Source organism: Bos taurus, chromosome 23 (assembly GCF_002263795.3).
Source record: "Bos taurus isolate L1 Dominette 01449 registration number 42190680 breed Hereford chromosome 23, ARS-UCD2.0, whole genome shotgun sequence".
Taxonomy (NCBI): Eukaryota; Metazoa; Chordata; class Mammalia; order Artiodactyla; family Bovidae; genus Bos; species Bos taurus.
In genome coordinates this window covers 10,540,758-10,604,405 of record NC_037350.1, presented here as the reverse complement: position 1 = coordinate 10,604,405, position 63,648 = coordinate 10,540,758, and the positions used below count along the sequence as shown (strand labels likewise).

The window sequence follows — 63,648 nt, the reverse complement described above, 5'->3', positions numbered from 1 at the left end:
ATACAAGTTAATAAGCAGGGTGACAATATACAGCCTTGACATACTCCTTTTCCTATTTGGAACCAGTCTGTTGTTCCATGTCCAGTTCTAACTGTTGCTTCCTGACCTACATACAGGTTTCTCAGGAGGCAGGTCAGGTGGTCTGGTATTCCCATCTCTTTCAGAGTTTTCCACAGTTTATTGTGATCCACACAGTCAAAGGCTTTGGCATAGTCAATAAAGCAGAAATAGATGTTTTCCTGAAACTCTCTTGCTTTTTCAATGATCCAGCAGATGTTGCCAATTTTTGATCTCTGGTTCTTCTGCCTTTTCTAAAACCAGCCTGAACATCTGGAGCTTCACAGTTCACATACTGCTGAAGCCTGGCTTGGAGAATTTTGAGCATTACTTTACTAGCGTGTGAGATGAGTGCAATTGTGCAGTACTGAAGCATGAATATAAATGGATGAACTTATGGGGACAAAATAAAGAATAGAAAGGAATAGACTCACTTTATACAGGAATTTATTGCACAAAAAAGATGGCATTTCAAATTAGTAGAGAAAAGATGGTTTAGTCAATAAACTGTGGGAAGAATGGCCTAAATATCTGCCAAAAACAAAGTGGGAACTCTAACTCTAAAAGAATTCCAGATCAAAAGTTCAGGCATGGACTTCCCTGGTGGCCAAGTGCATACAAATCTGCCTGTTAATGCAGAGGACACAGGTTTGATCACTGGTCTGGAAGACTCCACATGCTGCAGAACAGCTAAGCCCGTGTGCTACAACTGCTGAAGCCTGTGCCCTGCAACAAGAGAAGCCGCTGCAACGAGAAACCCTCGAACCACAGCGAAGAGTAGCCCCAGCTCACCACAACTAGAGAAAGCTCGAACAAAGCAACGAAGACCCAGCGCAGCCAAAGTAAATAAATAAAGCATTCTGGCTAAAAAAAAAAAAAAATTAAGCATTTAAGTGCTCACTTCAGCAATACATACTAAAGTTGGAATGATACAGAGAAGATTAGCATGGCCCTTGCACAAGGATGACACGCAAATTCATGGAGTGTTCCATGTTTTTTAATACAGAAAGGCAAATATCATATGATATTTCTTATATATGGAAATCTTTTTTTTTTAAGGGTACAAATGAACATTTTTTACAAAACAGAAGTAGAGTCACAGGGATGTAGAAACAAACATGGTTATCAATGGATAAGGTGGGAAGGGATAAATCAGGAGATTGGGATTGACATATACATACTGCTATACACTAGGGCCTTTCCTAGTGGCTCAATGGTAAAGAATTTGCCTGTCAATGCAGGAGAAACAGGTTCAATCCCTGGTCTGGGAAGATCCCACATTCCTCAGAGCAACCAAGTCTGTGAGCCACAACTACTGGTCCTGTGCTCGAGTCCAGGAACCTAAACTGCTGAGCCCACGGACCGCAACTACTGAAGCCCAAATGCGCTAGAGTCTGTGCTCCAAAAAAGAAGCCACTGCAATGAGAAGCCCACGCATCGCAACTAGAGAGTAGCCCCCACTCGCCACAACTAGAGAAAGCCGTCGAAGCAATGAAGACCCAGCACAGCCAAGTAAATACACAAAATTATTTTTTTAAAGGTAAAATAGATAACTAATAAGAAATGGCTGTAGAGCACAGGAAACTCTACTCAGTACTCTGTAATGGCTTATATGGGAAAAGAATCTAAACAAAGAGTGGATATATGCATATGTATAAATCATTTTGCTGTACACCTGAAACTTACACAGCATTGTAAATCAACCATACTCCAATAAAAAAATTAAATAGAAAAAAAGAACTCTCTGCTGATGCAGATAACTGTTTAATATCCTCAAAGTGACTGGGAAATCAAAACTATCTGGAATTTCACCATTGTTATTTTTTGCACCTCTTTACAAATATACCATTTATATTTCTTAAATTATAAACATAAATTCATACAACTATATGTTGTTTGCAATTTGCTTCAAAATAGTCAAGGGATGGAGGAATGGGTGGGGCATAGCTGAAATGAGACTGAAGGTGAGAGTGTTTGTCACTCAGTCATATCCCACTCTTAGAGACCCCATAAACTGTAGCCCACCAGGCTCCTCTGTCCATGGGATTTTCCAGGCAAGAATACTGGAGTGGTTGCCATGCCCTCCTTAAGGGGATCTTCCTAAACCAGGGATCGAACCCAGTTCTCCTGCATTGCATGCGGATTCTTTACCTTCTGAGCCACGAGAGAACCTACTCTGCCCTGTTCTGATTGCCGTTGAAGTGTTGAGGGTACTGCTGGTTCCTTTCTTCTCTCTACTTTTGTGTATGTTTGAACAAATGCCAAAAGAAATTACTGGGTAATTTAAAAATTAATCTTGGCGCATTCAAGGCCTTTCCAGTCATATTACAAAGTGTTAGAAGCCATAAAAGAAAAGATTGAGCTAGTCCACTAGATATAAATTTTTTTAAGAAAAAAATAAAACAACTGAATGGCAAAAAAACCTCACCGTTGATGAATCAAAAGGTAAACATACTATGAAAAAGTATTCACGTAGCATAGAAAATAAACTAATTTCCTTTTTATTAATATATCATGAGTTCCTATAGATCAATGAAAAACCAGTAATACATGTGAGAAATTGGTATCATTTATGAATATACAATTTGTGAGAAATAAAATGGCTTTCAGATACATGAAGAATGTTTATCTTCACTTATGATAAAAGAAATAAAAAATAAAGCTATAATGAGATATCATTTTAAGTTAACCAGTTGGTAAAACAAAACAAAAAGGGGATAATATGCTGTTATAAAGGATGTAGGAAAACATTTTCACAAGTTGTAAGAATATATATTGGTACATCTTTCATGAAAAGTAATGTGATAATATCTATCAATATTTAAAATGCAAAAAGCCTTTTACTCAACAATTTCACTTCTACTCATTTGTCCTACAGGTGATGTACAAAATAACAATATAAAAGGATATTCATTACAGCACTGTCTGTCGTAGCAGAAGATTGGGAACAACCTAAATTTCCACCAACAGGAAACTATTAATACTTAATAAGTTCTGATGTAAGCATATGATGGACAACGAGAAAGATCCAGGCAGACTTTGAGAAGATATGGAATGACCTTCAGAAGATACTGTTGAATGAAAAAAGTGAAGTGCAGAACACTGAGTATAGTGTGTTTTGCATGAAGAAGTGCATGTGTGTGGATGAATTTATGCTATATAAATGCACACGCAGTTGTACATGTTTGTAAATGTATAGGATATTTCTAACAGAAAAGACAAGAAGCTGGTAACAGGTAGGCTGGAAAGAAGTATTGTGATGGACAAACAGGGAGATTTATGTTTCATTTATTTTGTTAGACAATATCCATTCAAAAATAAATTTAAGAATCATTCGTACATATTCAAAGAGAAAGTGATGAAGGAAATGTGGTAAAATGTTAACATTTAGGGACTGTTGGTGAAGGCTCTATGGGAATGATTCTACTATTTTTGCAGCTTTTCTGTACGTCTGAAATGATTTCAAAACAAAAAGTTTCCAAGATGAATAAACTTAAGTTCTAAAAAAATACAAACTCTCACAACCAACCATCATTTTCACTCCCTTCTTACTGCTGAAAAATTGGTACTCAGAGTTTCCATGGCATTACTGAGCTAAATAAAAATTCATTTTTAATACAACAAAAATCTGTTCACAGTTTTATTCTTGTAATTGTTATTGGCACATAGTTGATTTACAATGCTGTGTTAGTTTCAGGTGTATAGCGAAGCGATTCCGTTATACAGATATGCATATCCTCTCTTTTTTTTTTAGACTTTTTTCCCATATAGGCTATTGCAGAGGATGAGTAGAGTTCCCTACACTATACAACAGGTTCTTACTACTGGTAATTTCATATATGGTAGTATGTATATGTCAATCCTAATCTCCCAATTTATCCCACCCCTGGTAACCATGTTTTCTTTCTATATCTATGACCCTACTTCTATTTTGTAAATAAGGCTTTTTGTACTCATTTTTTTTAGAGTCCACATATTATGCAATATATTTGTTTTTCCGTGTCTGACTTACTTCACTCAGTATGACAATCTCTAGGTTCACCCACGTTGCCGCAGATGGCATGATTTTGTCTTTTTGTGGCTGAGTAGTAGTCCATTGTATATATGTACTGTATCTTTATCTGCTGCCAGACGTTTAGGTTGCTCCCGTGCTCTGGCTGTTTTAAATAGTGCTGCAGTGAACACTGGGGTGCGTGTATCTTTTTGATTTATGGTTTTCTCTGGGCAGTGCTGAGGAGTGGGATTGGTGAGTCACATGGGGGTTCTATTTTTAGTTTTTTAAGGGCCCTTCATACTGTTCTCTGTAGCAACTGGACCAATTAACATTCCTACCAATAGTGAGGAGGGTTCCCTTTCCTCCACACTCTCTCCAGCATTTACTGTTTGTAGACTTTTTTTGATGATGGCTATTATGGCCTGTGTCAACAAATATTTATTGAATGTCTAATATGAGCCAGCACTGAGAATACAAAAGTGAAAAAAATAGGGAAAATCCATATACAATATAATATCTGATAGCCATAAGTGGTATGAAGAGAAGTAAAGCAGAGCAAAGGGATTGAATGGTGGGAGGTATATTTTAGATGGCGTGGAGGGGTGGCGGTCAGGAGAAGTCTGTCCGAGGAGCTGATACTGGGATAGAGTACGTGAAGAAGAAGTTTTGGAAGAAGCATGTTCAGGGAGAGGAAACAGGGAGTGCAAAGGCCCTGAGGCAAGAACTTGCTTTGTGTACATGAGAAGCAGTGAGGAAACCGCTGTGGTTGAAGAGGTAGTGGAGGGCAGAGTGAGATGAGGCCAGAGATGCGACCTGTACACCCTGTAAGGACACGGCTTTTTATTTTAAGTGAGACAGAAGCCACTTGGAGGATGACAAGATCCTGTGTGGGTTTTATTTATTTATTTATTTATTTATTCAATTTTGGCAAATGCAGTGATTTTAGGGACTCATGAAACTGAAGAATTAAGATTTTTCTGTGTTAGGTACAGCTAGATCCAAGGTCCCAGGCTGGATGTTCTTAGGTTCCACGTTCCATCTGCTGAGCTTACCAACTTGAGAAAGAAGATGGTACTTTTTGTACTTTTCCAGAAAAATCTTCAGGGAAGACCTCTCGTTGGATCACGTACCCATCTCAAACCAAGCACTGTGACCTGGGAGATGGGGTGCTCTGATTAGTCAGGCCAGGGTCCCACATCTACCCCTGGGGTCAGGGTGTCTTCTCTATATGGCCTGAGTGGGGTGGGCATTTCTGCTTGAGGTAGAACACAGTCCAGGCAGGAAATTACACAAATGTCTGCCTCAGCCTGTAGAGAAGGCTCCAGTCCACGCTTTCTTGTCTAGATGGAGAAAGGTAGGACCAGAGAGGGTGAGAGCCAGGCCCCACGTCACACAGCAAGTCAGAGGCAGGGCTGGGGCCACATTAGACCAGGGTCTGCTCTCCCCTAGCTGTGTGATGCTGCACAAATGACGCCACCTCTCAGAGCCTCTCTTCTCCCATCTGTATTTGGGGTGACATCTCCCTTACAGGGCTGTCTGAGGATGAAAGATGACCACTGTGAAGTACCCGGCACAGAGCTGGACACACAGCAGGTGCGTGGTCGTGGCAGCAGTTATTGGTCCGAGGGGCCATGGCCATGTCCAGGGCCAGTGAGGGGCGGGTAAGAACCCAAAGGCAGCAAAGTCTCGTCTCAGCACGTTCATGGCTGGCCCAGAGGCAGGAGGCATGCGCTGGCCACACTTGCTTGGTCTTCGGTCCCTGCCAAGTCCCATAAGGTTGTGTCAAAGAGTCCAGCTTTGGTCAGGCTGGTCAGAGGGGCCAAAGCACCTCCAAGTCTCTTCCGGGATCAGGCTGAGGAGGGTGGGAGTGGTTCCTCGGGGCTGTGGCCCTGGGCCGTGGTGTTCATGTGGTCCCGGATGCTGATGGCCTGTTTGAGGAGACCCTCCACGCTGTGGAAGTAGACACTGCTGTCGACAAGGTTCTTCACGGCACTGCAGGCGTACTCCACGGTGTAAATGGCTCCCTGGCTCTGCTGCTCCCACCGCTGCATGTCAGCCTTATGCTGGGCCAACTCAGGCAGAGAGCGGCGCACATGCTCCTGCAGCCGGTACAGGGCCTGTGTGGGTTTTAAAAGGATCCTTGTGGCTGCTTTCATTGTGGAGAATAAACTGTGTTACGCAGAGGCAGAACGAAGCAGGAGACCAACGAGGAGGCTGCTACAATAATCCAGACAAGTGATGGCTGGAACCAGGGGGGCAGCCACAAGTAATGAGGAGAGGTGACTGGACTCTGGATATATTCTGGAAGGAGGGCCACCGTGCTTGCTTTTGCATTTGGGCAATTGCAGGAGATCTGGGACCTTTTTCTCGCCAGCAAGGGACTCTCCCCACTTCTCTGAGAGTAGAGTGAGTTTGGATTTTTAAGATCAAGTCCCCAGGATCTCAAGGCATCCCGAGTCCATTTCCCCCCACCCCCACCACCCCACCGCCCAACAGTGGAAACAAAAGGGTACAGACACAGCAGGGGGAGGTCCAGCCATCTCTGACGGAGCCTGTGTCACGGAGTCAATCTGTAGGTGGTGAGAGCTCAGCCTGGCCTCCCCCTCACACTGGCCCCAGGGGAGGAACCTGCCCGTGAGACAGCTGGCAGGAAGACATAGCTTGATGCTAGGGGAAAAATTAGATGCAGGCCTCTTGGGACACAGTAGAGCTAACTTGAAAATGCAACGTCACTAGACTAAGATCGGAAATTTTACAAAATTTTACAAAAACGGAATGAAGGAACAAGCATCAAAGACAGTGAGATGGTTTTGTGAATGCAAAATTCCACGCTTACTAATTTTCTTTTAAAAATATTTGTATATGGTGAAAGTGAAAGTGAAGTCGCTCAGTCGTGTCCAGCTCTTTGCGGCCCCATGGACTGTAGCCTACCAGGCTTCTCCGTCCATGGGATTTTCCAGGCAAGAATACTGGAGTGGGTTACCATTTCCTTCTCCAGGAGATCTTCCCGACCCAGGGATTGAATCTGGGTCTACCGCATTGTAGGCAGACGCTCTACCATCTGAACCAGGAGGGAACTGTTTATTGATTGATTGATTGATTGATTTTCATGTATATTTTTTTAGCTGTGCAGCATGCAGGATCTTAGTCCTCCAGCCAGAGTCTTAACCACAGGACCTCCAGGGAATCCCTAATTTTCTTTTTTTTTTTTCAACTTTTTATTTTGTTTTGGGGTATAGCTGATTAACAATGTTGTGATAGTTTCAAGTGAACAGGGAAGGGAGGGAGTCCCTAATTTTCAATTCCCTAAAGGGCTTACTTGGTGGCTCAGACGGTAATCTGCTTTCAATGTGGGAGAGCTGGGTCTGATCCCTGGGTCAGGAAGATCCCCTGGAGAAGGGATTGGCAACCCATTTCAGTATTCTTACCTGGAGAAATCCATGGACAGAGGAGCCTGGCGGACTACAGTCCATGGGGTTGCAGTCAGACACGACTGTGTGACAAACACTTTCAAAGATGCTTGAATTCACGTCACAGTTTAGTAAACTGTGAAGCAAGATACTCTCTGTTCTGGGGTTCAGTGGTGAGAACTGGGGCTCAAACCGGGAGACCTGGGTTCCCTGTGTCCAGCTCCCAGGTCCAAATTATTTCTAGAATGAGCTTAGATGAGCTGGTGATCTCAGGGGAAGGGAAAGCCAAGGAACTGATTAAAGTTACATTTATATAGCACGTTTTACCTAAGACTGGGAAAATCTAAGCAACAGCAAAAACCCAGGAGGGACACAGAAGACAGGTGCCCTAGGCTCCTCTGAAGAGCTGTCACGTGGCTGTAGCCCTGGGTGAGGCACTTCCCCTTTCTGGGTTATCGAGCAAGCAATATGACCTGGGTCATCAGCGTGAATATCCTGGAGCCCCACCACTTCCTAGGGGTGTGACCTCAAGCATGTGACGTAAAGGTTGGTCGCCTCAGTTTCTTATCTGTGAAATAGAGGCAATAATGGTGCCCACCTAGGAGGTGTATCATAAGGATTTGATGCTATAAACCTTATAAGGCATTTGGAACCGTGTTTGGCAGATGATAATCAATGTCAGCTGTTGCTACTTTTGTGGTTGTCAGAGGGAGACTGAGTTACAGAACTGCCAACTTCTCCATCCTAGCACTTGGCTGGTGGCCTGGTTCACACGCCAGACTGATTGTCAAGGGATGAGGGGCAGTGATGTGGGAGCTGGGATGGGGTGGGGGTGAAGCTGAAGGAAATTCAAGCCCCAGTGAATTTCAACAAATACTTGTCCAGCACCCATGATGTGCTGGGAACTTTCAAAGTGCTGGAAGACAGCAGTGAATGCAAGAGGCAAAGACCCACCTTCATGGTGTTCGTGTTTCTGTGGGCTGAGTGGGACGGGCAAAGCTGCAGTGATCTTTGCTAACTTGTTCACCTGGACACTAGGCTGGCTGAAGGGTTGTAGCAGCCACTGCTGACACCCCCACCCGCATCCCTAGCCTCAAGTCTGTGTTTACCAGAAGTTTTGGTAAATAATTCCTGGCAGGGATACAGCATCTCATCTCAAATGCTTGCATCTTTCTGGTTTACTCTGGCATCGCGAAAACTACACCCACCCAAGGAGCAACCTGAACTTGCTCCTGGAGGCTGCCCTCAATCGACAATGGCTGGCGTCTGTAGTTAAGTACCCCAGAGGTACCTAGGCAAGTACCCTGAGAGATAAACCTAGGACATGTTCCACACAGTCTCTGCAGACCTCACGGTTGCACACAGCAGACCTTGCTCACCAATACCTCCATTGGCCTTTTTTTTTGAAAGTGAAAGTCGCTCAGTCGTGTCCGACTCTTTGCAACCCCATGGACTGTATAGTCTATGGAATTCTCCAGGCCAGAATACTGGAGTGGGTAGCCGTTCCCTTCTCCAGGGGATCTTCCCAACCCAAGGATTGAACCCAGGTCTCCCACATTACAGGTGGATTCTTTACCGCCTGAGTCACCAGGGAAGCCCCCCTTTATTATTATTATTATTTATGTATGTATTTGGCTGTCCAGGTCTTAGTTGTGGCATGCAAGATCTAGTTCCCTGACCAGGGATCAAACCCAAGCTCTCAGCACTGGAAGCACCAAGTCTTGGCCGCTGGACCACCAGGAAAGCTCCCCCTCCACCGGCTTTGGCCTTTCTTTTCCTTTCCCACATTCCCCACTCTCTATGCTTCCAGAGCCACTTCCCAAGTAAACCACCTACATACACACCCATGTCTCAGGTTGCTTTTGGAGGGGGCGGAAATCTACGAAAGTTGGGTTCAGAAATGGCAGAAGGGCTTCTGAAAATGGCTCCCTCACCAGTGAGATGACTATGGGGCCTGACGCTGGCCGTGAGTAGGGAGATGATAAGTTCCCTGTAGGCTGCAGCCTCCTGCTGACCAAGACCCAGCTGTGGGAGGTAGACCTGGGAGAGATACAGAAAATACAGGGCTATCCCTGGTGGCTCAGTCAGTAAAGAATCCGCCTGCAATGCGGGAGAACTGGGTTCGATCCCTGGGTTGGGAAGATCCCCTGGAGGAAGGCATGGCAACCTCTCCAGTATTCTTGCCTGGAGAATTCCATGGACAGAGGAGCCTGGCAGGCTGCAGTCCATGGGATTGCAAAGAGTTGGACACGACTGAGCAACTAAGCACACACACATGATAATTATGAGGATTTGGCACTGGCTGACCTCTGTTAACTTCCCTAGAAGTCTTGAAGAAAGAGAATCACAGGCTCAACTCAGGGCAGACCATGGGAGACAAGAGACCTCCCCATCAAAGCATTTGAAATGGTCCTCATCTCTTGTGGCCCAAGAGCAGACTGTGATGATAATCAGCCTCAGTTCAGTTCAGTTCAGTTCAGTCTCTCATTTGTGTCCAACTCTTTGTGGCCCCATGGACTGCAGCCTGCCAGGCCTCCCTGTCCATCACCGACTCCCGGAGCCTACTCAAACTCATGTCCGTTGAGTTGGTGATGCCATCCAACCACCTCATCCTCTGTCATCCCCTTCTCCTCCTGCCTTCAATCTTTCCCAACATCAGTGTCTTTTCCAATGAGTCAGTTCTTCCCATCAGGTGGCCAAAGGATTGGAGTTTCAGCATCAGCATCAGTCCTTCCAATGAATACTCAGGATTGATCCCCTTTAGGATGGATTGGTTGGATCTCCTTGCCGTCCAAGGGACTCTCAAGAGTCTCCTCCAACACCACAGTTCAAAAGCATCAAATCTTCGGTGCTCAGCTTTCTTTATAGTCCAACTCTCACATCCATACATGACTACTGGAAAAACCATAGCTTTGACTAATAATCATAGCTAATAACCACAGCTTTGATAATCAGCCCCAGGGTTTGGTATAAAGGTGGGAGAGCTACAGGAGAGACCATGCATGCTTCAGCCAGCAAGGAGAGAGTGGGGCTCTGAGTCCTGGAGTGGAGGTGTTTAGATGGATGAATCTTATACTCCCTTCTTCCCTGAGCCCTCCAGGCCTGCAGAATGCCCCTCCCCTGCTAGAGGAGAATACTCACCCATCACTTTAAGATTCACCCCACCTCCCCTCTCTACCTGTAGACAAGAGTCAGCAAATGCTTTAAGAGCAAGAGAGTAAATATTTTAGGTCTGTGGGCCACATGGTGTCTGTCCCAACTACTCATGTCTGCTTTTGTGCTACTTAAAGTACAACAACAGCCATAGACAACAAGCAAACGGGTGTGTCTATATTGAAGTAAAACTATACAAAAATGGGCAGCTGGTCCCTGGAGCTAGAGTTTGCCAGCCTCGTCTCCTAGACCAATAATTGGGTCAGGTCTCAGCATTGCCTGAGTAGAAAAAGTAGAGTTACTGCTACTGGAGGAGATAACTTGCCATAATGCTACAGGTCTGACTGACGTGTTTTGGTAGGAACAGGGCGAACGCATGGGAGGAGATCTCAGGGCTGTGGGACTGGGACTCGGGGAAAGGAGGAATACAAGGCAGCAAAAGACAGTGTTTATTAAGCCCTCTCTCTTGACTCAAGATTAAACAGCCCGGGGGATTCCCTGGTGGTCCGGTGGTTAAGGGCTCTGTACTCTCACAGCCCAGGGCCCAGGTTCGATTTCTGGTTGGGGAACTGAGCTCCCGTAAGTCATGCGGCCCTGTTCCTTCCTGGAGTCCAGTGGGTCCAAATGAGTCTGTGGCTACTTTCCAGCCCCTGAATGCAAATCGGGATGGATGTACTCAGCAAGTAGCAGAACGCTCAGGTTGGTTCCCTAACCAGTGAAATAAAAGCCCTTAGGGAAAGGACTGAGAAGAAGTGTCTTCAGTTATCCCACTGGTCAAGATGGTAAATGAGAAGCAGTAGCACATTCCTGGTGGAATTGCAAAGGTTAATCCTACCCTCAGAAACTTAAAGGACACAGTGTTTCCCAATCCGCCCCCACCTGCTCCTACAAAAAACCAAAGGAAGCATGGTGACTGATAATGGTCACTGTCATCAGCCCTGTCTCTGATGACAGCCCTAGTTGCCGCCATTACATCATTAAAGTATGGCATGTCCACTAGAATGGTCTCCGTAGCTCTGATTGTAAGAAGCTAATAACATGGCCAATGCATTCTTTCCAATCCATATCAGGAAAGCGGATCAAAAATCATGACCACATTCCCTGCAAAAATTCAGGAACCTATCATATTAGTTAAGATTTAAATGGCCAACTGGGTTGAGGCATGCCGGGACATTTCCTCTATGGTTGTTGTTCAGTCACTCAGTCATCTCCGAGTCTTTGCGACCCCATAAACTGCAGCACACCAGCTTCCCTGTCCTTCACTATCTCCTAGAGCTTGCTCAAACTCATGTCCACTGAGTCGGTGACGCCATCCAACCATCTCATCCTCTGTCGTCCCCTTCTCCTCCTGCCTTCAATCTTTCCCAGCATCAGGGTCTTTTCCAGTGAGTCAGTTCTTCACATCAGGTGGCCAAAGGATTGGAGCTTCAGCTTCAGCATCAGTCCTTAAAATGAATATATAGGGTTGATTTCCTTTAGGATTGACTGGTTTGATCTCCTTGCTGTCCAAGGAGCTCTCAAGAGTCTTCTCCAACACAATTCAAAAGCATCAATTCTTTGGAACTCAGCCTTCTTTATGGTTCAACTCTCACATCTGTGCATGACTACTGGAAAAACCATAGCTTTGACTAGACGGACCTTTGTCAGCCAAGTGATGTCTCTGTTTTTTAATACACTGTCTAGGCGCCCCACATGGTTAAAAGACAAATTATTATACTGTGGACATCCTACCACTAAAGAGGCATGGTGCTGGTGGCCAATAGGGACTTTGGAGGCAGTGTACTGAATACTGCTCCAGCTCATGTATTGGACGACTTATGTATTGTTTAAGTGGAGTCCAGAGCTAAAGAGGCTCTGCAATAGGTCCTCACTATGGGGAAAACGCTCGGGACGTGTGACCCAGCATATCCCATAATACTAGAAATATCCACGGGAGATAAGCAAACAGTGTAAAGCCCCCAAAAGCCCCAAGGGCAGAGCCTCATCTCAGACCCTTGGGGTTCTGGAGCAAAGCCATGGTCCATAGAACAGAGGATTATTCAGTATTTGAAAAGTAGTTCTTGGCCAAACTGCAGGATCCAGAGCAAAGAACTGATTACTGTTTTAAGCTACTAAGGCTTCAGTCGGTCAGTCTTAGGGTTGATAAATATAAACAGATAATCAGAAGATTCATGTAAGAGTACCTTGTTCTTTTTAATGTCATATAGGATTCCACTATATACAGATACCACAGTCTATGTATCTGTTCTTATGTTCTGGACATTTAGGTTGTTTCATAGGCTCTGTTATGAATAATGCTGCTATGAAAATATCTTTTGGCACAAATGTGTGTTTATTTCTCTTGAGAACAAGCCCAAGAATGGAATACCTAGTCATTGTTCCTCCTCTAGGCTCGAGGGGAGGCGTCTTTAGAAGATATTGCCAAAGAGTTATTCCAAAGGAGATGAAATAGTTCACACTTCCACCAGGAGGTGTGAGTTCCAGTTGCTCTGTATCCTCACCAACACTTTGCATTATCAGTCTTTTTCATGTTAGTCATTCTGGTAATGTGTGCGGCTGCTGCTGCTGCTAAGTCGCTTCAGTAGTGTCTGACTCTGTGTGACCCCATAGACGGCAGCCCACCAGGCTCCACCACCCCTGGGATTCTCCAGGCAAGAACACTGGAGCGGGTTGCCATTTCCTTCTCCAATGCACGAAAGTGGAAAGTGAAAGTGAAGTCTCTTAGTCGTGTCCGACTCTTAGCGATCCCATGGATTGCAGCCCACCAGGCTCCTCCGTCCATGGGCTTTTCCAGGCAAGAGTACTGGGGTGGGGTGCCATTGCCTTCTCCACTGGTAGATGTGTACTGGTATCTTATTGTGATTTTGCATTTTTTTTTGTAATTTGCATTTTTATATCTTTTATATCTTATAATTTGCATTTTATATCTTTTTGTAATTTGCACTTTTTCTGATGAGTCACAATATATTCTTTACTTTTAAAAAACCACAGACAAGAACCCAAAATGCTGACAGTGGTGATCTGTAGATGTGTGATGACTTATTGTTTTGTTATTGTCTGCTTTTTGTTCTATGGTCTTGGTCTTTCTTTTGCTAAACTGTTTTTTTGTCTTTGTTTTTTTTGAAGTGCTTATGTAATTAAAAAAACCTCCACCTACTTGCTCTTATAAATAGTAAAGTATATCAACCACAACACTAATATTACAAGTAAAGTCATCAGGAATATTTATTGAGCACCTGCTGTATACTCAGCACTGTGGGTGGGGCTTTGAAGCGTACAGAGCAGTACAGGACTTATTCCCTGCCCTTGAGAGGCTTCCAGTCTAGGTGGAGACAGAAAAAACAGGACATATGGGAGCCAGGAGAAAATAGTCCAGGCCAGGATGCTACAGGAGCTGGAAGGTGTCTGGGGTCAGACCCACCAAGTGGTTCAGCGCCAGGAAAGACAACGACTCACATCTCCCAGACCCATATTTGCCCACTTAGCACATCCTACCCACAGCCTCTGCTCCCGCCATCTGACTCCTTCAGCTGTTATTCAAAGTGCAATGAAATGGGGGAAGGGGTGGGGCAAATGGAAAAAGTCCTTGGACGAGTTCCAGGGGCTGGTGTCACACTGTCCCTCCTGGAAAAATCTGCTCCTCACCCACCTACCCCTAACACAGAGATCCTATTCAAGGAGGCCTGCCCGACCACCCAGGACCCCCACCCCAAGAGCTAAGAGGAGGGGGCAGTCGCTGCTTGAGGTAGAACTGGGGAACCCTACGCCTAGCATGTCCCTCCCCCTTCCAGTCCACTGAGTTGGGGGTTAGGGCACCCCCCAGAGCTGCCACCCAGGGCTGAGAAGATACTAAGGGGAAAGGGCATGGAGGAAGGGGGAGGAGCAGAGAGGGACTGAGAGCCTGGCTGGGAAACAGGGGCCTCTGGGGCTCCTGGAAAAATGCAGGGCACAGGGAAGCCAAACACTGAGACTGGCTCCCCTGAGGATGGGGGTCAGGGGGGAGTGGGGAGGCAGGGGTGGTTTGCTACGGGCCCCTACCTTCCCCATGCCTTCACAGGACAGAGGTGGGAATCAAGGGCCAGGAGGGTGTCCAATCCCCCAGCCCCATTTCCAGGCTGTGCCCACTTCAGGGTCACCCTGCCCAACCTTAGAGGGGGCAAGGGGAACCCAAAGTTTTGATGACGCCTCCAACTCTGTTGGGCCCCCTTCAAAGTGCTATCTATTTACTTCTCAGATTGTAAGGAATTCAGGTCTGAGAATGCAGGAAAGAGGGGGCAGGACTTCGTAACACCCAGCAGATGGCAGCGGGGGAGGGAGCCAGGCCCCTCCAGAGAGTGCCACCCAGAGAATGGGGGTCACGCCAGCCTCAGAGAAGCGAGGATGAGGAAAGCAAAGGATGCTGCTGCTGCTGCTGCTAAGTCGCTTCAGTCGTGTCCGACTCCATGCGACCCCATGCAGCCCACCAGGCTCCCTCATCCCTGGGATTCTCCAGGCAAGAACACTGGAGTGGGTTGCCATTTCCTTCTCCAATGCAGGAAAGTGAAAAGTGAAAGTGAAGTTGCTCAGTCGTGTCCGGCTCTTAGCGATCCCATGGACTGCAGCCCACCAGGCTCCTCTGCCCATGGGATTTTCCAGGCAAGAGTACTGGAGTACAGGTTGCCATTGCCTTCTCTGAGCAAAGGATGAAGAGGGTTTAAATAACGGTTCATATAATAAAAATACCTAGCAATCTAATAAGCCTATTTTTTCTGCTAATTTTTGTCTTTTTTAAATAATTCTAATGCCAGAGGCTGGGGGTGTGGGAAGGGTGGCAGCAAGCAGGGTATGTACAAGAGGAGGCGTTTAAATTAAAACACAAATAATAATTAAGACGCACAAACTGAAGGCCCAAGGCAAAAGGTACAGAAGAGGCCCGCAGTGGCCCCCTTGTTCCCACGAGGACGTGCTTCCAGCAGTGGGGTTAGGGCTTCCTCTTGGAGCAGATCAGTCTGCGTTTGGAGTGGTAGAAATCTGGGGAGAGAGAACAGACGTCAGCCAGGCCAGGAGGAAGAGGGCCCAGCAGAGCCACCCGCCCAGTGCAAACTGCAGAGGGACCAGGGACCCCTCCCCAGGGCCAGAGAGACATACTGCCCAGAACTCTGGAAACTTCTAGCCCATCTCCCTGAGGGCTACATACAGACAGAACATCTCCCCACGCTTCACAGAGGTGATCAATAACAAACTTTACATCCATGGGCCTGCTTTAAGCCAAGCTGCCCAAATGCAGTGGCTGCTAACCCTAGGTGGCTGTTTAAATTAACTAACATTAAACTAAAAGAAAAATTTAACTAAAAGTTCCTCATGGCAAGCACTCAGCAGTGCTATGTGACCAGCGGTACTAGGCATCTGCTGCTTTGCAGAGCCTGATCTATCAGAGAGCACTGCTTTGGAGATCCCATTATTTGATCCAGGAAAAGTGTTCCGCATGATGTCTGAGCCATACAAAGGTTAGTTATTATTATTATTATTATTGTTAGTTTTGACCCAGCTGCAAATGTGCTGCAGGATTCTTGGCTGCACTGCTCCAAGCTTCCATTTCCTCACCTATAAAATGAGGATAACACTGGTACGGTGCTCGGAGGATTAAATGAGATGTTTCTGGAAAGACCTTGGTTGGGTCTTCCCTGGTGGTCCAGTGGCTAAGACTCCTTGCTCTCAACGGAGGTGGCCTGGGTTCTATCCCTGCTCAGGGAATTAAGATCCCACAAGCCGTACAGCCAAAATAATAACGGTAATACATTTGTAAAGTTAAAAATAAAAAGACGTTGGCCGAAGGCCTGGCATCGTTAGTGTTCAACTGCCAGCCTCACTTATTCCATTTTCCTCAAGCACCTTCTGTGTGTCACACACCATCCAAGGTGCTGAGGATTCAGTTATGAACAAGAGAGATACAGATTTCTTTCTTGTAAAGATAGGATCCTATTTGGGGAGATGGACTATATCCAAATACGTAAGTAGCTGTTGATAGTTTAAAAAGTGCCAAAAAGAGAAAAATAGGCTGAGAAGTGCAGGTGAAGGTGTGTACGTATGAAGGGGAAGGCGAGTTAAGTTTGCATAAGGCAGCCAGGAAATTATCATTCTTTTACTCTCCACGGCAAATTCAGCGTGGGACCTTAGGCAAATCATTCTACCTCTCAGAGTCCTGTTCCTTTGCCTGTAAAAGGATGCCAAGAATGTCCTATGATATTAGATCACTATAAGGACTAAAATAAATCTAGACACTTATCAAAGAGCCTGGCACATAGTCAATGTTCCAAATAAATGTCACCTAATTGGTCTTGGTAGTAGACTTGCTGTGTGACCTCAGGCAAGCCACTTCCCCTCTCTGGGCCTGTTTCTCCCCTCTCAGATCGATGAGTAAGCTGGGCCAGATAGGTCAGCCCTTGCAGTGAGTTCTGGGAGTCCTAATCCCTTGCCGCCTCCTCCTCTGCTCCCGTCCTCACCTGTCATGCTGGTCTGCCGCCGTTTCCGGCCCTGGGAGGGGCCAGGCCCACCGGGGGTCCCCTCGGGCCGCTCGGGGGAGCGAGTCACGAGGGTGCAGGACAGCGACAGGTCCAAGTGGTCCTCCTGAGACGTGCCCTGCAGCAGGGCGGATGAGGGGCTCGGCCGCTTGCCCCCTCCCAGGTCGTCTCGGGGCCCCACGGGCAGGTAGAGCTTGGGCAGGCCGAGGCCCCTCACGCGCTCCCAGGCGAAGTCCCCCTCCAGCGGCGTCTCGGTGACAAAGTCGAAGTTCCACCGCTCTCGGGCCTCCTGCACGCAGCTGGCCATGAGGGCGTCGCAGTCCTGGCGCAGCTGCTCGCTGTCCACTGGACCAAAGAGGCAGCGGCAGGCCTTGCTGCTGCGGGGGATTTGATGCGCGTCCCTGGACAGCTCAGACATGGCACCTGTGGCTGGAACACAAGAAAGACCCGGGGCACATAAGTGAGACGCTCGGGAAGTCGGATGCTCCTCTCCCGGCCACGCCACTGCATAACCTCAGGCGCAGTCTCCTTACTAGAAAGGGAGGTGAGAGGGGCTCTCCGGTTCCTCCCACAGGCTCTCCCAACCTCCACCCACAGAGAGGGTGTGAGGGGCAGAGTCAGTCAGGCTGACACCCACAGGTCACTGCGGGAGTGGGCAGCTGAAGGGCAAGTTTATGTCAACAAAGGCAAGTTTATTGCAATAGCAGGGATCAGGGTCCTGTTTACCACTGGGTGTTATCAGCTAAAATCAATTTGTTTTTCCCCCTGAGGTGTCCCTCATGGGTGTGAATGCCCCCAGGGATGTGTGAATTGTCAGTCCAGCAGTTTCCTAACTCCAGGCCCGGCTGGCCAGGGAGGTCAATTCCCAAGTAAATGGATGCCTCCTCTCAAATCCCTCCGTCTAGATGCTCATGTGGACTAATCCTGCTCAGTTACTTAAAACTACTCTGGATTTTAGGGTTAAAAAGCACCTGGGTTCTAGTCCTCGCTCTGCCACTTCCTACCTCAACTTTCAAAGAGTCACTTCAAGTCCCCTGGCCTCAGTTTCCTCATCTGTAAAATGGGACTGCATACATGTCTAAAGAGCAGGGCTATAGATGCAGGCTCAAGGAAACGATTGGCAGGCCCCACCAGGCGAGGCAGTTGAACGGCTGTATCTTGGTGGTTAAAGGTGAGGGCTCTGGAACCAGGCCACTTGGGTTGGAATCCAGGTTCTGCTGGGCGACCTTCGACAAGTGGCTTAACTTCTCTGGGTTCTGTTTTCCTCCTCTACAAGATGGAGATGTCCATGTGTAGAGTTGTCTCTTATGTATGCTGGACAACGGTGTTTGCTATGACTAGTGCGTTCCCTTGACAAAACTCCATTAGCCTTTACCCTGCTTCACTTTGTACTCCAAGGCCAAACTTGCCTGTAACTCCAGGTACCTCCTGACTTCCTACTTTTACATTCCAATCGCCTATGATGAAAGGGACATCTATTTTTGGTGTCAGTTCTAGAAGGAGATAACAATAGCGAATGTCTCAGAGGCCAGATGTGAGGATTCGCTAAGCGGTTGTAGATAACGCCCTCTGAGCAGTACCAAGTACAGAGAAAGTGTTTGGAGAATGTTATTTCTCTCTGCCTTTAGTTCTGGCTGACTCCTCCCCATCACTCCACCTGGGCCACCACCTTTTTCAGACAGCAGCTGACAGGTGTTGTGGGCTGAGGGCCTTTCCCAAGGATGTCATCAGGCAGGCAGCCTGCGGGTAAGGAGGAGCTAGGCAGGGCAGGGCAGAGCAATGATTTCTCCCAGGCTGAGCCACATCCTGCCAGGCACATCAGGTGACCCGAAGTCTAGACAACCTGGAAGCCCCTGCCCCATTCTGCCTGCATCCAAGGAACCCGTTTTGCAGGCAAAGAAAATTAAAGGCACCGGTCTACCTGGTTCCTCTCCTCCCACTTTAGGAGAGGGAAAACTGAAGGTGAGCTTGCCCAGGAAGGGGTGCTGGCACCTCCCTGCCCGGCTCTGGCTTGACTCCAGGGCTGAGCGCCTGCATGACTTTAACAGGGACTGGGTTTTCCTGGGGACAAGTCCTGATTTGCAGGCTCTGAGGGTGAAAGCCCTGCTGAGTGTCCTCCTGGGGCAGGAAGCCCCGGACCCACACCACATCTACCTGTCCCCACTTTATCTCTCACAGTGAGTGAAGCCCACAACTCCAAGTCTCAACACACAGGGGAGGGGAAGGCACTAGACAACCTCTGACCAAGTTTAAAGGGCAAGAGTTTTAAGACTTGCTCTGAACCCACACAGTGAAAAAGATCAATAGTGTCTACTCAAGCTGCCACATAGAGAGGGGTTAAATAGCACAGTGGACAAAGCCCACAAATAACCTTTGCTCACTCTCTTCAGGGGTAAGGATTGAGATTTATTTAGGTATTTTATGTGCCAAGGGCTGTTGTAAAAAAGTTTATGGATATTAATTTTTGGAAGAAATGGGTATATCAGCTCTTTTTACAGAAGAGGTAACCAAGGCTCAGAGAAATTAAGTAAGTTTCCCAAGGTCTCACAGCTCACCAGTGGCACAGCCAGGATTTGAACCCAGCCCTGAACACCCTGTGTTCTGCGTTCTGGTGTTGAACCCTACTCCCTCTCTAATTTTGAGGTTTCCTCACCAGAGAGACCCATCAAAACCACTTGAGGAGCTTTTTCAAAATGTAGATTTGACAGGCCCCTTTTTCCCCAGACAATTAAATTCAAGGGCTTGACAGTTCTCCAGATGGGCATGCTTGGGATGCCAGCCAAGACGGAACACACAGAATGGCTCGAACAGACACTACGGATCTCAGGTCTCCATTGGCAAGAGGAGGAACCCTGCTAGGGTTTTATCATGCCTTGGACTTCAACCATATTTTCATTCCCAAATAATCAGTAAGCACTCAGTAAACACTGCAGATCCAATGGGGGCACTACTTTTAAGAGAGGAGTGGGCAAAGACTCAGCATCAGTACTAGAGTAGATTACATTGGGAAGCAAAGGCCAGTGAAGCCTCATTCCGCGGGAAGGCGGATTAGCTATTAGCGATGTGGCCAGAAGAGGGCGCCGGTCTCCAGGAAATCACGCGCGGAGGGGGAGCTGCGTGGGCAGAGCCTGGGAGGCCGGCAGCAAGCTGTGATGAGTCAGTTTCCTGCAAAGCGCTCCCCGCCCGCCAAAACTTCGCTTCCACTCCCGCTGCACGTCACCCTGGGGTGGGGAGGGGGAGTGGGAGGGGACTTGGGGGCCGCGAACACGTCACGCTGAGCTAGTCAGGCTTCCGAAACGCCCGCCACTATTGGGAAACAGCGCGCTCTCGCGCCGCCTCTTGTGAAACACACGCGCGCACGCCCGTACACACACACACACACACACAGCACGCACGCACAGGCGCGCCGAGATCTGGTCCCTCCACCTTATCTCCACGCCCAAAGCAAGGGATGAGTCAGATCCCTGAAAAATAAAAATAGACGGGAGCAACGAAAACAAAACCGCTCTTAAGTCCTCCCCGAAACGCAACGTGGAGGAAGGGGAAGGAGGGAGGGAGCTGCCCGGGCGCCCTAAAGCACCAAACCCATTTCTAGGATTCTTGTCCCTACGGGGAGAGCGCAAGTGTCCCCCGAGGGCCCCAGACAAGGCGGACGCACTACAGTCCGCGCTGGGCGGTGGCGTCCGAAGAGCGAATCGCCCTGCTCTGCTCAGCCCTGTCGTCCTTGGAGAGGGAATTCCGGACTGGGTTGGGGCCGCCTGGAGCGCCCGAAAGCAGGTGACGGAGGCCCAGAGCACAGACGCACCCCGAAGCCCCATCCCTCACAACACAGGACCTCTCCTTCCCTCCCCCGACCGCCCCCGTTGGGGGCTGGGTGCCCCCACCGCGCCGCAGAGCAGAGCTCGGCTCCGGACCCCGACTCCGTCCGGCCGACCCAAGGGCAGGCTGGGCCGGGGTTCTCCCGGCAGCAGTGAGAGAGAGGTAGGTCCGGCTTCGGGGCTTCCCTAACTGACAGGCTGGCGCAAGCCCACCCTGCGCCCGGCCGCGGCTTCGGGTCCCAGAGGGCGCGCCTCGGGGCAGGGACCGGACACCCGGTCTTGGACCTCCCGGTGTCCGGTTTCCCTGGGAACACTCTGTGCCAGCCAAATAGGTCACTGTGCTGATGGTGGCGGCGCGGGGGGACAGAGACCGTGGAGAAGTAGGGAAGGGACTTCTGGCGGAGCCACAGTCTCCCAGCCCTGGCGGAGTTCTGATGTCACCCGACTCGTTCCCCGGGGTCTTCTTGTCACCGTGAGTCACCTCCCAGCTTACTCTTAAGGAACGTATCCCGACACGTTCCCAGGGGCCCAGGACACAGCCGGAGCTGACCTCAGCAGCACCGGGGACTCCGACCTCGGTTCTGGGCCGGGACGACACCGATCGGATCTGAGAACCGCCCAGGAATGGATCCCAGATGAACCTGTTCGGCTTGGCTTTCCCCGCCCCTCCCGGAGCCCTGCGCGTACCGGGCTTCCTCTCCACGGAGCGAGCGCGCTGAGCCTGGAGCCCCGGGCGCACCCTCGGCGGGTCCACGCCTTCCCTCGCCCCGGCGGAGTTTCCAGGGGAGGGATCGCAGAGGGGAGATCCCTGGTACTTGGGCGCCTTCTCCGCTCCCGGAGCCTCCGACGCATCCCGGGCCCTGTCCCCGCACGCGCACTCGCAGCCCTTGGTGTGCCCCAAACTGAGACCCGCGCGCAGGGCCCCGCGCGCCATTCACCTGTGAACACAGGACACACGCGCCCCCACGGACACACACCCCTGAGGGGCACGGACAAACACGCGGACTCTCTCGGCTCGGTTCGGGAGCCTCAGCTCGGGATCCTCGCTGGCCCGCCCCGGTTCCCTCACCTCTTCTGGGGGTCTCGGGACGTCTCCGTGAATCTGCGCACAGCGCCGGGTCTCCCAACCACGGTCTCCAGCCGCTGCTCACACCTCAGCTGGCGCCGCCGGGCGCCGGGCGCCGGGCTTATAAAGAGGCGGGAGGCGGGAGGCGGGACCGGCCGCTCCGCCCACAGCGGCGCTTCTGCTCCGGCGGCTCCCTGGTGACTCCGCTGCCAACCTCACAGGCTGCAAGGGCGCGCTTCCCTCCTTCCCACTCTCCGCGCCTGGGTTTGTGCACTTGACATATTTCCGCACTAACTGAGTCCCAGTTCTGTTTGTTTTTTTCCCCCAGTGCGGGGGGTGGGGGTGGGGAGGGCGAGTTGGACCTCCCAGCAAGGCGACGGCGGCGCTATTGGGACCTGACCGACTAGCTCCCTCTCTGACCCACCACCGACTGACTCTGGGCAAGGATTTACCCCGAGCACCTGAATAAACCACGAGGAGTGACATTAATAAAGAAAAAAAATCCTTTTTTTAAAAAGAACACTTCACTTTGCAATTCCCAGAAAAGCCCCACTCTACCACCATGGGTCCCTCACTACACCACCTCTCCCCATCACCTGAGGCACCCAGAGACCCCAACAAAGCATTTTTGGAGGCCAGAACGGATTCAATTCCCTTTATTTCACAGAAGAGGGTTCAATTCCCCGTATTTCTCAGAAGAGGAAACCGACCGAAGCCTACAGAACTAAAGGGGTGAGAAGTTATTTGTCAAATGCTCCAGGGAAGGACGGAATTGGGGACACTGATAAGCAAGGGCTAACCTGGTCTCCAGAGGAAATGGGACACTGAGCTAAGCTTCCCACCCCCTCCTCCTCACCGCCTGTATCTCACCTTAGCAGAAGAAATTGCCGTGGATTTGAGGGCTGGGAAGGGGAGGATTGGGTGGGTGAGTCATCTCCTGGGTAATCCCCACCCACCACATACACTGCTGGAAAGGGAGGCTCAGAGGCCTGACTCAGGGGATACAGCAAATCAATGGTGATGGTTAGAACACAGACCTTTTGCTTCTCATCCAGAGCTCTCTGCTTATTGCCCTCTCTGTTTCAGCAGCTTTAGAATGCAAGATATGCCCAGCACCCGTCATTTCCAGGCAATACACTGAGGTGACATGGATGAAAGCAATTCTCGAAAGGCCAACCAGTGCTTCCAACAGATGCAAAAGCAAGTGAGGTGCCCTGCTGCTCCCCATCCCCACTTGTACCCCACCTTGGCTTCCTTCCTTCATCTGAAACATTTTCGATTTCTGCTTGTAAAAAAATTGCAGAGAACAGAGTGTTAATCTGAACAGAAATCAACTAAAATATAGAATGCAGGCTGGAAGCAGCTACAATTACTGACCTCTAGGGCTGTTCGGCGTCTGGAAATCTCTGCCCAGACATGCCCAGTCTTCTTCCCCCAAAGCAGCTGACCTCAGGGAGGACAGGCCTGCTTCTCCTCTACTGCTGGGACAGGAGCCCGGGGAGGGGTGGGAGGACCCTTTACCAGATCCCCTTGCCTGCCTGATATTGGAGTCAGGCCAGAATTGTAGGTGGACTTTGGAAGAACCTCACACAGGCCAAGACCCCAGGACCAACGCTCTCCTCTCCCAGTTCCACCCTCCCTACCTCCAACACACCCGTGCCCACACCACCCAAAGGCTGGGTGTCAAATGTCCAGCACAGGACGGGCACATCCTCCTACTGTCTCGAATCCCCTTGGCTTTCAGACATCGTAAATAGACTTGACATTGTCTATCTGTTTACTTTGGGGAAAAAAAATTTAATGACGGCTTGTATTGAATTAGTTTTATGGCCCTGAGCTTCACAATGAAATAATTCTTTTTGTTGTTTTTTGGGGAAGTGATTTTTTTTTTTTAATAATTTTTAACTCACCACCACCACAACAGAACTCAACAAATATTTATTAAGCACCTACTGGTGTCTAGTACTGTTCAGCACTTAAAAAAAAAGTTTCCAAGCATTCACTTGAATGTGTAGCCAGGTTTGCTCTTAAGAGAGGGCTTCTGCCCTAAAGAGGCAAAGAAGCAGGTTGATAAAAGCCACACTCAAGATCCAAGTCCCAAAATACACACACACACATACACACACAGAGAGGCATGCAGGTACACAACAGATCCCAGACCAGTCCCAAGGGGTCTGAGGCAAATCACATATTCTGTTCAGAGAAATGCAGACCAAGGTCTCTCCGGGGTCTTTGGGGGTCTCCTCTTGTCTAAAACCCCACTCTTGTCTAAAAGCAGGCAGTCCCAAGGACAAAACAGCCACCATCTTCTTCTATGCCAGGGCTCAACATGTTAGGACATGTTCCCAAAGGCATGAATGCTAGTCGGGCCTGCAGCCTGATGCCAGGTCTGCTCCTAAGGAAGCAGGAGGCTTAGGGATGTAAAGAGGTTGAGCCTGAGGAACGAGAGGACCCAGATTAGTCTCATCCAGGAGGGAAGTGATGATGGAAAGGAAAGTTAGAAAAGCCCTAGCCCGAAGAAGGAGGATGTGAGGAAAACTCAATGGTGGCCACAGGAGCTACCCAGGAAGGGAGGGGAAGTGCTAGGAACAATGTCACTATTTCTCAGAAAAGGCCTGGGGAGTCCCTAACATGGGCAGAGAGCTTTCAGAGGAATTCACCTCCACACAGGCTCCCAAGAAGTGAGACCCCAGAGAAGAGGCAGAACAGAGACATTATTATATTATTGAGCAGAAGTCCCACTTGCTTTTTTTTTTGAAGAATAAGATTGGGAACTCCTCCCACCCCACCTCCTGACCTTCCAGGGGCTTTACCCAGCCAGTACAAAGATCAGGACTGAACATACGGTGAGGCAGAGGAATTTGTGACAGAATTCATGCCACACAAATACTTCCAGCTTCCCTAAGCTAAAGATTTCATCTTATCTAAGTCTGAAATTTCACCATTAGAAATTCATTTCTTTGGCATTAAGTTCTGCTCTTCATTAAATAAAATCATATAAGCAAAATGCTTAGCATAGTGCCTGGCACATAGAAATCAGTGGGGATATTGAATGTGCAGGTCCTGCGTAGAGTTCTGGGTGGCATAGCACAGTATGAATGAGTTGATCAGATCATTTAGGGACTAGAAGGTGGTGAGGAAATGCTGTGAACACAGGCCACCTAAGGAATGAAGGGCTATCTGTGCCTTTGTATATATTGCTCACTCTTCCCAGAATGAGTGTCCCTGACCAATATACCCCACCTCCACTTCCTTCTCCACCTATTGAACTCCTATTGATCCTTCATGACCCAACCTACATGACCGCCTGGGGTAAGACTTTCTTTCTCTGGCTCCCAAAGTTCCTGGTAAGCAGTCCACTCCACTGTGCTTTGCTGGTTTTTCTGGTTCATGTGCCTACTGCATCCTCTGAGCTGGGAATTTAGAGGGGATGAGCCTATATTTTATTCATCTTTGTACCCTCAAGGCCTAGCAGCCTCAACCACAGCTCAGTGAATATTTATGGAAGAGCTATTTTTGGCCTGCACTCTGAGGTTATGCTTCAGTGCCGCTGCTTCTGAGCCCTCTCTTTTATTTCATTCATCTATTTACTCATTTATTCATTAAAAATAGTATAATCAATACTCACTGCTCAACCCATGGATTAGAGTATTACAAATAATTGCTATTAATACCTTCCTGTGACTTCCTCTATGCTGACTCCTCCGCCCACCCCAAAGTAAATGCTATCTTGAATTTTATGTTGAACTGTCCTTTGTTTTCAATAGTTTTATTACACGTGACTGGAATAGTAATGCTCTTCCATTTATCTATGGGAAACTTGTAATTTAGGCAGGGTAATGTGATTAGTTCTAGCCAATGAGATGTGAACCTAAGTGACAAGTGTATCTTTAGAGCTGAGGTCAAGTGAAATTCTCCAGCCTTTCTGTCCTCAATGGCTGTGGCAAAAGTGAGGCCTCATGTCCCAGATGGTGCCATCTCAGTGTGGTAGATCCTCTATCAGCCTAAGTTCCTAACTGGCTGGCTGTGTGGGGCCAAGCACTCCACCAGCTTGTATAAGATATGTTTGTGACTGGACTTTCCTGGTGGTCCGGTGATTAAGAATCCACCTTGCCATGCAAGGGATGTGGGTTGATCCCTGGTCAGGGAACTAAGATCCCACACGCCATGGAACAACTAAGCCCGTGCACCACCACTAGGGAGTGTGTGCACCGTAACAAGAGAGCCCACGTGACACAGTGAAGATTCTGGGTGCAGCAACTAAGACCCAGCGCAGCCAAATAATATATATATTTTAAGATATGTATGTGAGGAAGAAATAATCCACTGTTACATGAAATCACTGAAATGCGAAGCTTATTTGCTCCTGCAGCATAACTTACCTACGATTTATCCATATGGCTATGGGTGGTTGTGCTTGTGCAAGTTTGTGGCACACAAAGTACAGCTCTGGTTATTCACACTCTTTTGCAATTGAATCTGACTTTATGACTCTTTCAACCCATAGAATGGGTTATTCTGTGCCTATTCTAGGCCTAAGCCTCAAAAAGATCCAGCAACTTCTGCTTTTGCATTCTTGGGGATATTGAGACTCCACCTGAGAAGTCTGATTACTTTGAGACCACCAGGCTAAGAGAAGTCACGTGGAGGTCACATGCAATACAAGAAGGCTACTTCCACACACACAATAGCTCCAGCTGATCTCCTAGCTGACAGCCAGCATCCAGTCCAACCACATGAGTGGACCATCTTAAAAGCTGATCTTGGGACTTCCCTGGTAGCTCAGTGGTAAAGAATCCGCCTGCCAATTTCAGGGACATGGGTTCAATCCCTGATCCAGGAAGATCCCACATAACACAGAGCAACTAAGCTTGTACATCTGTGCTCCAGAGCCTGGGAGCTGCAGCTACTGAGCCAATGTGTCACAACCACTTAACCCAGCAAGCCCTAGAGCCTGTGTTCTGCAACAAGAGGTGCCACTGCAGTGAGAAGCCCATGCACCGCAATGAAGAGCCTCTGATCATTGCACCTACAGAAAAACCCACACAGTAACAAAGACCCAGTACAGCCAAAATGAGTATTAATTAAAACACTGATTGTTCCCCCTCAGTTAATCCTCCCCAGTTGAAGTCACATGGAGTAGAGACAAGCCATCCTCAATAAGCCCCTGCCTAAATGGTAGACTAGTGAGCAAATCAATGATTATGGTTGCCCCATGTTTTAACATGGCCTGTTATGCAGCAATATGTTATTAAACAGGGCTCAATCATTTTCACTGTTATTTCACATCCAGTGATCCCCATGTCCTGTCAGTGGGCACTTTGGTTATTTCCAATTTTGTGTTATTATGCATAGGGCTGCTATAATTATTCCTATCCATGTCTTTGGGCCACATGTGCAAGTTATTCTTGGATATACACCCAGGAGTAGAATTGCCCCCACAATCTTCCTGTCAGGAGATAAAATGATTAATGAAGCACCTGTGTTTGGCGTTTGGACCTGTCTGTATCTTTTAAGATTCCTGGAAAAAGTCTAAAGCACTGAACACATGTTTGGGATTATCACTGCTTGCATTTTTGTAGAAGAATAAAAAAGGAATCCAAAGGAATGAAGCACTAATGGTGGAATGTCAGATATCGGACACCTGTCAATAAACATTTGGTGGCAAGAGGAACTACCCATAGACACTGAGTTCAATCCTTGGAGGTAGCGTTCAAAGCCATTAGGACGTCCCTCTTCCAGATCCTTTAGCCCAGAATAACTTTCTGAATGATCCCCCAAACGTAGGAATCGGGCATTCTTTCGTATTTTCTTTCCTAACAAATTATTTTTAAGCCCCTCCAAGAAAAAGCCCCAGCACACGTCAAAGTTCTGAGGATCTTGGGTTTGGGTCCTCCAACTGCATAGTCAGATCCATTATCTGACCCCTCACCATCCCCACCTTCCCCCACTTTCCATCCAGGATATGTGCTTTAGACTCATGTTACAGATGGGGAAATGGAGGGCCCAAGAGTGCTGGCTTGGCTGAGATGACACAGGCGGAGATTCCAGGCAGACCCAGGGCTCTGGTTGTGGGCCCTCCCTCTCTGCCCCCCCCTCCTATCAGCTGTCTGTCCTTATCTTTGCTCCCCTAGGATGGCGCTGAGTGTCGCACATAGTCAAAATGCTACTAGGGCCACTGTGGAATGTAACAGCTGCAAACCCAATCCCCATATGCTGGTGGCCCCAAGTTCAGAGCTAAGGGGAGATGATGCCTCCCTCTCCCCACCCTCAGTGGTTTTTAACAACCCTGCACCTGCTCTGAGGGATGATTACCAAAGTCTCCTTTTGGGTACAAGCAAGTGGCTCAGTGCAGGGCTGAGAAGGAAAAGTGGGAGTGTGTGTTAGGATGACACTGTACTCTGCTGTGCTTAGTTGCTCAATCGTGTCTGACTCTGCGAGCCCATGGACTGTAGCCCGCCAGGCTCCTCTGTCCATGGGACTCTCCAGGCAAAATACTGGAGTAGGTTGCCATGCCCTTCTCCAGGGGATCTTCCTGACCCAGGAATCGAACTGGGGTCTCCTGTTTTGCAGGCGGATTCTTTACCAGCTGAGCTACCAGGGAAGCCCAGGGTGACACTAGCCATTGTAATAAACGAACTCTCAAATTCCAGTGACAACCCAATAGTTTATGTCTCACTCACATAATGAATACAGTTGTTCTGGTTGGCAAGTAGCTGACCTCCAGGTGTGACGATGATTCAGGGACTCAGGCCCTTTCCATCCTGCAGCTCCACTATGCCCAAGGGCATCAGGACCTCTGCTTCCAGCTGGAGGAAGAAAGAAGAACACGAAGAAGGTATACGCCTTTCTTCACACCTGGTTCAAAAGTAACACGCATCATTTCCTACCCACAGTGCACTGGTAAGAACTTGTCACGTGGTCCCACTTAGATGCAAGGGTCTGTATAGTCCCTGGCTAGGGGCACAGATCTATGATGATCTGCTAGCCGTCTCTGCCACAGCGAAGGAGCAAGGCGGATCAGAACCCCTTCTTCCTCTTCCCACTCCCTTCTCTCAAGAGAGTTTTTTCCTGCTGAGTTTCTGGACCTGACCACAAGGAGAACAGGAACACCTCTGAGCTGCATGACCTTGGACCTCAAATCTTCATCTATAAAACGTGTACTGTTTAAATTTTTTTATTTTTTAATTTGGCCTTGCCACGAGGCACATGGGATCTCAGTTCCCCAACCAGGAATCAAATGCCTGGCATTTCAATGCTTCTGCATTGGAAGCGCAGCATCTCAACCACTGGACCTTCAGGGAAGTTCAAAAATGGGTACTTTCATATCCATGATGGTACAACCTTTGTGAGAGGTTGAAAAAAAGCGGGGTGGGGGGGCAGTAGACATGAGGCTCCTCACTTCCCAGAGGAAGAAATCAAGACACAAAGAGACAGTGTGACTTGTATAAAGTCACACAGCAGGACCCAATTTCCCCCTTCTGGTACACAAGTTTGGTTTGTTTTGTTTTGACTAGACAACATCAAAGTCTGCTGAGAAATCACTGGATCGAAATGCAGGAAAATTCCCTACTCAGCAAATCCATCTGAAAATCTCCAGGGGACCTAGGAGGATTACTGAGAAAAAGCCTTTTACTGCCTGAAATGTAGGTAGTTTTAAAAAAATATTTATTTATTTGGCTGCATCAGGTCTTGGTTGCGGCTCATGGGAACTATCCTGCAGCACAAAGCCTTCCCTGACTGAGGTGCACAGGCTTAGTGGCTCTGTGGCATGTGGGATCTCGACTCCCCAAGCAGGGATCGAACCAGCATCCCCTGCATTGGGAGGCAAATTCTTAACTGCTGGACCACCAGGGAAGTCCCTGCAGATAGTCCTTGATAGGGACCCAGTCTGGACCTGGTAGGGGAGAGGGGGCCTGCTGTGGTAAGACTTAAGGGAAGGTCCACTCCTCCTTTACCACTTTGCAGATAGCCGAACTCCATCTTTCAGACCATCCGCCCTCCAGCTCAGGGATTCTCAACATAGGGAATGGGAGAGAGGGCAACCCCCTTTTGAAAAATGTTCACATCCTACAAGTACACTGAATCTCTCTGGAAGAAGACACAAGAAACGAAGAGAGTGGCTGCCTCTGGGGACAGGGGCAGGTTTGCTGTGTCACCTACCTCCATGGGCACCATTAGCACCATCTGAGTCTGTGTGGACAGCGCCCCCTGGAGTTGTGCTGTGTACAACCCTGAATGCAAAATAGGCTTATTCCTCATAATATATTCTTAATAGCTAACTCTATTTAAAATAATAATTAAACACAATTAAGAACCTATTTCCAGGACTTCCCTGGTGGTCCAGTGGTTAAGAATCAACCTTCAAAAGCTGGGGCTGAAGGTTCCGATCTCTGGTAAGGAACTAAGATCCCACTTACCTAAGCCTGTACCGCAACAAAGATCCCACATGCAGAAACCAAGACCTCCTTGCAGCCAAAAATAAATAAGTAAATATTCTTTTAAAAACTTATTTCCGATTTCTGGCCCCCTTTCTGAACCTACTGAATTAAAATTGTGTGAGGGTCAACCAGCTACACAAGGATACAGGGGTTTGAAAAACCTCCCCAGTAACTGAAACCTCCCAGCCCTCCAGCCTCACAGCTTTGGGAACCCTGATTTAGTCTACCCGAGCACAAGGGCCCCTTTCTTACCTCTAGAAGTTCTCAGCAGAACTTCCATCTCAGTTGAGAATCAGAGAACTGGGAATAGTGTCTGTCACTAAGTAGGGGTGGGGGGAAAGGCTGAAGGGGCAGGCGGGGTGAGAGCACAAGGCCTAGTGAGCAGGCCAGCTTTGCCCCCCAGGCAGTCGGGTGCCCCAGACGCCTGCAGCTCCGAACCACTCCGGCTATTCCCGCCCCACCCCCACCCCAGTGTATGGCATCAGCATCTTTGGCCGGCACAGCCCCGGCTCGGCCTTGCCCGGGCTTGCCTTTTGTTGCATCATCCTCTGGCCTTGCCGGCTGCCAGGGGAGCAAGCCGCCCACTCACCGCTGGATAAAACCAGCTAATTATATCACCGGGAGACCCAAGGAGGGAGCACGTGGGTATTTTCAGCTGACCCAGCCTGTTTCTACTTGCTTTGCATGATTGTTCTTCTTCTTTCAAAATAATAATAACAACTACCAACCAGGAAAAAAAAAAAAAATCGCCTGGGGCTGTGGAGCGTGCTCCTGAAGCTAGAGCAAGGGTCCACCTGCTGCTCCAGGAGACACCTTCTCAGCCCTCGGCTCAGAAAAGGACAATCAAGTCTCTTGATTCTCACATCAGGGCTCAACAGACAAACAGCTCTGAGAACAGGATACACTGGAATCAGCAGAATCAGGAAGACAAATATTTCTCTGACAGCATCAATAACATCCTGAACTTCCCTGGTGGCTCAGATGGTAAAGAATAACAGCAGCATAGTAATTTATCTTCTCAAATTTTTAAAAAATTCTATCTGTAGTTTAGTCAAAAGTAGAGGGTTTTGTTTTCCCATGCATTCCTTTATTTATTTTCTGAGGAGTTAGTACAGTCCAAAGATACAAAATGATACTCAGTGAAAATTCCCTCCTAACCCTGCCCTCCAGCCATCCATTTCCTTCCAGAGGTTGCGGCTGGTCGTTTGTATCTCCTTCCAGGGACAGTCTATGAACATCCTGGACTTCCCTGGTGGCTCAGGTAGTAAAGAATCTGCTCGCAATGCAGAAGACCCAGGTTCGATCCCTGGGTCAGGAAGATCCCCTGGAGAAGGGCATGGCTACCCACTCCAGTATTCTTGTCTGGAGTCCATGAACAGAGGAGCCTGGTGGGCTGCAGTCCTGCTGCTGCTGCTGCTAAGTCGCTTCAGTCGTGTCCAACTCTGTGCGACCCCGTAGACGGCAGCCCACCAGGCTCCCCCGTCCCTGGGATTCTCCAGGCAAGAACACTGGAGTAGGTTGCCATTTCCTTCTCCAATGCATGAAAGTGAAAAGTGAAAGTGAAGTCTCTCAGTCGTGTCCGACTCTTCGCAACCCCATGGACTGCAGCCCACCAGGCTCCTCCGCCCATGGGATTTTCCAGGCAAGAGTGCTGGAGTGGGGTGCCATCGCCTTCTCCAGGGCTGCAGTCCAGGGGGTGGCAAAGAGTCCGATACCACTGAGTGACACACTTTCACTTTCATGAACATCCAGGTCCACAGTCTTTCATCCAAAACATTTGGGAACAAATGGGTTTCAAGATGCAGAACTTATAGGATTTTAGGCAAGTAATGAGGTACGCGTACCATGTATTTTGTGACACTTTCCCTCCATTCGAGGGTCTGTCTAGGCTCTGTATAGGATGATCCTTTGTCCCAGTTTTAACACTGTAAGTTCCACGTCCAAGGAATCCCTCAGTCACAGGCAAGCATGATGATGGGTTGGTTACCTTAGGTCTGAGGTATAACATATTCACACTAACCGGGATAAATAACAGCTACAAATGGCTCACATTCTTTCAGCTCTGGTTTTGCTACCAATACATTTGCCACAAACTGAAGGAAAAATTGCAGCCATGAAATTAAAAGACGCTTACTCCTTGGAAGGAAAGTTATGACCAACCTAGATGGCATATTCAAAAGCAGAGACATTACTTTGCCAACAAAGGTCCGTCTAGTCAAGGCTATGGTTTTTCCTGTGGTCATGTATGGATGTGAGAGTTGGACTGTGAAGAAGGCTGAGCACCGAAGAATTGATGCTTTTGAACTGCGGTGTTGGAGAAGACTCTTGAGAGTCCCTTGGACTGCAAGGAGATCCAACCAGTCCATTCTGAAGGAGATCAGCCCTGGGTGTTCTTTGGAAGGAATAATGCTAAAGCGGAAACTCCAGTACTTCGGCCACCTCATGCAAAGGGTTGACTCATTGGAAAAGACTCTGATGCTGGGAGGGATTGGGGGCAGGGGAGGAGAAGGGGACGACAGAGGATGAGATGGCTGGATGGCATCACCAACTCAATGGACGTGAGTTTGAGTGAACTCCGGGAGTTGGTGATGGACAGGGAGGCCTGGTGTGCTGTGATTCATGGGGTCGCAAAGAGTCGGACACAACTGAGCAGACTGAACTGAACTGAACTGAACTGAAGGAAAAAACCCTTGGTTTTCTGAGTTTTTTGAATTTTGAAATTGTGGATGAGGGGTTGTGAACCTGTCAGCAAATATGCATATATTCTTTTCATCCACCAGAATGGAAACACAGTGTTGGACTCACTGCTTTTTTTTTTTTGGTGTTTATCTTAGTGCTGTCCCACACCAGTGCGGAAAATACCTCCTGTTCCTTTGTACTGCTGTATAATACTCCATCGCATGGAGGAACATTTAAGCTGTTTCTGCCCAGTCTTTGGCTGTCATAAACACACATAGTTTTAGGTGTAGCTAACTACATGGAGGGGGTTGGGGGCAGAGGAGGAGTCAGATCTTCATTCCTACTGCTGATTTGTGACTGCGGGGTTAAGCCCAAGCCTGCTCAGAAGTTGAGAGAGAGACACCAAAACCTGCTGAGGTCTCCCAGATCTCTTGTACCTGTCCAACCACATGCGTCATGGAAAGTCATTCACATTAAGAATGGTTTTCCAAGCAAGAAAACAACTTATATTCAGACCTACTGTCTTAGGGTTCTCCAAAGAAACAGAACCAATTGCTCATTCTCTCTCTCTTTCTATATGCTCACAGTCACAGAAGAGATAAAGCTGGGGTACATAAAACAACCCCAGAGAGTATGAAGTGTCTTGTGTGGGATAAATTGGGAGTTCTGAGCACCACCTGAAAAAGTCCCCTCAAATATAGTCCAGAAGGGGCTTCCCTGGTGGCTTAGCAGTAAAGAATAGCCTGCCAATGCTGTGAACATGGGTTCCATCCCTGGTCCTGGAAGATCCCACATGCCTCAGGAAAACAGCCCGTTCACCACAACTGCTGAGTCTGTATTCTAGAGCCCACGAGCTGCGACTACTAAAGGCCACACGCCTAGAGCCCATGCTCCGCAACAAGAGAAACCACAGCAGTGAGAAGACCACGCATGACAGCAGAGAGTAGCCCCCACACTCTGCAACTGGAGATGGGCCACGCATAGCAGCAAAGACCCCGTGAGGCCATCAATCAATCAAATATATACATATGTATATAATATGTTATAATATATATATTTATAATCCAGAAGGCCAGAGAGACACTGGGAGTTCCTGCCAAACATCGAGACAAGCAGGCTTCCTCTCTGGTCAATTTCACTTGTTTTTAAATAAAAACCCAAATTTTTAATAAAATTGGTCAGCACAGCAGTATTAATAAAGCCTAAATGTAAGAACACAAGCTCTCAATAAAGAATTCAGGTACATTAGGGCTCCTTTCTCCCTGACCTGTGACCATTCATCAATTTCACCCTGGTTAAGTCTCCAAATTTAAAACATTTCCCAACTAGACCTGTCATCCTGTTTCTAAACTGCCAACCACCGTGGGATCTCAGAGGCTTCTTGTTCCACAAAGATTCAAAAGGTCTTCCAGCTTCTCCTGTCTGCCAAGGGCTTTGCTTCACCCCAGGACGGAGCCATTTTTCTTGAGACTAAAACAGTACAAGACTACATTCATTCATTCATTCATGATATTACCAGCCCAAATGATGATGTGTAGAGGTTATGGCTGCAAGAGGGGACATAAAATACTGTGCACCAATAATAAAGGAAAACAGGCTTACATGGGTGAAAATGCTACCCAAGTGAGTCTCTGTGACCAGACCCAGTTAAAGAAAGGGGCCAGCTTTCAGCAGATGGGAACTTGAAAGTCTGAATGAGGAACCCCCTTCCTAAAACCAAGGGAGGGTTCAGGTGGGGCTTAAGTTTATGCAATGATAGAAGTCTTTTATAATAATAAAAAAAAAAAGTCACAGCTATAAATATAGTACTGCCAGGGCCCTTCCCATGCAAATAAAAGTCGTGGAAATCTGCCTGCATTAGCTTACCATAAACCCACGCTCCGTGTGGCTAAACAAGGATCAGGGAGGAGGTGGCGTATGGGCAAGGAGTGGCACCTGGGGCCACAGTTTAAATCGTAAAGGACCAGAATGACCTGGGCTGGAGGAGAATGTGGGAGAGGCAAGAGAGAATGGATAGGGCCATCCTGCTGCACCCAGAGCAGCTTGTCTCATGCACCCTGGACCCCTCCCCATGCTGGCTCTACACAGGGTACTCTAACGGATGGTGCCCCAATCCCTGCCTCCCCCAATAGTAATAATATGATAATAATAGTAATAGTAATAATTAGTATTACAGAGGCTCACACTTACTGAGCACTTTCTATGTGCCACATGTTATTCTCAGGACTTTGTCCATAGTCACTTGGTAAGTTTTCGTAACAACTCTATTAATGAGACACCACTCTTTTGATTCCCATTTTAAAGATTGGGAAACTGAAGTAGAGAAGTAACTCATTTGCTCAAGACAGACAGGGACAGAACAAGGATTTGAATCCAGACAGGCTGGCTCCAGAGGGAAAGCTCTTAACCACTAATAACAATAACAGTTAACACTTAGGTCCTGATTATCCTGTGTCAGCTGCTCTTCTAAGTGATCACATGTATCAGCTCAATTAATCCTTACAGGTACTATTACTAGCCCCATTTTACAGATGAGGCAACCAAAACACAGAAAGGTCAAGCTGTTTGCCCAGGTCACACAGCGGGGAAGCTGCATAAGAGGGACGTGAACCCAGGCAGTCAGGCTCCAGGGACCACATTCTTGTGCCCTGAACTGTACCCTTGTGCCATGACTGGATTTAAGGGTAATCTGAGAGCAGTGGCCATGGCTTACATTTCTCTGCATCAAGTGTGGTGCAACACTGTGGAATCTAATAAGCACTCAACAAATAGTCAATGAGTTTTTCTGTAAAATAACCTTTCCTGAATATACAAAAGTCGTATTTCAAGTCTATTGTAGAAAATCTGAAAAATACAGAAAGGCTCCAAGAAGAAATGCAAGTCATCCTCATGCAACAGAGACAACCACAGTTCACATTTTGGTGTCTTTCCAGCCAGTGTTACAAAATAGGGATCCCACTCTATGCCCTGTTTTGTAACCTCCTTTTTTTCTCACTTATCAATACATCACAATCATTTTCCCACGTCTTTACATTTTCTTCTGCAGCTTCCACAGAGCAATCATTTGTGAATGCTCAAGTGACTTGCTCAGGGCACTGCCAGCAATGAACCAGAATGTCACCCACAAACAGCCCCTTCCCCAGGGGGCTCCTCGTAAACAGTCCTCTCCACCAACCTCTCTATCCCCTACATATGCCCACCTTATACACTTGACCCTCTCCTACTTCCTGGCATCTCTAGAAATCCCTTTGCCTTTCTTCTTAGACTCAGGGTCTCTTACTCAGTTCCTGCCAAGGGTGTGTCCCCATTCAACACCCCTTACCTCTGTTTTCCTGTTTTCTCCTCTCCAAGTCACCGTCACCCTTCTCATACCCTCCCTCAGCCACGATCAAACTTTTGCTACCCTGTGCCCCATTCCCACAGAACTTGCTAGAGACATCCAGTTCCATCAACAAGCAGGCATTAGGCAATGTCTGTTGCAATGTACTGAGTGACACAGGAGACGATGCCAGCGAAGATGCTAGAGGCTGCAGTGTGGGAGTCCCTCGCAGGCATTGTGAGCAGGAGTCATCAAGATACAATGCCTTTACCTAAAAAGGGGTGGGGGGGAGGGTCTCTCCTGGTGTGTGATTTCCAGCCACCAGACCGGGACTGTGAAAGATAGTTTGAGGCAAGGATCTCTTTTGATGTACTTTAAACCCCAACAGGGAGGTGGAGGCCTAATCCACCCTGAGGGTGGGGCGGCCTGGGCACTTTGCCCTAATAGGATGGAATGAAAGACTTTTGAAAGTGGTGGCTCAAGACAGGTGGCTTCTTGATTCTAGCCGCTGTGTCTCAGGATTGGGGGGGGTGGGTGCGGGGAGCGGGGGGACTGTGCAGACAGCTGGCAGGAGCGGGAAGCCTGAGTGGGATGCCCAGGAGGACAGGACTTCTTTCAAACTTGCTCTGCCTGACCTGTGCCATGTGACCGCAACAGGTGCCTGTGCTTTTTGGCATCTTGGCACAATAGCACCTACCTTACCTACCTCACAGTTTTGTGTAAGGATCAAAAGAGGTAAGCTCAGTAAAGTGTTTTGCCAAGGGTAAAACCCCCAAGTTAGGTGTGCTTAGGACTCTCTGCCTCTTTCCTTTTTTTGGAAGGTTCTGATAGCAACTTTGTTTTTAGGATATTTCCTCCTTAGCTGCATTCCTTTTGTAGACGAGGGACAGTAGTGGCTGCAAACAGGAACCACTCCCGAGCCTCTTTAGATCTGGGCCACTTTGGCCCCTTATCTCTTTGACCCCGAAGCAGCCTGATTTTATCACTGGTACTAATTGAAGGTCCAAGCCTGATTCATTTGAACAGTGTGTGGGGTGACTACTATCACGGATTCCCCGCTCCTCCCTCCCCCCACACCCCACCCCCATTCGAGGCATTTCCTGGGACTTAGGACTTTCCGTGTTAAAATCAGACCAATCCCAAGCACAGGGAGACGGCTGGGCACCACAGGTGGACCGGGGGTTGGGCACGTCTGGGGTGGGGTGTATACCTGTCCAGCCTGCTGAGGTGTGGATACTTGTGATTATTCACGTTTGATTCACGTGTGATTATGCACAAACATGTAGCGTGGATCTGTTGGTACCTTGGCGTTTTGTGTGTTGAGTAAATGATGCTGAGTGTGTAATCATGGGATGTGTGCGTGTCTGTAAGATGCATGAATTATGCGCAGGGCTTCTATAGTATGTCGTATTTAACATGGTGTGGGTAATATTAGCACGTGTGTGACAAATGCGTTTGGTTTTTTTTTTCAGCCAGGGTTTAAGTGTATATTTTGTGTCTGGTGTAGTGTGCAAGGTATGCGTGTTATTTGGATTGTGGGGTATGTGTGTGTGTGTGTGTGTGTGTGTGTGTGTGTGTGAAATTGAACTCCACGTGGGGTTGAGAACGACTCAAAACAGTGTTTGCAGTCTTCACATGTGGAGGTGGTGCACTGTGTGTGTGTCGTGCGTGCTGTGCTTAGTGTTCCACGGGATGCATACAAGTCTTTGGCAAGCAGAATGAAGGCTGGGTGTACCCTGGCAGGTCTGCACCCGGTGTAGGGGTTCAGACATGCAGTTCCTGTGTAGATGAATTGCATGGTGCTCTGCGCATGCTCCGAGAAGCCGCGCTCTCTTCCACGTATGGCGGTGTGATTCCTGTGTGGACAGAAGCCAGAGGGTGTTGTGTGCGGAGGTGTATCAGTGGCGGCTATGCAGTGTCCACTGTAGATGTTGCTTGTGTGGGGTGGGCGTTAGGCGGTGGCAGGAAGCCAAGGGCACGGCGGCCACTTCCGCAGTGAGAAGGAGGATGGGGGTCCCATTGCAAGACCTAGCCCGGGCCGGACTCGCACTTCCGGGCCCGCACTTCCGGACCCGCCTGCGGGGCATTCTGGGAAGCGGGGCCACGCCCACCGCGCAGGCCACGGGGAAGCGGCGGAGGCGGTTGCGCGCGCCGTTACCGGAGCAGTCTCGTCCCTCGCCTGCTGGGGGCTTCGCTTTGAAAGCCGCGTGGAGTTTATATCGTCCAACTCGCCGGGTCGTACCGAGCGCCATACCCCGCACGTGTGTTTTCTCCTTTAATCGTCACGGCCAGCCTCTGAGGGATCTTCTAATCCCCACCGCACAGGTGAGTTACCTCAAGCTCCAAGAAGGGAAGGAGCCATCCCGGCTCAGGCCCCTAACTCCCAAACTTGCCGCGAGAGAATTTATGACGAGAAAAAGGGCCACGGGATAATGAAGCTCCCGGAATAGCGTGCCTTTCCCCCGAAACCTGTCGAAAGATAGCAGAAATCCCTCCTCAGACCTTTCTGAATTTCTCGCTCTTGCTGGAAAGGGAGGGAATCATCGGTTAGTGCAATGAAAACGAAGTTTGAAGAATTGAGGTATTCGATAAGTTCGTATGGTATAATATGATACTTCCCAGAGGGTGTCCAATTAAATAATGAAGAAGGTAGTTGTCCAAAGTTATATTTAATACCCGTTGTGGAGTGAAGGATTAACATCAGTTTTTAAGTTCCACGTGGTCATTCTTCAGATGTGCTTCCGGTGGCGTCTTCCTCCTCATCCTTTATTCCTTCTCTTTCTTCTGCTATATTTTCCTGTGTATTTGATCTGTTAGGCTGAACATATGAAATTACCTTTTATGTAGATCAAAACTAGTTAAATGTTGGCAGTTTCATATGTTCAACCTAATGTATTTTAGAAAGCTTTTGGGGCGGCTGGGGGGAGGGGTGTGTCGTGCAGCATCTTAGTTCCCAGACCAGGGATCGAACCCACACTGCCTGCAGTGGAAGCAGGGTATCCTAACCACTGGACCACCAAGAAATTCTTGGAAAGCTTTTATATTTTGTGTTTCAGAAACCCTGAGATTTTCACTGATTGTAGGAGCTTATACTTAACGTATTATGGATAGAGGGGTGGCATATGGTGTGCTGGAGCTGGCTCTCCAGGTGATTGTTAAATATTCAAGGATTTTGCGAGAGAGTTGTTAAACCATTGGTAGCTTGAAATTGGCCATGGAGGGAATATTTACACCATGGAAATTGGCTTCCCTCCTTGCCCTCCTGGGATCCAGTTTCAGTTCAGTTCAGTTGCTCAGTCGTGCCCAACTCTTTGCAACCCCATGAATCGCAGCACGCCAGGCCTCCCTGTCTATCGCCAACTCCTGGAGTTCACTCAGACTCACGTCCATTGAGTCAGTGATGCCATCCAGCCATCTCATCCTCTGTCGTCCCCTTCTCCTCCTGCCCCCAATCCCTCCCAGCATCAGAGTCTTTTCCAGTGAGTCAACTCTTCGCATCAGGTGGCCGAAGTACTGGAGTTTCAGCTTTAGCATCATTCCTTCCAAAGAAATCCCAGGGCTGATCTCCTTCACAATGGACTGGTTGGATCTCCTTGCAGTCCAAGGGACTCTCAAGAGTCTTCTTCAGCACCACAGTTCAAAAGCATCAATTCTTCGGCGCTCAGCTTTCTTCACAGTCCCAACTCTCACATCCATACATGACCACAGGAAAAACCATAGCCTTGACTAGACGGACCTTTGTTGGCAAAGTAATGTCTCTGCTTTTGAATATGCTATCTAGGTTGGTCATAAATTTCCTTCCAAGGAGTAAGTGTCTTTTAATTTCATGGCTGCAGTCACCATCTGCAGTGATTTTGGAGCCCAAAAAAATAAAGTCTGACACTTTCCAGTTTCCCCATCTATTTCTCATGAAATGACAGGACTAGATGCCATGATCTTCGTTTTCTGAATGTTGAGTTTTAAGCCAACTTTTTCACTCTCCACTTGCACTTTCATCAAGAGGCTTTTTCCTCTTCACTTTCTGCCATAAGGGTGGTGTCATCTGCATATCTGAGGTTATTGATATTTCTCCTGGCAATCTTGATTCCAGCTTGTGCTTCTTCCAGCCCAGCGTTTCTCATGATGTACTCTGCATAGAAGTTAAATAAGCAGGGTGACAATATACAGCCTTGACGTACTCCTTTTCCTATTTGGAACCAGTCTGTTGTTCCATGTCCAGCTCTAACTGTTGCTTTCTGACCTGCATACAAATTTCTCAAGAGGCAGATCAGGTGGTCTAGTATTCCCATCTCTTTCAGAATTTTCCACAGTTTATTGTGATCCACACAGTTAAAGGTTTTGGCATAGTCAGTAAAGCAGAAATAGATGTTTTTCTGGAACTCTCTTGCTTTTTCCATGATCCAGCAGATGTTGGCAATTTGGTCTCTGGTTCCTCTTCCTTTTCTAAAACCAGCTTGAACATCAGGAAGTTCACGGTTCACGTATTGCTGAAGCCTGGCTTGGAGAATTTTGAGCATTACTTTACTGGCGTGTGAGATGAGTGCAATTGTGTGGTAGTGTGAGCATTCTTTGGCATTGCCTTTCTTTGGGATGAGAATGAAAACTGACCTTTTCCAGTCCTGTGGCCACTGCTGAGTTTTCCAAATTTGCTGGCATATTGAGTGCAGTGCTTTCACAGCATCATCTTTCAGGATTTGAAATAGCTCAACTGAAATTCCATCACCTCCACTAGCTTTGTTCATAGTGATGCTTTCTAAGGCCCACTTGACTTCACATTCCAGGATATCTGGCTCTAGGTGAGTGATCACACCATCGTGATTATCTGAGTCGTGAAGCTCTTTTTTGTACAGTTATCCTGTGTATTCTTGCCACCTCTTCTTAATATCTTCTGCTTCTGTTAGGTCCATACCATTTCTGTCCTTTTTTGAGCCCATCTTTGCATGAAATGTTTCCTTGGTATCTCTAATTTTCTTGAAGAAATCTCTAGTCTTTCCCATTCTGTTGTTTTCCTCTATTTCTTTGCATTGATCGCTGAGGAAGGCTTTCTTATCTCTCCTTGCTATTCTTTGGAACTCTGCATTCAGATGCTTCTATCTTTTCTTTTCTCCTTTGCTTTTCTCTTCTCTCCTTTTCGCAGCTATTTGTAAGGGCTCCCCAGAGAGCCATTTTGCTTTTTTGCATTTCTTTTCCATGGGGATGGTCTTGATCCCTGTCTCCTGTACAATGTCACGAACCTCAGTCCATAGTTCATCAGGCAGTCTTCTATCAGATCTAGGCCCTTAAATCTATTTCTCACTTCCACTGTATAATCATAAGGGATTTGATTTAGGTCATACCTGAATGGTCTAGTGGTCTAGTGGTTTTCCCTACTTTCTTCAATTTAAGTCTGAATTTGGCAATAAGGAGGAATTTGGCAATAAGCTGAGCCACGGTCAGCTCCCGGTCTTGTTTTTGTTGACTGTATAGAGCTTCTCCATCTTTGGCTGCAAAGAATATAATCAATCTGATTTCGGTGTTGACCATCTGGTGATGTCCATGTGTTTAGCAGAACTCTGTTGGTTGTTAGATTTATCTCAGGCCAAGTGAAATCAGTTCAGAACCACATAGATCCCCAAACAGAAACTGAGACTGAGGAAAGAGTAGAATGGATGCTTGGGGAGGCAACCAACAATTTCAGTGGTTGTGGGAGAAAACACTGAAAACTTGGGGATGTGCTGTCACAGTTCATAATTAATAATTCACTTTAGTTAGTGTTAAGCATTTATCAGCACTATTGAAGTACTTTATATGTGTTAACTCATTTGATCCCCACAGCAACCTTATGCCATAGATATCATTGCTATCCCTATTTTACAGATGGAGAAACTGAGGCTTAGAGAGGCTGAGTAACTTGGCTGAGGTTATACAGATAGTAAGTGGCAGAGTTTGGCTTTGACGTCAAGTTATCTTAACTCAAGAAAACATGCTTTTAACTACACTGTTTGTATTATATACGTTGTTATGCTGCAGTAATAACCTCCAAATTTCAGTGTTTTACAATAAAGATGGTTTATTCTTGCTCACATTTTTACATGTTGCCTATCAGATGTGATTCTGCTTCACACATCTTATTCTGGAACCAAGGCTGAAGGAGCAGCTCCTATCTTGGCCCCAGAGAAAAAAAACAATTCTAGCACCATGCAGTGATTCTTAAGATTCAAGTAATATGTGGCATACTTCTTGTCACATTCCATTGGTCAGAGCATATCACGTGGCCAAGCTTGACTCAGAAGGGCTGGGAAATAGAATCCCCCTCTCCCTAGGCACTGCAAGTCACATGGCAACCTTCTGGGTAGTGAATAACTGGGAACTGTTTTAGGTTAGGTTCCCAAAGCAGACCCTGAGTCAAGGATTAGAGTGCTCTATTAAGGAAGTGTTCCTAGGAGAATCCAGAAAAGGAGTGGAGGAGCAGGACAGGGAAGGAGGCAAAGCTAAGTAAGGGTATAATTTCAGGCCAAGTCCTGGGCTGAGCCTTATCCAAAGGGGGTTCTGGGTATAAATTATACCTCAGAGTTTATCCCAACTCAAGGCAGGAGAGCTGGACTTTCATATTTCCACAGCTGTGAGTCATCGGTTAAGGACTGCTCTAAGGGCACTTTTGCTTTCTGAATATGGATGAAGCAGTTCCAGTAGCCCTGGACCAGTCCTTCAAAAAGAATCACAGGTGCATGGCTCTTAGAAACAGTCACACAGAAGTCAGGAGAGGGAACAGAACCTGAAAAGAGATTTGAGGAAATGTGGACAGAGCACCAATAATTGACACTAAAGGAATAGTAATGCCATCTACCACACTGCCTCTATTTTAGACTGTTTTATTTTGGTATCAAAGGTATGACATTTTATTCTCCTGTAGTTAGTGGCATGTCTTTGATGTCAGAAAGAAGGACCACAGTTTTCTCCACTTGAAACAAAAGGTAATAGGGAATCATTACAGGTTTTTCAATAATCCTGTGTAGTACTTACTGAGCATGTGTGTCTCACACTGAAATTTCTCCAGAGTGAAGAAATCTGTGTATAATACTGTGGTGCAATTCTGTCAGTAACCCAGAGTTAGTGCAGCCTCCATAGGTTAAGGGTACAGTCCCTAATAAGACTGCCCTGTTCCACCTACACCAGCTGCAGGTTCAAGGGTTCCCAGGCCCTGCTTGCTTCTGACCTACTAATTCAGGAGTTCCCATGACCTTTTCAGGTAACTTGGGAAAGTACTAGGCTTTATGGTTTGTCACAAAGGATACATTAGTTTTGTTACAAAGGATTCAAGTCAAAATCAGCCAAATAAAGAGATATATAGGAGGAGGTCTGGGAGAGTCCTAAACATGAGCCTTCCAAGCCCCCTCCTTGAGGAATCTGGATGTGTCACCTTCACAGGACACTGATCTATTCATCCAGAAGACTCAACCAAACTTTGAGTGTCCAGAGTTTTATTGGGATTTCATTATATGTGCATGATTGACTGAATTCAGTCTCCAGCCACCCTCCTCTTCCTGGAGAAGTTGGGCTAATATCACATGACTCAAATCCCCAATCCTTTAATCACATTATTGGTCTTTCTGATGTAACCAACCCCCATCCTGAGTCACTCATTAACATAAATTCAGGTGTGATCTGAGAGCCCCACCATGGTTAACAGAGACATCCTATCTCTCAGGAAAATCAGGAAGGGTTCAGAAGCTCCCTTCCCAGAACCTAGGACAAAGACCAGATAAATTCTTTATTATGCAGCATGTATCATCAGATTGGAGAACAATATTTAACTGAGCAGAATTTTTGTAATTCCACAGGTAAACATAAATGTAAAAGCAAATACAGTACGCCAAAGACAAAAAATCCTATCCTAAATGCAACCAGGAAAGTGAAGCAGATGACCTAAAAAGGAACTGTAGAGTAACAGCAGACTTATCTTGCACAGCAGTAAAGGCTAGGAGATAATGGAGTATTCCAAGAGAATTATAAGGTAGATTGCTCTTATTGAAAGATAAAGCATAAAATAATTATAGGATACTGTAGTGATATTTATCTGACATCCCAGAAGAAAGTTAATCTGTTACTGAAGTTATCCGCTTAAAAACCAAAACATTTTAATGATTTCTGATATAAATCATTCTAAAGTATATCTCCCCATCCCCCTCCCTTCTTAACTGGTGAGTTCAGCATTCGTGTGCTTTTTAGGTAGTGAGACTCTAGGGGTTGCTGAGGTCTTCTAAGCTGTTTGCACCAATATTAAATGTTTCCACATGCTGTATTTTATACTTCTTTCTGCTTATAATCCTGTCTCACTGCAGCAGCAGTTTTATTCAAACTCTTAATCTGTTGTTGATTTAATGTGCATTTGTCTGAATATGGGTCACAGGCTTTCTCCATCCTCCTAATATATATAGCTCATTAGCTATATCTGACATTTTATTTTCTGAAAATGAGCACCATGGTACAGTACATCTAGCACGTTCTTCTTACTGTGTAATGTAGGCTTTCCCCTCTTGAATCTGAGTGTGTCCATGGTGCTATGTAACTTCCAAGGTTATAAAAAGATGATATAGCTACCACCTCTCGGAATGCTGCTCTTGGAACCTAATCACTATGCCACGAGGATGGGGAGAAACCTCAGGGAAAGGCCCCATGTAGGTGTCTGATAGAACCCCAGCTGAGACTCCATTCAGCAGCCAGCACTAATCTCCAGCCTTATGGATAAATGAGTGAGTGAGCGAATGACCTTTCCGGTGAGTCCAGCCCTAGCCTTCAAGCCACCCTAGTTGAGACCAGGTGGAGCAGAAACAAGCTGTCCCCACCGATCCTGCAAATAATCCAAATTATGAATTTAATAAGCCAAAGAGTGATGGTTTTAAGCTCTAAGTTTGGGATGGTATCATTCACAGCAATATATAACTGGAAAACAGTGTGACTACTTTTTACTCACAGCTTAAAAGTTGTTCCATGTGGCTTGGTTGGAGCCACCTGGGAACTCTTAACCCAGAGGTGTCCTTTGCCAATTTTAAGGAAGTTAAACCTTGTAAATTATTTTAAGTTTGTTCCTGCTCTAAATAAAACTTCTTTGGTTTCAAGGAAGGAAAAAAAGAACCCATTCAATTTACTTGAGGAAAGGGGAATTTAATGAAGGGACACAGGGGCTTATAGGAACCCAAGAACAGAAACTGCTATACAGCATGGAAACTGCAGCTGTTTTTACATATGTAACAGATACGTATACATAATATATAAACAAATATAGATTTTATATATGCAGACATATGTATGTTTGTAACTTCTACCACTCTGCACATGTACTATATTATATTCTTTTCTCATTATATATTCTCATTTCAGAAGTGGTTCATCATAACCTTTCCCCACTTTGTAGTCCCCTTTCTAATCTCAATCTTTATAATTCAAGTGCTGTTACTGATTCAGTGCCCAGTTTCCATTTCTTGAAAAAACATCTGATTAAAACAGTTCCTCTTTGCTAAGTAAGGTCCCACAAAGGACAAGCGTCTGGGCTAATTACACCTGAACTAACTTTGGTCAGGTGTCCATCTCAGGGAAGACAGCTGCAGTTTTGAGGTAAGGAGTCCCCCAGAAAGAGTGGGTGGGCATGTAGTGACTGACCTCTCTAGAGCAGCTCCTCATTAAGGCTGTTAACCTGGCCAGAAAATGAAGTCTGAGATGGGATAAACATGACCAGATGAGAATAGCACATAATCAGGAACTGGCAGCTCAGAGGAGGATCAAGAAGAGAGAGGATGAAGAATAATTATGTCTGGCAGCAAATGGTGAGACCTGCAGGCCCTGATAACATCTGCAGGTGTCATTTCACCCTAGATGGGTCCATGGTGTCCTACATAGAGACCCCAGAGTATAATAGACACAGTTCAAGTTCTAGGTCAACTAATATAAAGGCTGTGAGAACTCAGGCAAATTACCATCTTTGAGCCTTGATTTCTTTCATCTGTAAAATGGGAAGAATAGCATCACCTTGCTGGGCAAGGGTGGGAATTACCTAACTCGTGCCACAGCCACTCAGTAAGTGTGAACTCCCTTTCTTCCTCCACTTGGAAGTCAGAGCTCCCCCTTCCAGGTTGTGAAGTGTGCTAGGACAAAGATCCTGTGGCTAGAGGTCAAAGGTTTTCTCACTCCAGTTACTCACAGCCTCAAAGGAGCTCCCTGCCTCAGGGCTTCACACCTTGCAAAGGTAAAACAAGCCTTTATGGGTCCAGAGCTACCCTGATAGGGCCACCGAGTACACCTTTTCTAAAAATCACCAGATTTCTGGAAATCTAAAGAACAGAAAGACTATAGATGGTTTGGAGACATAACCAATAGATGTGCACTTTAGAAATCAGTGAATAGAAAATGCACAGCGAAATAGCATTGAAGCTCTTGGATAGGCCCCTCTCATTTTAAGAGTATAGAGAAATTATTAAACTATCAGGCAGATCTCAGTTCCCTGAAGACTCTCGCTCTCCTCAGGTGGTTCAACACTACAATGGCAATTACTGAACTATGTGTGTTGCTCATCGAATACCAGAACAGAGGCATGGAGCCTGAGGGGAGCAGCTCTGGGTCAGGAGTTCCAGGTCTGAGGTCCATTCCCAGCCTTGCTGCTGCCTAGCACTGTGTCCTTGGGCAAGTCACTTGCCCTCTCTTATCCTGGATCTCCACACATGTAAAATAGGATGATTGGACCAGTTTCGAAGAGGCCTCAAACTCAAGTAGGAAAGGAGTATCTTAGTGATTAAAAAGAACCCTCAGAATTACCCAAAGTGAAAGTGAACTCACTTAGTCGTGTCCAACTCTTCGCGACCCCATGGACTGCAGCCCACCAGGCTCCTCCATCCATAGGATTTGCCAGGCAAGAATACTGGAGTGGGGTGCCATTGCCTTCTCTGAAACATTAGTTCAAATCCTGTCTTCCACTATTAGCAGTGTGACCCTGAGTAAGTTGTTTAACCTCTATACACAAGTTTGCTTATCTGTAAACTGGGGATAGTTACAGTATAAGATTGTTCTGAAGATCAAAGAAGATAAACCATGAAGATAAACCATGAGAGCGTGCAGCACACCACCTTGTACATAGTAAGTTCTTGATGAATGTTAGATATTGTTGTTAGTGATGGGAATTTTAAAATATATTTTTGAAAGCATAGCTCTCTTAATCATGTTGACCCCTGGGACTCCTCAGGCCAGACTCAATAGATTTCTGGAGTGTCAAAAGAGGAACAGATACAAATTTGTACAAAAAAGTCATTGCACTCCTTCAATTAACAAGTTTCCCTTTTTTTATGATGGTGGGGACCTCCTTGTAAGACAGTGATCTTGAAAGCCAGGTTATGGGGAGAAAGAAATGATTTTATAAATGTTTTAAGCTCCCACTCCTTTATGTCAGCCTGGAGGACTTGATCATTAAGGAGGTTACTTAATCCAGGCTACAGAGAACTTAGTATATGGCACAGAGCAGTATTTCTGTAATTTCTCGAGAGAGAGAACAAGACTCAGATTCCTGGGTCACTTACCAAATTGATGGCTAGGAATCTCCAAAGGTAGGAGCCTCTGAAGGGATGTTTATTTAAGCCAGTGCCCAGTTACACTTGTCCAAGAGGTTTAGGAAACCTTGGCAGAGAGGATAGATTACAAGACTGAGAACTGACCCTTCCCCAAAGTACATGGGGGGAGGAGAAGGGAGAAGTGGTCATTTTAATGAGGTAACTGAATATTTATGTTAAGTGCAGTTGAAATGGAGGGAGACCAAGATGCCTAATGGACAAGTTGTCCCCTTCCTTCTTAGTTCCCGCTCCATGAGATGTGGACTCATGAGACAAATGAGGGGAAGAAAAACAATGTCTTTGTACATCTGAGTGTTCTGAGTGTCCTGTGAATGAATTGCTGCTCTCAGTGATGTCACAACATTGTCATCAAAACATCACACCATCGTTATCAAAAAGTCTTCATCTTAGAGTCTCTTCAGCTTTGAAACCCAGCTTTTATGGGTCTGAGGTCACCCTGGGGCTAAACCAGGTTCAGATCAGATCAGTCGCTCAGTCGTGTCCGACTCTTTGCGACCCCATGAATCGCAGCATGCCAGGCCTCCCTGTCCATCACCAACTCCCGGAGTTCACTCAAACTCACGTCCATTGAATCGGTGATGCCATCCAGCCATCTCATCCTCTGTCGTCCCCTTCTCCTCCCCTGCCCCCAATCCCTCCCAGCATCAGAGTCTTTTCCAATGAGTCAACTCTTCGCATGAGGTGGCCAAAGTATTGGAGTTTCAGCTTTAGCATCATTCCTTCCAAAGAAATCCCAGGGCTGATCTCCTTCACAATGGACTGGTTGGATCTCCTTGCAGTCCAGGGGACTCTCAAGAGTTCTCCAACACCACAGTTCAAAAGCATCAATTCTTCGGCACTTAGCCTTCTTCACAGTCCAACTCTCACATCCATACATGACCACAGGAAAAACCATAGCCTTGACTAGACGGACCTTTGTTGGCAAAGTAACGTCTCTGCTTTTGAATATGCTATCTAGGTTGGTCATAACTTTCCTTCCAAGGAGTAAGTGTCTTTTAATTTCATGGCTGCAGTCACCATCTGCAGTGATTTTGGAGCCCAGAAAAATAAAGTCTGACACTGTTTCCCCATCTGTTTCCCATGAAGTGATGGGATCAGATGTCATGATCTTCGTTTTCTGAATGTTTAGCTTTAAGCCAACTTTTTCACTCTCTACTTTCACTTTCATCAAGAGGCTTTTGAGTTCCTCTTCACTTTCTGCCATAAGGGTGGTGTCATCTGCATATCTGAGGTTATTGATATTTCTCCTGGCAATCTTGATTCCAGCTTGTGTAAACCAGGTTAGGGCCACTTTAGGTCTGAGAAGTTGCCCTTTGCCTTCAGGGCAAGAACCAGAACATGCTCTTCTGGTCTTGCTGGGAAACAGTTCGGGAGCAAGAGGCTGGGAATTAAATCTTCCTGGAGGAATCACGTAGCCAACCAATTAAAGGGTGGGTCCACACAGATGGTTAGAACAGGTCAGTGTGCTTCCCTGGCCTTGGCATTCTGGTTTTCTCCAGTGGTCACACTTCTGGGCCAGGGGTTCATGTCCCTGGGGCTCTGTCCTCTTTCTGAGAGGGATTTCCATCTTTTTTCTGGTCACTTCTTGCTCTTCCCTAGTACAGATGAAGAACTCTGAAATTTTGAACATCTAATGCCTTTGGTTATTGTAGAAATAATAAAAATAAACTCAGATTTGAACCATTATTTACACTGTTTTTAAAATTGTAGTAAAGAACATATAAAATCATTTAACCATTTAAAGTATGCAACTCAATGGCATGTAGTACACTCAACAATATTGTGCAACCAACACCACTCTCTAGTTCCTGAGTTTCCTCACCTCAAAAGAAACCTTGTACCTATTAAGTAGTCACTGTCCGTTTGTTCCTGACCCCCAGCTACCAGCAGCCACTAATCTGCCTTCTGTCTTTGTGGATTTGCCTGTTCTGGATATTTCATGTAAGTGGAAGCATATGATATGTGGCCTCTGGCTTCTTTCACTTAGCATAAAGATTAAATAGTATTCCATTGTATTTGATATAGTACATGTTGTGTATCAATCAGCTGGATATCATATATACATTTAAAGTGATTTTTTAAAAATTATTTATTTTTGGCTGCACTAGGTCTTCATTACAGTTCAGGGACTTCTCATTGTGATGGCTTCTCGTTGCTGATCATGGGCTCTAGGGCACGTGGGCTCAGTCGTTGTGGCGCATGGGCTTAGTTGCCCTGCAACATGTGGGACCTTCCCAGACCAGGGATCAAACCTGTGTCACCCGCACTGGCAGGTGGGTTCTTGAGCACTGGCCCAGCAGGGAAGTCCTGAAGTGCCTTTTATGTACACCGTATCACCTGATCCTCACCAAAACTGGGAGGTGCTCAGGGCAAATATTGTTCATTATTACTGAGATTTCCCCATTTTACAGATAAGACTGAGGCTCATAAAGGTGGAGTTACTTGTCCAAGGTCTCATAGGTGCTTAATAGCAGAATCAGAACCCAGGTCTCTGAGTTAGGATGACCAAAACCTTTCTTGAGCTGTTTGCTTTGTAGTACTAAACAGTGTCCTTCCTCCGAGATCATGAGTGAACATGTGCTCATCATGGCAAGACAAGTGAGGACCAGTGAGAATTGAACCCTTCAGTTCAGTCGCTCAGGCGTGTCCAACTCTTTGCAACCCCATGGACTGCAGCACACCAGGCCTCCCTGTCCATCACCAACTCCGGGGGTTTATTCAAACTCATGTCCCTTGAGTCGGTGATGCCATCCAACCATCTCATCCTCTGTCGGCCCCTTCTCCCACCTTCAATCTTTCCCAGCATCAGGGTCTTTTCAAATGAGTCAGTTCTTTGCATCAAGTGGCCAAAGGATTGGAGCTTCAGCTTCAGCATCAGTCCTTCCAGTGAATATTCAGGACACATTTCCTTTAGAATGGACTGGTTGGACCTCCTGGCAGTCCAAGGGACTCTCAAGAGTCTTCTCCAGCACCACAGTTCAAAACCATCAATTCTTTGGTGCTCAGCTTTCTTTATAGTACAACTGACATCCATACATGACTACTGGAAAAACCATAGTTTTGACTAATAATCATAGCTAATAACCACAGCTTTGATAATCAGCCCCAGGGTTTGGTATAAAGGTGGGAGAGCTACAGGAGAGACCATGCATGCTTCAGCCAGCAAGGAGAGAGTGGGGCTCTGAGTCCTGGAGTGGAGGTGTTTTGATGGATGAATCTTACACTCCCTGCTTGCACAGGCCTAATTTTGTCCATTGACAAAGTTGATCACTGCCTACAAGGCCTGATCTTACAAGGCTTTTCTGCTCAGACCTCCTTAAGAATTCTCCTTCCATCTCTGCATGAAGCATACATACTTTCCTAGAATACTTTACTCTCCAGCAGCAAACCTAGCAGTCAGGGCTTCATAAATGTTTGCCAGCTAAGTCAGTTCAAGGACTTAAGGTCTCTGATGTTTCGCCCTTTTTCCTCAGCAATGTGTCACCAGTAGCAGTCTTCAGTGCAAATGAGCAGGACTTCGGGGAGTAGAATCCCACTCTGCTGCAGTGAGAGTTTTATTCCCGCTAATAAAATAAAACCAATAATGGAATGTTTGGAAAGCTGAACAAAGCAACAAAAATGATCTATAACCTTACTACCCCAACACAACTGTTATTCTGAATAATTCTCTTTGCCTAGCTTTCCTTCCTTTCTACCTTCCTTCCATCCATCCATCATGAAAGTAATACAAAATACTGTAATATTTTAAACATTACCTAATATCTCACACCCAGAGAAAACCACTGTTAACATTTTGCCCACTTTCTTTTTTTTAAGATTTATTCATGTATTTATTTGGCTGCACTTGGTCTTAATTGCAGCCTGCAGTATCTTTGGTTGCATTATTTGGACTCTTAGTTGCTGTGTTTGGATCTAGTTCCCTAACCAGGGATTGAACCCAGGCCCCCTGCATTGAGAGTGTGGAATCTTAGTCACTGGGCCATCAGGGAAGTCCCAGAAAGAGACACTGTAAAAAAAAAAATACATTTCAACTGCACTACATGGCATGTGGGATCTTAGTTCCCCAACCAGGGATCCAGTCCCCACAGCCTGCATTGGCAAAGCAGTCTTAACCCCTGGATCACCAGGGAAATCCCTTCCTCCAGTTTCTTTCAATGCCTTTTTTTCATAATTGCAGCTATACTGAATATTCCATTCTGTTAGTATATATGTTGTTTTTGTTACTAATTTTTTTCTAATAAATATGTTTATTTACAGAAATTTATGGAAAAAATTAGCAAATAAAAAGGAAATAAAAATTACCCAGAATGTCCATTCTACATGTGGAAATTTTAACATGCATTTTTAAAAAAGATTTATTTGTTTTTGCTTGTTTGTTTTTGGCTGTTCTTGGTCTTCGTTGCTGTATGTGGACTTTCTCTAGTTGCAGCGAACAGGGGCTGTTCTTCACCGCAGTACTCGGGCCTCTCGTGGTGGTGGCTTCTCTTATTGCAGAGCACAGGCTCTAGGTGCGTGGGCTTGCAGTCGTTGCAGCTTAGGGGCTCAGTAGTTGTGGCACATGGGCCTAGCTGCTCCACGGCTTGTGGGATCTTCTGGACCAGGGATCGAACCCATGTCCCTTGCATTGGCAGGTGAATCTGTAACCAGTAGATCACCCCGGAAACCCTAACATGCATTTTTTTTTACATAGTTGTGATCCTACTGAATACAGTTTTTTCTTTTTTCCCCACCTATCTTAATCTCATTTCCACATGTTGCTCCATAAACTTCATTTTTGTCTTTTTAATATGTAACACATTTATATAGTACAGTATTAAGAAAATTAGGATACTGTGGAAAGGTTTTTTTCCCCACTTATTTTTCATTTGCCTATTTTTCCGCCCACAGCACCACTGTTACCTGTTCGTTGTGGCCCCTCCTCCTGAAGCACCCTTATGTGCATATGTAAAATACATTATACTTAAATATATTCTTTCCCCATCTTTCCATTTTTTACATAAAAAATAATGAACTATGCACACTCACTTTCTAAAACTCAACAGTATATCTTAGAGTTTTTCCTGTTTATATTCAAACAGAGCTTCCTCGTTTTTTTTATATACCACATAGGATTCCACTTTATGTAGGGTAGCATAATGTATCAAACTAGGTCCCATGAGGGGAGAGGCAAGATAGGGGTATAAGTGCAAACTACTATTTATAATGTAAATACGCTACAGGTATGTATAGTAAAACAGAATATAACCAATATTTTATAACTATAGATGGAATATAACCTTTAAAAATTGTGAGCTACCGTGTTGTACACCTGAAACTTGCATAATATTGTATATCATCTATACCTCAGTTTTTAAAAAAATGTTTTTTAGAAATTGGCCCCCATCAGTGAATATTCAGGTTATTTTCCTCTTTTTGTGCGCAGTGCAGCTATGGCTCGGGGTCCCAAGAAGCACCTGAAGCGTGTAGCAGCTCCAAAGCACTGGATGCTGGATAAGCTGACCGGCGTGTTTGCCCCTCGTCCATCTACTGGTCCCCACAAGCTGAGGGAATGTCTCCCTCTAATCATTTTCCTAAGAAACCGACTTAAGTATGCCCTAACAGGAGATGAAGTGAAGAAGATTTGCATGCAGCGTTTCATTAAGATCGATGGCAAAGTCCGCACCGATGTAACCTACCCTGCTGGTTTTATGGATGTCATCAGCATTGATAAGATTGGAGAGAATTTTCGTTTGATCTATGACACCAAGGGTCGCTTTGCTGTTCATCGTATTACACCTGAGGAGGCCAAGTATAAGTTGTGCAAAGTGAGAAAGATCTTCGTGGGAACAAAAGGAATCCCTCATCTGGTAACCCATGATGCTCGCACCATCCGTTACCCTGATCCCCTCATCAAGGTGAATGACACCATTCAGATTGATCTGGAGACCGGCAAGATTACTGATTTCATCAAGTTCGACACTGGTAACCTGTGCATGGTGACTGGTGGTGCTAACCTGGGAAGAATTGGCGTGATTACCAACCGGGAGAGACATCCAGGTTCTTTTGATGTAGTTCATGTGAAAGATGCCAATGGCAACAGCTTTGCCACCCGGCTTTCCAACATTTTCGTTATTGGCAAAGGCAACAAGCCATGGATCTCTCTTCCCCGTGGAAAGGGTATTCGCCTTACCATTGCTGAGGAGAGAGACAAGAGGCTGGCAGCCAAACAGAGCAGTGGATAAAATGATCTTTATGTAACATGATTGGAAAAGTCTTTGTACTTAGTTAAAGATAATAGCACATAAAAAAATAAAGTTGTTTCCAGTCTGCTGCCAACAATACTACTGTGACTAACACTGTGTGTGTGTCATTTCACATGTGTGAGCCTCTGTCTGTGGAATAAGCTCCTAGAAGTGGAATTGCTGGGTCAAAAAGTAAATGCATTTTTAATTGTGATAAGGCCAAATTGTACTCTGTAGGTTAGCAGCACCAGCATGTGATTTAACCCAGTGTCTAGCCTTAGTTACTTTCTCCATCTTCTGTTGTCCCTATAACAGAGTTAGGACCAGCTTCAGGGATAAAGCTGTTTTCCTTTCTGGCCACTCATACATTATCTGTAATATATTGAAGGCTACTGGATGACAGACACTTGCTGTGTGTTGAGAGACAAATATGTATAAGACACAGGTGCTGTCCTTGGGAGCTGATCTCAGAGCTAGTGGGGGCTGGGAAGGGAGCACGGAGGAAGGGATGTGTAAGAAGAGCCCACCAGGCCCTCAGCCTCTGAAGGGGAGGAGCTGGGTGTGGTTTTGCTCTCCTTATCCTGGCACCTAGCAGAGCAGATGGTAGGCAGCCAGTATTCAATATACATTGAGGGAATAAACGATTAAATAACAGTGTCTGGTGTGGGGGAAAGGGGAAGGGTGCTGGAGCAAGGGTGTTGGTCAGGCAGGCTTCACGGAGAACAGCATTTGAGGGCCTCTTTGAGAATTTCAGCAAGTCAAATTCTAGGCCAGAGAAGCTAAATATTTGTTGGCTTCCTGACTCAAAGACCAGTTGGGCAGGAAGAGTAGAGTGTCAGGAAGGATCTGGAGACAGATCTGAGTGGATGGGGTTTGGGGGTCCCTCTGCTAAGTGCTGGACGATATCTTCAAAATAAGGCAGAGAGTCTTTGAGTTAAGACAAAGGGGGAGAGGCTAGAGAAGACTGCCGAGGAAAAGCCCCCCATTTCCCCACTCCGGTGCAGAGTGCAGCTCCTGTGGGGGGCAATGACCATTCTCCTTACCTTGTCCCAGACCCTGGTACGCCCCGGACAGTCCAGATTCTGCACCCTGCTGGTGCAGGCTGCACAAAAGATGCCCACCCCTTCCCCATCAACCAGATTGCAAATCCCAGAAACTGGTCTGATGGCTTGGGAGCTCTGCCTGTGTCCCCAGGAACACAGATCCCTGATTCTTTGTGGGGAGCAAAGCAGTATGATTTTAGCTTCTCTAGTTCATTTTCTAGAACTTTAGAACATTTTAAGGATCTGACTCCTACAGAAAATCAAATGCCAGCCCATCCCCCACCAGCCCACCTATTTTACAAGTGAGGTCACTCAGAAACAGCACTAGGTCCTGACTCTATCCAGTGCTCTGTTCTGAACCAGGGTATGGTGGTCAGGATGGTGACACACAGAGCTCTGAGGCTGGAGAGGGGAGCCCAGGGCAGGAGCAGGAAGCAGGGTAGTGGGTCAGCTACCTACACCTGTTCCAGTTGCTGCGTTACAAACCCTCTGGGAATTCCAGATAATACACTCATGTCTAAGCTCCCTGCTTGGAAGCAGGTTTGCAGCATGGGTTTCAGACAGTCCTTGGCCCAGGAAAGATAGGTGTGTCAAAAGATAGGTGTGTCACTGAGAGAAGTGGCCTGGCTAAGGGAGGTGGATGCTGGAACGCCAGGTTCAGGAAACCATCTCGGGTAGAGCTGTTCCACCCCTGCTCTCCCAGGGGCCCAGGACGGCTTCTAATAGTGACTCAGAGCCTGCAGGCAGTGTCCCTGGGAGCCTAGCCAGAGCAGAGTGGCGGCTGGCCTCTAATTCCTAGACAAAGGATGGGAGGCTCCTCCTCCTGACTTCTTGGGACCTTGGCTGCTCTCGGGAAGCTGCTTTGAGAATACACCAGAACTTGATTTTCTCTTCATAAAATCCACAAGGGAGTATACTTTGGGATTTAGCCTCTGAAATGCTTTTCTGGGTACACTTTCAACTCTGGCCCACTCAAGCCAGGGATTCTTGAGGAGTGGGGGGCAAGCACATTCCTTTCTCCTGCAGTGGAAGAGGAAGGAAACAATGCACCTACTTAGAGCAGACAGACCTGAATGAAATGATGAAATAACAAAATGATGAAATCAAAGAACTGTCTATTACATCATTGAGTGGTTACCTTCAGGTTTCTTGGCTCCTGGTAGTCCTGAGAGAACCCCGTGAGGGGTTTTTTAAGTCCTCTTACAGATGGGGAAACGGGCCCAGTGAAGTCATGTCACTTACTCTAGGACACAGGAAAGTACCCAAGGCCAGGACTCCGTGACTGCTGGCCCAGACAGTGACTCCTCCCACTCAGGTCCTTGCCGCTACACCACCCCAGGCCTCCCCTGAACAGCTGATTGGCTTTCCAGTCATAAACTCACTCAAAGAGAAACTGAACAATACTGGTTGAGGGCCATGTTTTTGCAGATTTAGGGGATTGTGATTCATATTAAGAAATGCATTTTTACACCACGATGCAGTAACCAGACACAAATATAATTCACAACACTTTGAATAGTTGGTAATTATTTTCTACTTACAAATATGTAAAAACAAATGCAAGTTTCATAAAATAATGCTTCCTCCTCCTGCCTGTGATGCAGTCTGGCATTTTCTAATCCTTTTGCTATTCCATGTCAGCCTTTTTTGAAAAGTGCTCATGTGATTCACTAAATTAATTCCATGACTTGAAGTTAGAGAAGCACTCATGGATGGCAGCTGGGTCCCCCCACCCTTGTCTACAAGCGGGAAGTGGACAGTGAGGCAAGAGATCAGACTTTGTACACTTTGTGCCTGGCATTGAACTGTGTCCTCTGGGGACAGGAAGAGATACACCCACGGGATCCCTCCCTTCAGTCATTTATAAACAGAGGAAACAAGACTTGCCACGTGTAAAGCAGAGCTGAAACAAATTAAAGGCAGAAAGAATCAGGGCCTCTTAAGGACTATATTAATCTGCTCAGAGGTGCTGTAACAAATTATCACAGACAGGGTGGCTCGAACAAATTTACTTCATCACACTCCTGAGGGCAGGAAGTCTAAGATCAGGATGCCAGAAGACTTGATTTCTCCTGAGGCCTCTCTCCTTGGCTTGCAGAGGGCTGTCTTCTTGCCACCTCTTCACATGGTCCTGCCTCTGCAGATACACCCCCGGTGTCTGTGTGTCCCAGTCTCTTCCTATGAAGATACCAATTCGATTGGACGCTAAGGTACTGGGGGATAGGGCTTCAGCATATGAATTTGGAGCAGGGGCTGTTCAGTCCATAAGGACCTACGTGCACAGCACATTAGCTGATGGATCTTCACCCCGGGCTGGGCACTAGAGGCCTTATTCCTGTTTTGAAGACATGGAGGCTAGTCCTGGGAGTGGTTGGCAATGGCTTACGATCCTCCAGCTGACAATGGCACAGCATTTGTGTTCATGCTCTACCCTCTCACATATCCTAGACTTTCGGACTTCAGTGGGAGAAGATGGCACTGGGCGGAGTTTTAAAAAGCTGTCCTGCAGGCAGATGGGAGACGAGTGAGAGCAGAGGAGAAGGAGTCAGTGCCTCGGCAGGACCTCATAGCTTTGTCCAGATGGGAGGAAGAGGAGAGAGTTTCAGACAAGGACAGTGAGAACTGGAAGGTCCTCCTGAGAACTCAGTCTGCACTTCCCATTTCATCGGTGAGGAAACAGACTGGGAAAGGAGGGAGTGACGCAATGCTTTCCTCCTTGTGTATCTTCACGTGAAAGTCTTCTCCCTCTACTCAAGGCCAAACAACATTGTCAGTTTCTCTGTTCTCCGCATAGGGCCCAATATGCCCTTCAGAATAGAGGTTCGGGTGTTAGCTACGAAACACGGAGGAAAAGAAACAGTGGTAAGGGGGTCTCAGCTTTATGCCCCTGACCCCCAGTGGTGGTGTGTAAAGGTATGCTAAGTCGCTTCAGTCATGTCCAACTCTGTGTGACCCCACAGACGGCAGCCCACCAGGCTCCACCAATCCCTGGGATCCTCCAGGCAAGAATACTGGAGTGGGTTGCCATTTCCTTCTCCAGTGTATGAAAGTGAAAAGTGAAAGGGAAGTCGCTCAGTCGTGTCCAACTCCTAGCGACCCTGTGGACTGCAGCCTACCAGGCTCCTCGGTCCATGGGATTTTCCAGGCAAGAGTGCTGGAGTGGGGTGCCATTGCCTTCTCCGGTGTAAAGGTATACACTACATCAAAGGAAAAAGCAAGCAAATTGCTAATCACACACACTCCTAGAGCATGAGGATGTGTATTATATATACACACATACCTGCCCCTAACAACACACACAATTTTTCCCCTTTTTAGACTTTTCACTAGAGAGACATCCTTCAGCCAACAATGACTCAGCATCAGAGGGTCTTTTCCCTCTCCAGGCTCCTCTTTCCTCTTCTTCCTGCCTCCACTGGAATTCTCCATGTTCTTCCATGCATCTTTAAATGAGGATTTTGCTAGACAAACCTCTTTCTTTGACCACTTCTCAAGTGTTATTTTTCTAAAATATTTGCCCAAACAACCCAATCAAAAAAAAAAAAAAAGGTGTGGAAAACCTAAATAGACATTTCTCCAAAGAAGACATGCAGATGGTCAACAAACAGATGATCCAGCAATTCCACTCCTGGGCATATACCTAAAAAAAAAACATAATTCCAAAAGATACACCCACCCAGTGTTCACTGCAGCACTATTTACAATAGCCAGGACATGGAAGCAACCTAAATGTCCATCAGCAGAGGAATGGATAAAGATTTGGTGTGTACATAAAATAGAATATTACAACAGACTGGTTCCAAATAGTAAAAGGAGTATGTCAAGGCTGTATTGTCACCCTGCTTATTTAACTTATATGCAGAGTACTTCATGAGAAATGCTGGGCTGGAAGAAGCACAAGCTGGAATCAAGATTGCCGGGAGAAATATCAATAACCTCAGATATGCAGATGACACCACCCTTATGGCAGAAAGTAAAGAGGAACTAAAGAGCCTCTTGATGAAAGTGAAAGAGGAGAGTGAAAAAGTTGGCTTAAAGCTCAACATTCAGAAAACGAAGATCATGGCATCCGGTCCCATCACTTCATGGGAAATAGATGGGGAAACAGTGGAAACAGTGTCAGACTTTATTTTGGGGGGCTCCAAAATCACTGCAGATGGTGACTGCAGCCATGAAATTAAAAGACGCTTACTCCTTGGAAGGAAAGTTATGACCAACCTAGATAGCATATTCAAAAGCAGAGACATTACTTTGCCAATAAAGGTCCGTCTAGTCAAGGCTATGGTTTTTCCTGTGGTCATGTATGGATGTGACAATTGGACTGTGAAGAAAGCTGAGCGCTGAAGAATTGATGCTTTTGAACTGTGGTGTTGGAGAAGACTCTTGAGAGTCCCCTGGACTGCAAGGAGATCCAACCAGTCCATTGTGAAGGAGATCAGCCCTGGGATTTCTTTGGAAGGAATGATGCTAAAGCTGAAACTCCAATACTTTGGCCACCTCATGCGAAGAGTTGACTCATTGGAAAAGACCCTGATGCTGGGAGAGATTGGGGGCAGGAGGAAAAGGGGACGACAGAGGATGAGATGGCTGGATGGCATCACTGACTCGATGGACGTGAGTTTGAGTGAACTCCGGGAGTTGGTGATGGACAGGGAGGCCTAGCGTGCTGCAATTCATGGGGTGGCAAAGAGTCAGACACGACTGAGCAACTGAACTAAACTGAACTGAGCCATAAAAAGGAAATATAAAATAGAATATTACTGAGCCATAAAAAGAACAAAACTGTGCCATTTGCAGAGACTTGAATGGACCTAGAGACTTAAACAGAGTGAACTAAGTCAGAAAAAAAAATATTGTATAATATTGCTTATATGTGGAATTTAGAAAAATGATACAGATGAACTTATTTGCAAAGCAGAAATAGAGACAGAAATGTAATGGACAAACATACAGATACCAAGTGGGGGGCAAGAGGGTGGGATGAATTGGGATATTGGGATTGACATGTACACACTACTGTATATACAATAGATTACCTACTGGGAACATACTGTGTAACACGGGAACTCTGCTCTCTGGTGACCTAAATGGGAAGGAAAAATCAAGAGAGATATGTGTATCCATATAGCTGATTCACTTTGCTGTACAACAGAAACACAACATTGTGAAGCAACTATATTCCAATAAAAATAAAATATTTGCCCGGTGTTGGGCTGGTAAATATTGAACAACCAACTCTCCAGGGGAAAAGCAGATATATCAACTATTTCAAAAGAGTCAATAAAAAAAAAATGGTAGTAAACTAACTAGGAAGTGACGAATTTTGAGTAAATTTTACTTTTGTTTTTAATATAATTATGAATTTATATCATGCATTGTCAACAGGGGTGAAAGTTGGTTTTTGGCAGGGGGTGAAAAACAGTCTTACTCTTTTTATATATAAAGCACAAAAATACATCCAGTGCATAAACAGATATGCAATGTATCTGCAATATTAAAATTTTACAGGGATAGTGGTAGGAGATTAAGGGCAAAATGTCTAAAAAGGTCCTTAGGAGGCTATGAACAAACTGTTGAGAAACAGTGAATCATATCGTTTGATTTTTAACAACCAGGTCACAGAACTGGCTCTTGCAAGCTTGTCTGAGCTGGTTCCAGCACACCCCAGACTTGGTGTAAGGCAGGTGGGAACAAAGTAGAGGAGAGAGAAAGAACCCCCTCTGCCACCCAAATAGTACAGCAGGCTGGTAGGAAAGATGGCATCAAGGGGTGTTAAAGCAAAGAGTCTCTGCTGCTGCTGCTAAGTCGCTTCAGTCGTGTCCGACTCTACGACCCCATAGACAGCAGCCCACCAGGCTCCACCATCCCTGGGATTCTCCCCCATGAATCATGGTGGCTGCCCCTCTATCAGCCACTGAGTCTCTGCCCACAACCTTGGGTCCTGGCCCATGTCATCCCATCAGATGGTTCCCCTGTCCTCCAGGAGCCCCAGGGCCTAGGCAGCATGGCAGGTGGGCGGTGGCATCCCACAGGGCCCCCTACCCAACAGGGCACAGCAGGGATTTGTGCACACACCCTCATCCTCGCCCAGAGCGGCAGAGAATTCAAACTGTCTGTTCAGTGCCTCTGGTTGGGTGGTTCTGCTGAAAGGTCTCAGGCAGGCATAGGGTGGAGTGGGAGGCAGTGGGGGGGGAGGCGGGGGGGGGGGCGGGGGGGAGGCGAGTGCGGGTGTTCAGGAAGGGAGGGGCTTGTTTTCCTGTTGGGAATCAGAGGGGCCCATTCAGTGATGTTCCTCCTCATCAAAAGTTTCCAATGATGAGGATGTCACAGGCTTCAATGCTTGATTAGGTTGGGCCCATGAAAACCTAGAAGGCTTTGGGCAACTTTTCAGAGCTTCCTAAAGCTCTGGGGGTAGGGGTAGGGGGTTGGGGACCTCAGGCATGCAGATCCCAACAGATTCCAGCATGGGGCCCCCAGCTGGGCCTTCAGCCTTGCTGTGTCAGTGCCAGGACTAGGGAGGAGAGTGCCCTCGTTGAAGCACTGATGGTGGTTGCTCTAATTGCTTCAAGGGAGCCTGTCCAGAGTCAGCCAAAGGCACTCTGCTTTCTGTAAGCAGGGTGAAGAGGAGGCACCGGGAAACCTAGGAGGAGGCAGTTCCCTTTCTGCCCTCTGTCTCTCCCCCTTTCCTGACTTGTTAGGAAGCTAGGGGCTTGCTGCTCATCCCAGAGGTTCTCTGAATCCTCACAAAATCTCTACATAGCTCCTCAGAATCTCATTTTCCAGAGGCTCAGCTGCCTCCGGAAAGGATCAGGCCTAGCAGTCACCCCAAAGAGCAACTTTCCTCCCCACCCTTGCCTTTCCCTTTTCCTGTCCTGTAAAATAGGTTTAATCATTGCCTTCTGACCCAGTCAAGGGGTAGGAGTTAATTGGTATGAGTTGAGTGCTCTGGGACCATCAGTTGAGGCTCTGGTGACCACTGCCCTTTTGTGCCCCTAGCTGCTCCGAGGCTTCTTTTTACAAAGTTCATTTATACAGTGAATGTGTGCCAAGTCGCTTCAGTTGTGTCCATCTTTGCAACCCTATAGACTGTCCAGCCTCCTCTGTCCATGTCCTCCTCCAGGGGATCTTCTAGACCCAGGGATCAAACACGTCTCTTACCTCTCCTGCATTGGCACGTGGGTTCTTTACCACTGGCGCCACCTGCCCTTCACTGTTTCTCCAAAGAATCACTGGGGGGTTGCCCTGATGCCTATCTGACAACACCGTCCCTATCAGTCACCACATCAGCTTCTACTTTGGGGCCTTTGTCAGACCTCCCCTAGGAGGCCCCTGAGGCCAGCCTGTCACTTGGAGCTGAGGGAAGCTGGAATCTGCACCAGCAGAGGGTGGCCAGCCTCCAGCCTGGTCACGGAAGACTTGGCCACAGTGCTCCAAACAGGTGGGCCACATGCCTGGAAGGGCTGGCCAAGGTCAGCTGGCCAGAGATTAGGGCAGGGCTTCCAGTGCTCACGCTCAGCACGTCCTACCAACTCAGAGGCTTTACACACACCGTTCCCTCTACCTGGAAATCTCTTCTTCATTTGATTAACTCATTCATCTGCCCCAGCCCAACCATCACCTCCTCCAGGAAACAGCTTTCTTCTCATTTTCCACGTTTATGACAAACCTGTGATTACAGTTTTCATAGCCAAGGGATCCTGTGTATTGGACCTAACTTCTTTGAGTGTTAAAATGTTGTTAATCTCTGTCTCCACTTGAAGTCTCCCAAGAGTAGGTAGAACGTCTGTTCTTGCTCATCATTGCACCTCCATCTAAAGATTTACTGAATGAGGGGATGAAATGAGTTACCACACCTGTAAGGCCCTCACCACATAGCATTCCCTACCTTGTGCTGAAATCAACTGTTTATGTGTCCTTCTCTCTAGGACTTGAGGTACTGAGGTGATCTGGTGAAGAGCATGGGTAGCGGAGCCACATTGATTGGGTTCATACTCGGGCTCTGCCACTTACTAGCTGAATAATAACCTTAGGCAAGTTACTAAATGTCTCTGTACCTCAGTTTCACCATCTGTAAAATGAGGGTAATGGTAAGTGAGTTAATACACGTGAGATGCTTAGAGCAGGGTCAGACAGGTAAATGCTCCGGTGAATGCGGGTGCTATTACTATATGTCACCCAAACCCGAGGGCCTGGGGCATAATAGGTTTATTGATTGAACCAGCAACGTCCTAAAAAAAGAAAACTGAAGAGATGGGAGAGAGTGACCTGAGGTAAGAATTGGAGGGCCTTCAAGGGTAGAGAGAAGGTAGACAATCAGAAACCTAGCTGCCTCAGTATTTCCCTACCTAGCAGT

General features: G+C 46.8%; 3 protein-coding genes and 1 non-coding gene across 6 annotated transcripts; 2 read left to right on the top strand and 2 right to left on the bottom strand.

The window, feature by feature from the left end:
* Positions 1-949: 949 nt before the first annotated feature.
* LOC112443925 (U6 spliceosomal RNA) lies at positions 950-1,055 on the top strand. Its single transcript, XR_003032326.1, has one exon. It is a non-coding gene; the product is annotated as a U6 spliceosomal RNA (small nuclear RNA).
* Positions 1,056-5,538: 4,483 nt separating this feature from the next.
* On the bottom strand, positions 5,539-13,728 carry LOC104975643 (BLOC-1-related complex subunit 8-like). The gene has a single exon (XM_059880542.1). The coding sequence runs from the start codon at positions 6,205-6,207 to the stop codon at positions 5,899-5,901; it is 309 nt and encodes a 102-aa protein (XP_059736525.1). The 5' UTR covers positions 6,208-13,728; the 3' UTR covers positions 5,539-5,898.
* Positions 13,729-13,814: 86 nt separating this feature from the next.
* Positions 13,815-31,017, bottom strand: CDKN1A (cyclin dependent kinase inhibitor 1A). Of its 2 annotated transcripts, XM_005223326.4 has the most exons (4): positions 30,692-31,017; positions 28,682-28,807; positions 17,097-17,543; positions 13,815-15,624 (listed from the first exon to the last, which is right to left on the bottom strand). In XM_005223326.4, the coding sequence occupies exons 1-4, from the start codon at positions 30,717-30,719 to the stop codon at positions 15,575-15,577; spliced, it is 651 nt and encodes a 216-aa protein (XP_005223383.1). In that variant the 5' UTR covers positions 30,720-31,017; the 3' UTR covers positions 13,815-15,574.
* Positions 31,018-38,549: 7,532 nt separating this feature from the next.
* RPS4Y1 (ribosomal protein S4, Y-linked 1) lies at positions 38,550-54,351 on the top strand. Of its 2 annotated transcripts, none has more exons than XM_005223309.4 (2): positions 38,550-38,762; positions 53,459-54,351. In XM_005223309.4, exon 2 carries the CDS (start codon positions 53,461-53,463, stop codon positions 54,250-54,252), a length of 792 nt encoding a protein of 263 aa, XP_005223366.1. In that variant the 5' UTR covers positions 38,550-38,762; positions 53,459-53,460; the 3' UTR covers positions 54,253-54,351. The 2 variants fall into 2 exon arrangements, with proteins under 2 accessions (XP_005223366.1, NP_001075891.1); NM_001082422.2 differs by having other exon boundaries at positions 38,598-38,762; positions 53,454-54,351.
* The last annotated feature ends 9,297 nt before the right edge of the window (positions 54,352-63,648 follow it).

Coding starts and splice junctions, on each gene's coding strand:
- CDKN1A (XM_005223326.4), bottom strand. CDS start 30,719: ATGGAAGTTCTGCTGAGAACTTCTAGAG. Junction 28,808..30,691: donor TCTGCTGAGAACTTCTAGAG/GTAAGAAAGGGG, acceptor TTCTTCCTCCAG/CTGGAAGCAGAGGTCCTGAT. Junction 17,544..28,681: donor AGAACAACTGTATTCATTAT/GTGAGTGAGACA, acceptor CTTGTGTTCCAG/CCACAGGTGCCATGTCTGAG.
- LOC104975643 (XM_059880542.1), bottom strand. CDS start 6,207: ATGAAAGCAGCCACAAGGATCCTTTTAAAACCCACACAGGCCCTGTAC.
- RPS4Y1 (XM_005223309.4), top strand. CDS start 53,461: ATGGCTCGGGGTCCCAAGAAGCACCTGAAGCGTGTAGCAGCTCCAAAG.